Below are 72,089 nucleotides of genomic sequence, written 5' to 3'. Positions count from 1 at the left end.
CAATAACTTTAATAAAACAGAAGAGGCAGCATTAACTCCCCTCTAACAAATATAAGACCGTGTCAGTCAGCTGACTGAGGATGTTGGTAAATGCAGGAAGTGATGCTTCTGTTGACCAGTCAGTGAATCTGTTGCACCTTTTCACACAGGATGGCTGGAATCCTTCACATCACTGTGACGTTGCTGCTGCTTTATCTCATCAGGACAGGTAAATGTTAACACCATCTTATTTACTGTATTTAAAGTGTTCCACACAGTGGAGGAAGTGTCTTTCTTTCTTCTTTCCACAGGTGTATATGGAGACGAGAGTCGGATATTTGCTGAAATGATGTTAGATTTCAGTGTGGTGAAGAGCTGGTCTGCTATTATGTTTGGCATTTTACTGCAGGGGGGATAAGTGACTATGCTGCAATAGTCACTAATGGAGAGATTCAGACATCTGAATCCCAGGCCTATGACTCAGAATGCATTCTGCAAGTCAAAAATCTCACAGCGGGGGACATTGGATGCCATCGCTGCCAGCAGAGGCCGGGTTTCTTCTCTTCTTACAACTGTGAGTACGGTCAGGATTTTGTCTGGTGTGTGGGTTGCTAATAAGATCTGAGGAAGAAAAAGGAGAATAATCTTGGTCATGCAATCATTTTTTTTTCTTCCTTTCAGCCCCCTCGGCCGCCCCAGACTTTAACATTGTGCCAAGCACAGCGTCACTGCAGTGTGTTCTCTTCACCTACACAGAGCAGGGACACTGCTATACAGAACTACAACAAGAGATAAGTCTGATGTGGGTGGATGAAACTGGTGCTTGAATACTAGAGGACTCACAACATCAGATAAAGCAGCAGTCCTCTTGTGATGTAACTCTGATTGTCACCCGTCAAAGTCCAAAAAACAAGACGTTTAGGTGCCAGGTGACTGTGGATAGACACACGAGGTTGTTGGCTGATCACCAAGGTACAACATTATTCTTATTTACAGTTATAATTATACAAAAACATTCACTTGGCCATTTAAATCTCTGTTTTTAGGTGGAGGCACAGCTGGGGCTGCTGCAGGGGTGGTGGGGTGTGTGGTGTTGACAGCACTGATTGCAGCATCTGTTGTAAACAGAAGAAGAGCAAGTAAGTTCTCCTAAACTTCCTGAATCTATACAAGTCTGGTGAAACTATACAATCTTAATGTGCGTCAAGCTTGCACAACTTTGTACTATGTGGTGTTTGAGGCAATCATTTGCGTGTTGTGCCCTAAAAGTTCCATATCCTGTGGAAAATGTTTGGCAATAACCGTCACTGACTATCATTTTTATTCTATATGTCTTTTTCAGACATGCAGCTTCGTGACTCACCCATGACTACCAACAATGTAAGTCATCAAACCACAGAGAGAGAGAGAAATCCTTTATGTAAACAACATTAATAAATGAGTATTTCTGTGTAGGATGCAAATCAAGATGAGGTGATCTACGCTGATGTTATTTTCCCTGCTGCTGCTGGCTCAGGCAGAGTGCAGGTCCAGGACTGCACAGAGTCCACAGAGTATGCCAGTGTCAGATACTGCTGATGCTTCTTTGTTTGAGCACCAACTGTAACTGTTTAATATGTGAAATTGTTAATTTTAAATTTCACACCATTTTAGCCTTTTAGCCTTAAAAATGTGTTTGCCTCTTTTGCCTTTAATGTCATCTCACAACTATATATGTATAGTATAGTATAGTATAGTTATATAACTTATGTATTTACTGTGACAAATGACAAGTTTTTTGTTAATTTAAAAAATAAAACCTCAGCCTTCACAAGAAAAATAATCATTTTAGTAAAACCTTGCTGCCAATACATCAATAGAGACAGTAGAGACTTTACTGTCAGTGGTTAATTCAACATTAGTACAAGCATCACTGACCTTGTTGTGTACAGTTGTTGAAATAAACTTGGAGGCACATCATTCTAATACCTTCTTTATAGAATATAGCTACAACATCAGTTTTATCCTGGGTTTACATTGACAGTTTGACTATTTCCCTTTCAGTGAAATCAGGCCGATTTGACAGAAATTAATTGATTGGCCTCTCTTGTACAAACCAGACAGAGGAACTCTAAAATGTGCTGGCAGGCAACACTGCTTAAAAAAGGCACATTGTGCAGCGAACACTGTGGAGTGGCATATTTTAATGGTATTGATTTTTCTTTTATGTGATTGAGTGCAAACATTTAGTTTGGCCAAAAATCCAGCACTTCACTCTGGGCACAAGCTAAACCACTTCTCCTGTGCAAACATACTAAATTAATATTTGTGTGGAGTACACTGCTTGCTGCAGGGTCTATTCTCTCCAGCTAGTACACATAGACACACAAAAACAGCAGGTATTAGACTGCCGGAGCCGGTCCCAGTGTTGCCCTATTTGCATTTTAAATGCTTACAGCCAGCCCACTACTGTTCACAGTGCAGTGCAGCACAGCTAATCTACACACCTAAGGTGTGTGTGTGTGATTGACTTGTGGGGGTTGAGGAGATGCTGAAGACACAAGAGAGGAAGGGGGTGAATGTAGATGAGGAGCCATACCTGGATGAGTTAGAGGCTCTCGCTGCATACTGCATGTTATACTAATCAGATTCAAATTTGGATTTAAAAAGATGAAAGTATTCAGACCAACTTTTTGTGCAATTTGTTTAAAAGGAATTTAAATAAATAGAAGATGAAGGCAGGAAGAACAGAGGAGAGATAAAGCACCATGATGATGACTTATGTAGCTGTTATGTTTGTTCTTTATTGTATGATGTTAATTGCCTGTATGTTCCTCTCTCTCTCTCACTCTTCCATCCTGTCTTGTCTACCTCTTCTCCTCCTTAAACTCTCCCTTGTGAGTCGAGTCTCAACACTGTCTGCTTGCTCAGGGATTCAGGCTGTGGGTTTCTGTAAAGCACCTAAAGACAATGTTGATTGTAGAAGGTGCTATATAAATAAAATTTAATTGAATCAGCTCTGATTACAAGACCAGTGTAAAAGGTTATATTTAAACTAATTTGTATATTGATTATAACCTGTGTGTTCATTATAAACCATAAGATGATGCTGGTTGGGTCTTCTTCAGGTTAGAATATGTATTTCATCTGTACTTTTAGATGCCAAACATGTCCTTATTTTTCAGTATTGTGCAGTACATGTACCACAACCTGTTCGTTCATTTCTTTCAACAACTAAAAACACCATGAACAAATCTAAAGGAAGACAAAGAGTCACACCTATGGCCATACCTTTTAACAAGTGTGTGTCTATGTGCATTATCTCTATTTGGAGTGCAGATATCCAGACCTAAGAGGTGAAAAAGTATCCATTCTTTTCCAAACACCCCTCTAGACGGGGGCAGCCACACATTATTCAAATAGCTGATAAGCTTTAAGTCAAAGCCTTGAACCCCAGTGAACCCAGGCACCAGCTTGTCTGCAGAGGCCTCGGAGTGGACAGATCAGTGGGGGCCAAATGCTCCTGTCCCCTGTTGTGTGAATGTTGAGTGTGTGTAGAGGTACTGTAGGGGCTTGCGGGGGGTTGGGGGACAGTCGCTGGGATTGTTGTGCGTGTGTGGAACAAAAGGCTTTGATTACTGAAATCCTGCAAAAGGCAGGAGAAGGGAAGGTGTTAAAAGTGATACAGTGGAGAAACAAGCAGACTTGGAGCTCAGGAGTCTTCCTCATGGTCTCATGTCCACACCCTGTCTGCACATATTCCCTCTAATCCACAAAGCAGCCTGTAAAAGTGTCTACTAAAGGACAAATGCATGATCAGGAACAAGGTCAATGTATTGTTTTATGTTTATTTGCATTTATTTGTGTCTGCACACAGAGAGGGCTTCATGTATTTTAAATAAACTTCACACATGTCTTCTTTTAATGCAGCAGAAACAGCTACTGATGGCACTGAGGGGCACTTCACAAGTAACCTTGAAATTGAACTGTTGACTGTGGAGTTGGCTCTGACAAAAAAAAGCATAAACGTGTTGATCAAAAGGTAAAACGGGACCGATACCTGTTCACCTACACGGGCTGGCCCCTGTGTTCTTACCCCGACACATTGGCTTTTGTTAACACTTCACATTGAAATTGACCCTGGCTCGTCGGCTGGTGGAGGAGGTGGGGTGGGTGGGGGAGGAGGAGAAGGAGGGAAGAGGGGAGGTTTTTCACAGCGCAGAGACAAAAAAACAGCGAATCGACGATTGACTATTTCCTGATGGGAGGTGCTGCTTATCAGTCCCCCCAAATCTCCAGTGCGCACCAGTGGACAGGACACACGGGAGCTGCTCGCGCACAATGGACTAAAACTCTCAAGAGTGAGATCAGAGAATCAGAAAACCAGAACTTCACCCTCCGCTGCGTGACTTCCTCTGAGGCACATTTTAACACACAGGACACACAGGTAAGTGAAGTTTCCTCTTTGTTTGCTGATCAGGTGATATATTCAGGCCAAAACAAACGCAACGCAAAGCAGGACTTATTATCCAGCGTAGTAATGACTTTGAATTTTGATTAATATGAAGACGCGTATACTCTTTAATATAAAATAGGCTAATTTAAAGCACAGTATAACTTTTTTAACTTTTTCCCCCGGGAAGTATTTTTGATCAGGCATATTTTTAAGCAGTTGTGACCGTACAAAAACAAAGCTGAAAGGTTAGCCAGGTGATAAACAGACAAGAAGGCAGCTTAGGACCAGGTGAGGTGTGTTTATTTCAGTCAGAATACAAACTGATGCTGCATCTGCTGTGTAGAAGTTAAACCACAGTAGTTTTATAATCCAGTCTAGTGGTAACATGATCAAATGTTCCTTTTCCTTTTCCCAGGACAGTATCTCAGTATCTTCTGCTTTTCTCCTGCAGCTCTCATTATATCCTCAGGTATGATTCAGAGGGAGGAGGTCGTGCTGTCCGTTCTGGAAGAACTCCAGGAAGCCACGGAGAGCTCTGGCCTGGATGCTCTGACCAAGGTTGCTTTGGAGGTGGATCAGGTCCTCGCTCCTTTCCAGCTCCCCCAGACCCCCTGTCGAGATTTCCCTGAGTGGTCAGGCGTGGATGACGTAGCTCAAGGCCTGTACCCAAACGATGCCCCAGGGTCCCTCCTGCCTCTGTACTGTAATGGAGAAGGCAACTTGTTGTTTGATGCAGTCAGCACATTGTTGGTTGGCAACACTGGACTTAGCCTGGAGCTACAGGTAAGCCTGGTCTTTGTTGCTACATTTACACTACAGGAGCTTTTCACCTTTAATGATTGTAATGCTAAATCCATTATTATCACAGGTACGGACCGTGGTGGAGATGGTGCTGTGGAAGAGATACTACTTGTCCGGAATGATAGATTCTAAAATGATGCTCCAGGCTGTTCGCTTCAGTCTGTGTGCTGAGGAGTCTGAGGACATGCTCAATTTGCCTGTTGCAGTCTTGGAGGCCATCTTTGACGCAGATGTTAAAGCTTCCTGCTTCCCTGGGTCCTATGCTAACATGTGGCATGTGTACGCCCTGTCATCAGTTCTTCAGTTTAACATCTACTCCATCTACCCCTTATTCAACCCCAAGATCAGACCATATTTTAACAGAGTTATACGTCCAAGAACCTGTCCTAAGGGCCAGCCGCAAACCATCCACATCATGTGGTCAGGCGAGCTGCAGTCAGAGTCTCTGTTCAGGCCAAATAATTTTGTGGCACTTGTCCAGACAAGTGATCTCACATTTGGGAGCCCTGATAGTGAGCAGAGGGCGTCTCCCATCAAGGACGAGGAGCTTCTGACCCACGACTCGACACTGTCTTACCCTAATCTGAAAGACAAGTACAACATCACCAAGAGAACCTTCTACCGCTGGAAGAGGCAGTCACGGGAACACTGCAAAAAATCAGCTGCCAGGTATGAGGCAAAGTATTTCCTGCAGACATGCTATTTAGAGGGCAAGCTAATACCTCTGCACCAGTTTAAAGAAATTTTCCCTGGGATCTCAAGGTCGTCTTACTACAACTGGAAACATGAACTCCTGAAAACTGGCGGAACCTTCTCCACCTCATCTTCAACCGGAGAGATCAGTCCTGGGGAGAGCACTGAGCAGGAGGCCTGGTCATCACCTGAAGCAAAGCTGGACGAGCCTGACCACCATGACAGCGTGGCCAGCATGTTTGGCCTCAGCCTTGGCAAGCTGGAAGTGGAACGAGCCCAGAATTTAGCACACATGCAGGAAGCTAAACGCTGTCTTCAGAACTGCATTGCCATGAACACCTACTTCCCCTTCAGGATCTTCAAGAGAAACTTTCCAGGAATCTCAAGATCGACCTACTACAACTGGAGGAGGGAAGCCATGTTGTTCAACAGAGGTTACAAAGGCAGCAGTACCGGCAGCAGTGAGGATAGCTCAGATGCTGACAAGAGTCAAAGTCCAAAAAGCTTGTCACCAGTGCATCCTGATGTTCATCAGCCCTTTGTGCCGAGGATGAGGATCTGCAGGCAGAAGCACAGAAGTTTCAGGCAGGCATATGTGAGTAAAAAGCAGCTCAGAGAAGCTGCAAAGTTGCACATACAGAGGTCCAAATGTTCCCTGACAAAGTTCAGACTCAAGTTCCCGTCTATGTCCCCATGTTTCTACTGGCTGTGGCGCAACGGCCAGAGCCGCAAGAAGCTGGTTGCCCAGAGGGCAGAGGTTGATGTCCCAGAGATCCTGGAGAGCACAGGCACAGAAAGCACAGAAACCCTGCAGAGCCAGAATGTGCTCCCATCTCTAGAAACTTCCATCATGCCCTCGTTCAATCCCACACATTCAATGCACAGCCTTCACAGAGAGGCACCCACAGATGAGCAGATGTTTGCATTGGATGTTGTAGCTTTGGCCAACTTCAAGGCCAAGGCCAAGCTCTTCCTGCAGCAACGCTTTGAGGAGAAATCCTTCCCCACATTCAAAGAATTCAGGTCCTACTTCCCATTCACCCCACGTTCAACTTACTACATGTGGAAGCGAGCTTTGCATCATGGAGTGTCACTGGTTCACGGGTAACAAAGGGGCATGTAGGGGGAGGGGGGGCTCTGGTGAACTTCACATTCATACCTCTACATCTTGTTATAGACACACAACTTAGACTTGTTGACTTCACTTTCTTATAGACTGTTAGAACACAGGCTCAGCATCGAAATGAATTGTGTCCTTCCTCTGCCCCACCACCACCACACATCAGTCCTTCCTCCTGGACATTTGCACGTGTGTGAAAAGAGACTGAGTTGTGGGTTCGTTAAAGCCCTGCATGTTGCCCTGCAGGCGAAAGGCAGTTCAAAGCTGCAGTTTACCAGCATTTTGTTTGAAGCGTCTCTCCTCCACTCTGTTTTAATCAGACTTGGGGCCCTTGATTTTTTTTTTATTGTTGTATGATTTGTTAATGCTTATACTGTATGCTTTTTGTTGCATGAAATATTGATCTGAGAGATTTGTAGTGTTTTTTTTTTTCTCGGACTGAAAGCCAACATTATTTTTCAGAAAAGATTACTCCTTTGTTTTCTACTTTTTGACCAGTCCAATATCATAAATCTTGATCACACAGCTCAGGGTTTCACATTTGTGCACTGTTTTGGTGGTTTTATAATTGGCATTTTACAATTTTCTGTGACATTGTATTTGCACTAGAATGGTTCCTGTTACACCGTTGAATGTATTATCTTTGGCATTATGCACAATCTGGGTTAAGCTGCTCCTACAAATCTATGAGATATAACCTGAATATAGATTAAGAGATTTTTTTAATTATTTTTGTACACTCCTTCATTTCAAAACTACCTATTTTTTTCTCTAAATTCCTGCAGAGAGATTTGCCTTTATAAGCTACTTTTGTGTACTGTTGTCCACATAGACTACCTCTGTAATGCCAGCTTTCATCTGACATTTGTACTATTTATTTTTGTATGAATTACAAGTCTTGAATGGGTACTGTTAACACCGGCAGTTTGAGTTGGTGAGACAGTCTGTACTCAATAAATGATCCACATCATCAACACTCAATGACTCGTGTCATTAGTCCTTGAATCACAGGTCATTTCATGCAGCATTGTGCTTTATTATTTCACCTTATAAACACATGTCACCTGGTACAAAGTTTTAAAGCTATTTCATAGAGTAGTTAGTGCTAATTTCCCCAAATCAAATGGTCAAATCTGTGGATCCTTTCCTTATCTCATGCTCCATCAGCTGCATCTTGATGTGATTCTCTGTGGGATAAATTGGACTATTTATCACGTGAAATTGCTCAGTTTAACTTCAGAACTTTAGTGCAGGACATCACAACAAGCCAACCAGTTAATTCAAGCTCACAAACCACATGCAGTGCAAATTACAAGCAAATCGAATCCTTACATAAAACCACTTCAGAACCTCAGACTCACAGGTCAAACCGAGCCAGTGGATCAAGAATAGCAATGAGCTTCGTGATTGTTTCTGTGTTTTTTTTTTTTTTTTTTTGCTCAGTGCCTCTTCTCTGTTTAGCTATTGTGCTTATGCTAATAGGGTTAATGGCCAAGTGTGGGAGGGAGAGACAGGGGGAAGGGGCTAATTGTATGCATGGGGGATAGAGGTGTTTGAGATAAGGCCAAGAACATCCAAGAGTTTTGGGGGGAGGGCAGGAGAAGGAAGAGAGAGAGAGGGGGGATCTGTGTACCTTTTTGTCTGAACTGAAACCTTTGTATTGACCAGGTGACACTGCATTGTTCTTGGACCAAGTGGAGAATTGAACACTTATTTTGCATTTGGATAGCATTTCCCTAAGTGCTCTACTTTACATTTTTGGACTGCAGTGAGTGCTCAGACCTCATGAAACATTAGGTCTGTGAGCACAAATACAAACCTTGAGCAGTAAAGTGTATTTTATTAATAATAATGTATAAAACATGTCATCCTCACCAGCTTCATTTCAGCTATACTTTTTTACGATGAACTGCAACACCTTGTTAAACTCTCAAACCTTGACTTGTGCTTTCATTCTGTCATAAAATGCTTCCAAAGGGAAAAAAAACAAGGACACATATACAAAGAGACTTCTAGCCAGCCCAATCAAACAAACAAGAGGGATGTCCTATTCCTTGGCCTTGGATACAACTTGGATACAACTGCTGACAAATAGCCTCAGCTCACTCACTGTTTCCTTCGTTCTTGTTTTCTACCTTTTCTATATGATTTGTTGTTTTTTGAACTTTTTTTGTGTATGTTACACTTTTTCCTTGTCTTACAGAGCACCGTGCACAATATTTCTTTACTGAAACATACATAAAAAAATCCATGTGATCAGTATCTCAGAGGTAAATGCCCTTGGCATAAGCAAACATTGAAGCCTTGCTTCTCTTTCTGGTGGCCTGCTTGCCATCTCCATCTTCATTACTGTACGATGGAGGGAAATCTCACTGGCGCCGAGCTACTCTACTTTGTTTATCTCAAAAATAGCATGAAAATAATGAGGGCTGGCAGGTGGGAGCTGGAGTCTTCAAGGATTAGCATAGCGCAGTTGCTTCAGAAAGACAGAATGATAAAGCAGAGAGGTATCTCAAGGATGCCAATTTCTGTCTGTAAACAAAACAGACCTGGGAGACAGCTCAAGCGCTCAGCTTGCTGCCAATTACCCTCTGATAGCAGCAGTGATATGACCTTAAGTAGTCTGAGATTTGACCTCAGTGTGGGTAAAGTGAGGACAGTGGGAAACTAAACTATTTCTGATTGAATATAGTGGAAACCTTAAATGAACTCATAATGAGTTGACTTCTGTCTGAGCCAGGCAAAAAAGGCTCTGTTCACTGATTTTACATGCAAGTAAGCGGTTTGTCCACTGGGTGGCAGTAGTTTCATGAGACAGTTTCCTGTGTTTGGGCTGGCTTTATGAGCAGGCTCACATACACACTTTAGTTGGACACAAAATCAATGTGTTACTGCACAGCTCAGTGCAGATTTCTCCTCCGATAACTCCATTAATAAACATTATGTCCAGGTAATGCAAAAGTCAGATAACAAATCGTTTAATGCCAGAATTCACAGTACAGGAAAAAAGATATGCAGTTTTTTTCCCCTTAAGCTTGAATACTCAGTTATTTACATTTGTTTATAGCATGCAAAAACGATTTAACATCAATACATATTAGAGTTTTAAATAACAATTTGTCCCACGTCAGAGGCCACCATCTTGAAATGTTGTGTTCTAACCCACAAAGTGCAAAACATGCAATAATCAGTTTTAATTATGATCATTACATGATATCTATATATTCTATTCTTCTTTTCTTTATTTACCTATTGGACGTTGATGTAATAAACCTCATCAGAAATAAAATCTTCCTTTAGAAATCAACTTTTTTAAACATCTAGGTAAAAAGTTTTGCAGAGTTTAAACTAGGCCACTTACAGAGAGAGACCACACTTGACTCTACATTTGACTTGATAATGAGGTGAATTCACTTCTGTCAAGGTGCCTGTGTGCTTGTGAAGGAAAGTTTTGAATTGTTCATGTCAGCTGAGGAGACAAGAAGCTTTTTGTGAATTTTCCATGAGTAATGTGCAATTTACATGCTCGATTATGCAGAATGTTGTAGCTGAGCATGCTCAGATCTCGAGGGCACACCAAGGAGGAGCCTGTGGAGGAAAGCATTAGTTAATTCAATAACAATATTATTTACTTACTGCTGCCTCATAAGACTCAAATCAATTTCCTCTCACTCTCTGTTTCAGTGATTTACTGCAGGGTTGTTGTTGTTGTTGTTGCTGCTGCTGCACCCAACGCCTCCTATTTCATTTTTAACACACAGTCTCACACTCCGCGCTGCTGATCAGAGACCTGTGCAGACAAGTAAATCAATGGATGACAACCTCTGACTCATTCTTCCTGGGCCAATTGTTTGGTTTTGGGTTTGCAGTCAATAATTCTGTGATGCCCTTTTGCAGATGAACAGAGAGAAACATGAGCATGAGAAAGATGAGGGATTGTCAGTGTACAGAGCACAGTCACCAGCAGTTACTGTGACTGATCTCAGCTCCTGTTAGAGATAATCAGGGCCAAAAGTTCAGACACATAAAAGCCTTGATGGGTAGTCCCTGTTTGTGTTCACATAATCCTTTGTGTATGTTTGTTTTCTGCTCTTGTAAGTTCTACCACCTGTTCAATTTTTGACTCAACATAAGCTGATGAAAGCAAGAGGCCTAATCCCTCAATGCAACATCCACACTGTGAGTCAGAGAGCAGAACAGCAAAGTTCAATACAGTTGCAACAGAAGATAAGAAGAAAGCACGCGTTATCCACCTGTGCATGCAACTGTCCGTCTTAAGTCTCACCTCAGGACCTCACAGAGTTAACAGGGTGAGAAGAGTGATAATGACTCCATCACATCTATTTACTTTGTGGCTAAGTTTCTAATGTGTCATTCGAGTGAAACCTCATCTGGTTGGATGTTGATGTGGAGAGAAAAAAATAAATACATTTCATTCTCTCGGCAGGAGTTAGATGAAAAGATCAATATTACTTGTTCCATCTGAAGCCAGCAGCAGCCCTTCAGCTTAGCTTAAAGACTGGAAAAGAAGGAACAGCTAGCATGGTTCAGTCCAAAAGCTAAATCTGACTCCCAGCACATCTAGAAGTTATTATTTAGTTTCATATTTTTGTCCAATAGGATCCAAATGTCCTTTGGGAGTTGTAACCATGAGGCTGCCAAATAAGTATTCTTATACAGTATTTGGCTTATCTATGTGTTTTTATGGTTTCCACTGGAAGGAGAATATGTGCATGTTTCATTCATACATAATACAATATCTTTAAATTAGCATCAGATCATTTGAAAGCACCCAAGCACAGACATAGCAAAAACATGCGATGTGTATCCATGTTCTGTCACAAAACACTGGAGCAGTGTGCGCTCAGCATTGTAAGAGGAAGTGATCGTGATTAGTGATTACTTGCCTGGAGAGTGTGGGTTCGGTAGCACTGTGTGTGCAGGGTGAACCTGAAATGTGTAGATAAAACTCTTCAAGGGTTACGACTTCAATATCTGCTCAATATACAATGCATGTATGCAGTAGTGTTAGAATATGAACCCGTGCTTTTGTCATGTTTTCATTGTTATAGTGTGCTACAGTGAAAACATAATGATGTGCACTTGCCCTCAGTGCACGTGTGCATTCCTGGCTGTGAGGCAGAGGGCCAGATAACCCTGCTCATCAAAATGATGGGAAAGCTATCCTCCATATCCACTGCTAATGCCCTCTTTTGATCCCCCCATGTTAATAAGAGAACCTTATTAGTAACCTCAGCCTCACCAAATGAACCTCCCATAATGACCGTGTGGGCTCCATTGTGAGCTGGGTGGGTGTATAAGCACAGCTGTTGGTTCCTCTAATGGCTAATGTCCAGGGTTGTGATTAAAAGCTCCGTGACCATGAACCATGAACTCATTTCAGCACACACTATTGTCTGCAGAATGAGAAGATAAGAGCTAATTGCCAGATTTTGTTTCAGCACAAGAAAAGAAGAGTGACGTACAGGGGAATAACCATGAAGCGGGGACAGGAAATTAGAGTTTGGCTAATAACTGGCTGTCTGCATTAGTAAGTGGAAGCAAATACTTTTAACAGAAGCTTTTGCATTTGTAATATTTGTGAGTTTCAAGCGTCTGCACAACCTTTTAATGGAAAGAGGAGAATGTGAAATCACGTGGAATAATACGAGTCTATTTTTTATGACAATGTAGGACGTAGGCTAAGAGTCTAATTGTCTTGAACCTCCCCTGCTCACTGCCAGACAACAGGCTAACTGGTATGTGATTTATGTGACCTACAGGGTCAGGTAGACACATTGTTATATTGATTTTTAGGCTTTTTATCTATCTGATTGTTACAGAGGAGCAAAGGTCATCAGAAACGGCAAGAGGTGATTGTGCATACATACAGAAACTCCAAATACATAAATGATCTGTACATATGTAGCTACAAGCACCATCTAGTGAACCAGAAGTTTCTTCCAAATACAATTCTGTTTGGCAAACATTCTACTCTGTTGTGAAATGAGTTTCTATTATGGTAGCAACTGCCTGTGTGTGTTTCCTCCAAGTTGTTCTCACCTTGGCTATGTAGCCTTGTGTGTGCATGAATGTTTCTTGTTTGTTGAACTTTGGTCAGACTTTGGTCAGACTTAGTCACACACACACACACACACACACACACACACACACACACACACACACACACACACACACACACACACACACACTGTGATCAGCTCATTTTACACCAGAACACAGTGAAATTAAAAGCTTGAAATTGTGCAGCAACATTTAAGTGAAATTTAAGTGAAATTAAATTCTTTATAAATCCAAAGCTGAGTGAATCAAATTGTCCCTTGTGGCAATTTAACTCCTTTTGCTGTGAACATTAGGCTGAATTATTGCCGCTGCTTTTACTCGTAACAACCTCACTAGCTTCAGTTAGATCGCTGCAGGGTTGTAATAATTAAGGAAATTTATAGAACTAAGAACTACGATGTGTGCTCAGGGAAACACATTTCACCCACAAAACTAAGAATTGCACAGAGCTGCTCTTGTATGAGTCCTTTGGTGTGCATTATTTTGTCTGTAGCTTTCAGGTCATGGATTATTTACTCATAGAAAATAGTCCATATTCTTACAAAATGGCTCATAAACAAGTAAAAACAAACAACCTATAGTACTCATTGGTTCAGGTTAGCCATTTTTGGTTATGATACAGTCATATAGTTCTATTTATGTGTATAATTTCTGCACGATTCATTTTAAGTACTCTCCTCCACTGCGCTGTATAAAACCCTCTTTTCTTGAACTTTTTAAATTGACAACTGAACCGTATAAGCAACCATCAGAAAAATAGAATGTGAGCTGTGTATTACTTGTATTTTCATGCACTGTCATCACGCCAGCAGGCTGTAAAATTATAGATGATGTGATTTTTGTAATATTTCACACAAAGGCAGAGGAGTCCCAAATCCCTCTGTCTGAGAGCATTTGTTCATCTGCCTGCTCTAAAAGCAGAGCTCTTTGATTGTGTCGAGAGAATTGGGCCACATTGTTTTTTAAAATCACCACAGAGGAAAAAGGACTTTTTAATAGAGTATAGGTAGATATAGAAATAATGCCACCCTTAGGAGAGCCTGCAATGTTTTTGATGTATTAAAAATGTGCTTTGGGACAGGAGAACTCCAAGCAGTGCTTTTGGGGGTAGAAGACGTGGGTGTTGAGAGGAATCTGAGCTCAACAACACCAAATATTAAAAGATAAAAGTCAGGATTCTTGTTGGGTAGAACAACCTGCTGAGCACATTAAGTTCGCATTTATACAGAGATCAAGCACTATGAATGTATTATGGTATTTCATTTTTTAAGGGGAAGAATAGGAAAGAGGATGGAGTGCAGATAAAATCGCTCCGACTGCTCTGGGTTTGCTGCATCAGCACAGAATACTACCATAACTTGTTTTAGTGCACACAAAGCAAAACTCATGGTCACTCAGTTCAATAAAAAACGTTCACGTTATAGTGTTTTTTATACCGTATCTTACCATATCTGATTTTTTAACTTTTTTAAGAAGACTCTCAGCCTAGAAACAAAATGTTTGTTTATAGACACCACCTAAATTTTAACAGATAATTTTGCAGCTCAGCAATATATAACTTGTGGATTCAAGGTTTTGCTATATTTTGTGCAAGGCCCATTGGACCTTCTATGTGTGTGTGAGAAAAGCAGATTTTACAGCTGCACTTTAAGAAACCTTAAGTTTGTTTATTGACTGAGAGTATTGTTATCAACGCTGGTGGAATACCAACACTGCCCCTCAGGTGGGCCCCGAGGTTGAGTCCCCTGACGCCGCTAGTTGTTTTGTTTTCCATTGATACAACATAAAAAAAATGACTGGCTAATGTTAGGCATCAAAATAGCGTAAGAGGTCACCTTAAAACACACAAATATATAACAAATATATAACATTAAACACCCGGGAATCACCGTCCTCATGACCAAGTAGCGGTGCGGCCGGAATGTATGCTTACATGTTCTGTTTTCAGTGACTGAAATATCGACCTCATGCTACATTTTCCTGATGAGGATGGGCTGCACTGCTCAGAAGGATAAAGTGTGGCACCTCTTATACTTGGCGAGTGTGTGCGTCGGGCACTTTTGTTGAGAACTGACCTTGTTATTGACAGTAAATGGGAAAAGTTTAATTTTCCAATACGTCCAACTTCTGCACAGATTGCTGGCTGATGTACAAACCTTTGCTGCAGCATGCAGAGTTCAAAGGGTGGGATGAGTAAACAGCCTTGTGGAATGGATCTTGAAAATAGATCTAAACCTGCGAAAGGAAATCACAGCCAAAGAAGTTTCTGCTGATGTTGGCATTTTGTACACAAAGTTTACCCTGAGAAATTCAGTCTAAGCAGGATTTATGTTGAATACACAACTGTACTTTAGTAACATATAGTAGCCACAGGGTTACAAAGAGTCTTCTGTGGGTTGAAAGGTAATTACTTGTATTCTTTATAAATGCCGTAAGTTTGGTGTCATTTAAAGACAGGATAACATTGAGGAGGAGAGTTGTTATGTTTTCATTTACACTATATTAAATGGTATTCCCCTACCTTCAATCTGTCCTGATTTATTAGCTTTGGAAACAAACCCTGGGAGCCGTGCATCACATGACCAACTGACCCCCTGGGCCCGATCTTTCATTTGAAGCAAGTGGCTGCAGCAGTGTTGCCATGTGTGCCCAGTCCGAGTGAGTTTTATCTGTCAGGAGAATATTGACTGCATTACTCATTATCAGCCACGAGCGTCTCTTCTGCTCACACTCTATGAAGTCAGCTATCAAAAGCAATACTCTAGAGGATGTCTGGCCACAAGGATATGATCCCTGTGTAATCATATGTCTCTGTCTCTCTGTCTTTGTCTTAAATAATCTGTCTCTCTCTCTTCCTCAGTAGCTTTTTTCATCAACTCTTCTCGCCACCACTCATGGCTCAAAAGAAGGGGGCAACAAGATGAGGACATTAACTTCAGAAGTCACCCTTCCACACCAGTACAGAAGAATCTGTAACAATAAACACTTGAAGCAAGACACAGGCCAGTAGGCACAAAACAGCATTTAAAGACCACCTTGTAGGAATTCTGTGAGAGATAGTGTCGGCCCATTTAGAATAAAAGTGTGTTATCTTATAGCCAGAAGCTAATTTACTAGCATGAGTTGATGTTATGAATACCCTTAGAAAAAGTTCAATCAGGAACACCTTCATTATTTCTTACTTTCATAACAAGCTTCATCGGTCGCTCACTCCTCCTTCTTCTCCTATTATCTCTCTCCTTTCTTTTTTATGCCTTCTTTTACTCTCTTTCCCCTTTTTACCGCTCCAGTCAGCTGATCAGTATTGTCCTATCAGTGACCATGTCCTTGCACATTCAGCTAATCATATTCGAGTGTAAAATTTAAAACATGTCCTTTCTGCTGTCAGCGTTCAAACCCTCAGCCCTCTCCACCTCAGGCACCACCAGTCAGGAGTCCAGACCAGGTCAGCGTCTGATCCTCACCTTCATCCAGCTCCTCTCCATCACCACCAGGTCTAGATCCCAGGGGGAAATGTATTTCTATCGGCTTCACCTCCCTTTCTTCCCCCTTTCTTGGATGTCACATCGAGATCTATGAACCAAAACACATTCTATTGTACCTACTCGAATAAATTTGTACGTCCTTGGTCTCTCCTGATTGAACTACTTTTAATACCAAAGCCTAACTGCAAGTGAAAGCAACAGTTTGTGACAGGTGTCTATCTCCTGTCAGCCCCACCGTCTGATTGGTTGTGACTTAAACAAGATCGTTTCATATTTCTTGTTGTAGTAGCCTGTTTTGGAGCTAATGTGTGTCCATCTTTCTTATCCAGTTTCAGTTAAACCTTGTGAAAATATTAGCCAAAAGTTGTCTATCAGCACCTGTGAAAGCTCACTTTCCAATCATTTTGATTTGTAAGTGTATTTTGTTACTGAAGAACTGTGTCTACTGTGTCTAAGACTAATGTAATACATCTGCGTTCTGTTTTTATGACCTGATTTCCCCATGGAAATCATTGAACTCTCATCTTGTCTCGTCCTTTACCTGTTGAACTAAACAAAAACCCAAAGTCTGGGAAATGTGCCATGAAGCGCTCACAGGAATTTCAAACATTAAAAACACAAAGTTTCTTTTCATCCAGTTTGTTTTCTGTCTCATGACTCTGCCTATCAACTTGTTTTGTTTACACTGAGAAAGTATGATTTATTTGTGCTGCATATTCACCGAGGCATCTTCATATTCCCAACAACAGAACAGAGAAAAACAAACAAACAAACAAACAAATGGCTTGAGATACAGGCAAAAACATAATTACCCTGGCTGTCAAATAAGCTTAAAAATATGTGTTTTCCAAAGTCTTAACTTCAAAGAACTATCAGATTCCAGTGTCTTAAGTAAAACATGCAAAGTTGCCATGAATAGCATCTTCCGAATGTGGCTGAGGAGGGTAAGAAGATACGAAGCTACACAGAGCATCAGAAGACAAGAGGAGCTCCTGAATGAAAAGAAGTCTATTGTGTTCCAATCTGACTTACAATACAGACCGTCACAATGCTTCCTCATAAACCAAAGCACCAAAAGGAAGAGCAGTGTGTGCGAGATAAGCTGCAGCTTGCTTTCCTCGTCTGTGCCTCGAGGAGGTGATAGGAAAATGTTCTCTTCTCTGCTCACACCATACAACAAAATAATTTCATATGAGATCAAAACACACAATAATACAGTTTTGTACATTATCACTTCTGATTAGAATCAGAATCAGAATCGTGTTTATTGCCATGTAAGTGAAGGGGATTCACATTACTAGGAATTTGCCTTAGTGATTGGTGCATACAAAGAACATATAATAATTAACATGAAATAAGATAAAACTAAGTTAAAATTAAGGTAAATAAACTAAAGTAAGGCTAAATTGACATGGCATAACATACATGACATAACAGACATACAATGAACAGAACATAAAATGAGTGGCGGATATAATGGTAAACATAGACCCTTAAGGAACGAATGCAACAGTGTAATAATGTAATAATGTAACAGGTACCACATGGGTCGGTGAGGTGGTACTAGTGTGCAAGTAGTGCAAGATGGAGTTGCAAGATAGTCAGTTGCAGGCCTTATATCTGAAGAACAGACTGTTCTGATCATGTCCAATACACTAAAGAAGTCCAGTCAATCTTATTCCAAATCAATATTTACCTTATTTTTTAAACATTAGCATTGTTGTTAGGACTCCGCACTCGGATGTGGACCGGAAGCAGAAGAGTGTTTACTTCCGGTTCAGGTCGGGGTGATTCCCGTCATGGAACCTGGCCATGCCCTGTTTTCCCTGTGATTCCCTGGGAACTGTTGGCTTCCTGTTTCTCATTGCCAGATTTTATTGTGGATTTTGCTTGCGTTCCAGCGCTTTTCCCAGATTACTCTCTTGAGTTTGACTACTCTAGCCCTGGTTTTTGATCTCCTGTCTGCTCCCTGTTGGTACCTTTGCCTTCCCTGATGGATTACTTGGTTTTTGGACTCTGGTTTGGACTCTGTGGATCCCTTGGGACGGACTTGTGAGTAGCTTCATCCCTGTCTGTACTTCTGCCTGTGTGGACTGCCCATCTGGTTTTGGACTTTGCTTGGACTGGTGATTCTGCTGCCTTGCCCCTGTCAGTACCTTGGCTTCCGGACTGTCTTTGGCTATTCAAACCTCTGCTTGTACTACGTCACTGCCTTAGTCTAACCCTTCTGTACTGTTGCCATTCTGTTCCCGGTGTACCGACTGCTTACCAGAGTCTACTGTGTGAACTGCATTGTGCTTCCGCATCTGGGGCTCATACCTCCCCCCCTTGTGGGACAATATCGTAATCACCATGTTCATTTGACTACGGTACTTGAAGCTACCTAGGAGGTGCTAAAAGGGTTTTAAAATATTGGAGCATTTTTGTGTAGAACCCTGAAAAATTACACCTATAGATATGATCACTTCTTTGTCTTTATAAGTGGCGGTACCTTAACAGTGTACAAGTACTGACACTGATAAAAATTAGCATTGTGGTTGTGCATTGTGACCATAATTAGGACTGTACTGTACAATGCAAATAACAAGGACACGCCAATGTAAATGCTTCATTATCTGTGGCTGGCAGCAGAAACACTTTTAAAAAAAATGTTCTGACAGATTTGGCAGGCCTGTGGATGAGCACAAATAATAAAACAATTCTCGAAGGTGGCTGAAGGATACATAAATTAGCAGAATAGTTACTTACAATTAAAATGATCTTTGAATATTGTATGCAGTGTAATTGTAAGCGACGCCTTCACAGCCTGTCCTATTGTTAACAAGCCCAACAATCTAATCAGACTTTCTCACCTCTCTGAATGTGCTATGTGGAAACTATTTGACTCAGTGCTCCCTGAAAAACCCACTTGAGCCCACTCCTCTGATGGAGGTTTAGAAAACATAGTTCATCAACCTCCTGTGAAAAGAGGGGGGCTCCAAATTCAAGAGACTCTTCAAAGTTCCAATCTGCACAATGTTTCTGTCAGTAGAAACTGTCAGAGGAGTGCTAGCAGAAAATAGTATTTATAATTATTTTTTAGGAACATATCTCTGTGTTATATTTGTTAAATAGGAGAATTTAATTGGGACAAATCTTCATATGTTATCTATAGGCAGTGTGAAAAACTGGACAAAAGCAAAAAACCCTCATAGCTCGGTTTCTGATCTAAAATTAGGTCTGCTTTTTCACTCTCAGATGGTGGATGCTGGGAGGAGCACAGAGGTAAATTGATACCAGATTTGATGGAAAAGTCCTCTGTTGCTCAGGGGTATCAATCCGCTGTCGCTTTTTGAAGATATAGCAACACTGTTTAGCATTCAAAAAGCAGCTCCCTCTGAGAGAACAGAAGAGTGCAAATAAGAGATCGCTTCATTTCTATGCCCCTATGGTAACACAAATGCAGCATATCACAAAAACCCCAGACAACGGCAAAGTGAGAGGGCCTGAGGCATCAATACCTGTCCCTAAACCTGAACCAGGAGTCTGCCCATCTAATCTGCACACACACACACAGAAATCGAAGACAATCCTTTCCTTCTTTTCAGTGATTGAATATATTTCAGTGGCAGCAGGAAGTAGCGGTGCTGCACAAAAAAGAGTGGCGTGATTAAAATTCACTCATGCTGTTTTGACATAAACAAGTCAGTATAACATACTGCTCGCAGCTATAAAAATGCACTTTGTTAGCCACATCAAAAGACCGGAACAGATTCTCAAATGCTGTGACAAATGTTCATGTGACATTTTGCATTCATGTGATGGCAACAGTGTTACGCAAGAAGTCACACACACATACAAGACGAGGTACTTTATAGGTTTGGTTGCTACATATTTTAACCAGACAAGCCTCAACAGCTCATGTGCATTTCCCATTAGGGGCACATGATGAAAATGTGCGATAAACACACACACATACACACACAAGTTTAATTTTATCTCACTGCCACAAGTGGGATGCTAAGCCTTTATCATCCTGCACTGGATGTAAGTAAGCTTAGTGGAGCCGTGCATCTGGAGTGGAGTGAGAAACCCCAGAAGCATGGCTTAGGAGCAGCACGCCACCTCTGCTCTGAAGCCAGGAAAGTATTGATGCTAATGGGGCAGGGGCAGCCTCACAGCCTGCCACCTGTATAATCTGCTCTAATACTCTTACCACCCGCGGCTGTTTACTTTTCCATTTGCCAGAGTTACTGTATTCTTCTACACATGCATCGTGTTTGTAAGGTGACACTCTGCAGCCACTTATGAAACTACGTTCCAGTAAGGAGGACATCGTTATGATTCTCTGAGAGGGGTTGTGTATTTGTTAGTGTTGCTGTGTTCCTGTAACAATTGAACATCAAAATTTGATGTAGATTACATGGCAAGCAAGAAGATACAGATTATTATAATAAAGATTGTTTGCAATATTGTTGTCTGAATCCAGACAGGATCCACCCATCCATCCATTTTCATGGCAGCTAAGCTGTGGGGCTATAAGCAATTCCATGTACCCAGAACCAGTCTCCGTGTCCAGTGATCGGGTCGCTGAGGCCCCTGCCTTCGACTGCCACCAGATCCTCTTTGCAACAGGCCCCTTACGGTTCCTCCTGCAGGTGCCGAGCTCATGGGGCACCCCGGGCTTGGCTTCAGAGTTGGGCCCTGGCTGCGCCATGCTGGACAACGTCACATGGCCTTGATTTCCTTCTCATCATAAGGGGTTTTTGGACTGCTCTTGGTCTGACTGGTTTGCCTTGGGAGACCCTGCTAAGGGGCATTAAGCCCCCGACAACATAGCTCCTTGGATCCTCCAGGCACTCAAACCCCTCCACCATGATAAGGTGGCGGTCCAAGGAGGGGCAGACAGGTTCTGTATGTATTTGCCAAGTCATCTTCACAATTTAGCTGCTGTTGTCGTTTTCCTGGATGGCACCTAAAAAGTATGGTGGCTAGGAAAGCTCACAACACAACCTCCGTAATGCATTGACTTATAGTAAAAATAAACTATTTATTACATGTAGTAAAACATGTGTTTACTTTGCACCATGAAGTATGACTCCACATGAACGTTTATGTTGCTCCTATCTGCTGAGTGGTGTAGGCATCTTATTGAAAGTCAGGTCTTATAGTATTAGAAGTATTATAATTTCAGCAAACAGTGTTAACAACACACAAAAAAACATCCAATAACATAAAACCACCTGACAGTGCAGACCTGTAAGAGAAGTACTTCTGTGGCTCATTAACATGTCAGAACTTTGGCTGGCTCGTCAGTCAGACTCAGGAAAAGCTGACAAGCTATCACCACTGTTTTATTTATTCCTCACTGCTCCCAGAAAGTGTTAGAAAATTAAAAAGGATGAGCGTTGTTTACTTATTTTTTTTGGACAGCAGATATCACTGAATCACATCACATGGCCAATAAGCAGAGAAAACTGCACAGGCAGTCCTAAAATATGACTAATCACAAATGTGTTAAATAATGTCTCTTTTATATATATATATAGTGAAGAGAAATCTGAGATAGTTATGAATTTGTGTTTTTTCAGACTGTTTTTCTGTCAAGCACTAAACCCTCAGAAAACCACAGGCGGGGTATTATGTTTATATTTACTCCTGAATATGTGAAGCATAAATCCTGTCCAGAAAAAAGAAAAAGCTCAATGCAAAAAAACAAACAAAAGGACAGACAGACATTTCAGGCAGGCCAAAATTAAAGATATGTTGCTCTTAAAAAAAACATAGACTTTTGCCATATCTTAGTTTGTGTGAAATAAACAATAAATTAACTAAAATAAATAAAAAATAATGGACTTTTTTTATTTCAGAAAAAAATGTGTTACATAAAAATATGTTTTCCTGATTAAAAAAAAGACTGTATTGCTCGCAGTCTGGATTTTTTTTGTTTATAGTAAACACAAGGAACATTTGTCGTGCTCAGATGTGACAATTTTATGAATAAAAATGTCAGAATGTTGACGGATGTCCTGAGAAAACGATCGCCCTGTGCTGTATGCTTCAATACAGCTCACTGTCATGCAGTAATCCCTACAGTTATCAATGTTACTGTGTTGCCTTCTGTCTCTAACTGCTACAGCAGCCTGGAGACAGATCTGAAGAGCCCTGTGAAATGAGGCAGGCACTAAATGGGCAGACCAGGACCTGTTCCCCATTCCGAGGTCCAATGTTATTGCGGCCTGTTGTTTAACAGTCAATGGAGCAGGTAAGTGGCAGTGACTTGATGTTGTGGCAAAAGCTAGTCCCAGCTGAGCGGCACAATACCTGATAGCCTCTATACAGAGCACACACAGATAAAATGTATATATATATTTGTGCCTGTAGCTGAGGAAGGATTACACTTTGCAATGATTTCAGGTCTGGCTGTCAAAACATCACCCACAGAGTCCTGCAAAAGTCCGTAATTGAGCCAAGAGAGATGAAAGGGTCTGTCCCTAACATTTCTGTTGTAAAACTCAACGCAGTAATGAGACATGTAGTTTGTGGCTTTTGGCCGGCAAGCATACATGTGGGACTTGTTTGGTAAACAGACCTGTCCCTGAAGAGACTAAGGATGTGGGTGGCTCAGAGAGAAAGGATAAAGAAGGGATTTTAATACTCAGCTGTACAGTATAAGCGCATTTTGCAGTATTAAAATACAAAAGAAGCACATGGCATGTAGCCATTGTCTGGACTGATCTGTCTGTGTCATCACAGTCAGTGAAACTTGGTTGTTTGGTGCTAAACTTTAATTAAAGACAAATATATATATATATCTCGATTCCTCTGCACCTCTGCCAACACTGTTAGGCAAGCTTTCACACTGCTGCTGGAAAAAAACAGTGTGACAGAGAATTGCCTCCTCTCTGGCTGAATTGGTTCTCTCACATCTTCGTCAGGGATGCTGAAGGCTCATCGTCCACAGCATTTGAAAAGCCTGCTGGCACCATATACATCTCCTGAGGCAGATGTGACTGTAAAACCAAATGTGCTTCAGTGAGAAACAAATATGCCTAATGAACCATGAAATACTAAAGTCAGCAGCAACCTAAACACAATTCCAGCAGAAGATAAAGAAAGCTAAGTGGAATTCTAACAACACTATAACATCCTGTCTCTGTAATACTTGAACCCTGATGTACTGACCCAGGAGATTCCTCTGAGTGGGTCAATAAACACAGTTCAACCTGTAGAAGAAGGTGTAGCCAGGCTTCTGTAACAGGACTATATCTTTCTAGTCCATAGCAGCCATAATATTAGGATATTGTCTTTAAAAGACATACATGCCTGTAGAAGGCGACAACATTTTAGAACAGGGTACAGATGTATGCATGTGAACAGCTATTACTAATGCCCGGTATAAATGCTGTTTTAAATATGGAGCCCTGTGTGTAGACGTCCTGTAAAGGAATCCCTGGAGCTGACAGCAGTGCCTGCATGTGCCTTACAGTGCCCTGAAGACCACTGAGCTGATGGCAAATGTGGGTTTAACCGCCCCGCTGGGAGTATGATGGCCGCGTTCTTTTTAATTATCTTTTAATGACATTATAATTACATTTCCATGTCAACATGTCTCTGTAATTGTCCCAGAGGCTCTGAAGGTATATGGCACGGTGAGGAGGGAGAGTTCTGCTGAATAATCAAGAAGAAGACTACATGTAGGGTCTTCATCAAGATCAAATTTCTGATCAGTTTGTGTAAGAAAAATGAAAAAAAAAAAAAGTTCACTGCTGGAAGTAGATCTTATACATGGACACTGTAGGTTCTTGACCTTTTGACTCTGGCACTAAATCCATGGCTGAGATTATGGGCTTCATTTTTTTTAGGCCACATTCAGCCACAGTGGAAGATTGCACATAAATCTCTGTGAGAAAATAATAAAGAGCTTGTTCCTCTCATCTCGTAGCTTTTCATCTTAGCTCTGAAAAACCAAGCATACAATCACACAGCTGCACTGACACTCACACATGAACAGAATCAAGTAGCACTTACACACACACATATATACAAACACACTGCTGAGAAGGAACTATTGATCAAACTTCTAATAAATAAAAAGCATGCTTTGATTTCAGCTTTTTGTTAAGGCGCTGCTAATTGTAAAATGACACAGAGGTATTATTTTAGTGTTGCTGAGAGCACACATGACGCACAAGTGGCTCTGAAGATGTGCTAGTTATAAGAATCCATCTTCACAAACGACAGGATCTTCCAGCTGTGGGGACGATGTATGAACTGCCTCAGCTAAGAGTCCTCTGAGTGGGTCTCCACCCCCATATCACAGCTGTGCTTAGTATCACAAATCTGGCCAATATGTGCCACCTGCACCCACATGGATCACACAGCTGCACACACACAGGCTCACACATGTAGAAACATACACATCTATACAGTGGAGGCTGAGGTACCCTGTGAGGTGGAAACCAGTGCTGAAATGACATTTCACTGCGCATTTAAATAGCAACGTGTTATTATACACAACATGACTAAATGAGCCTCTCAAAAAGATGAAAACGTGTCAGCGAAGCATATTTTGACACAAATTCTTAAGCATTGCACATATCCTGACAAGATTTCCCCTTTGCCCGTTTAACACCCTCATAGTAAAATTAGATCATTTAAGGGATTGGCTGATTATTAAAGGGATGCATATGACGGCCTATATTAAAACATACATACACATTATGTGATCATGACCATGGCATGTGTATCATTTTGTGTTTCTGACTCAGCACACACAGCGTGGGAGTTTTTATTGAGCTTGTAGGTGGGAGTCAATCTGCTATTCTGAAGCTTCTATTCCAATCCTTTTAATATCAAGGAGGGCATGAAAAACATGACACTGTGCTGCAGCTAAAATGAGGGAATTTAGTATGAGAGCAAGCAGCAGTGTGTGAGTCCACATAGGCGATTTGTATATACAAGTCTGTATTAATATTCATTTGTGTGCAAGTGTAAGTAGAGCCTATATGTTCCACATATCAGCATGTCTACAAACATCAACATCTGCCTCGTCTCTGTCCGTCTGCCTTCCCATATATATATGTGTGCACAGAGTCTATTGGGAACCAGCAGAGTCAACAGAGCCAGACAGACCTCCTCTCTGTGTGTCTGTCTGTGTGCTAATCCTCACACGTCCCACTCCTTCTTCTGAGTTAGATATCAAGCAAATGAAACGTACCCGCATCCCTAGTCGATGGGCTTCCATTTGAAGGCACGATGCATTAATGCGAGGTTCCTCCACACTCCTCCCACACTTTGAGGCTGAGGAGAAAGAGAAAACGACAACGATCTCCCATGGGCCGCTACTCAAATGATAGATTTTGAGTAAACGGCAGAAGTATAAGGATTCATTTCACAACCAAAGAAATGTGTCAAAGTGCTTCATATCCCAAATATGTGCCCTGCTGTCTCTTGAATAATAGAAGACCTCCTTAGGGCCTGGATGCCTTCTTGATAATCAAACGTGAATGAATACTTAAATTCAATGATTTGAAAATAACCATAAATTCACACCAACTAAAATGGATTTTAGTTGGTGTGAATGACAGATTTTAGCATGTAGTCATGTCAGTATAAATATACTGTACACCATCCAAACAGGTAGTCAGTGCACTTTTAAATAAAGACATTTTCACAACATTAAATCCATATATGTGAGGCAAAATCGTAAAGTGTAACAAACTTCTATTATGTCGATTCCATTACGTCAGCGTCATGACGACAAGCGTCCTCGGTGCCCCCTGACTGGCCAATCAGTGTTGTGTAACCAGTCGGATTTGTGTGTGTGGCTACCGCTATGCTGAGGCTTAGTTTGTTTTGTGTTATGCATCTTGTATGTGTTTAGCATAGCGCTAGCCGAGGCACTCGTTTAGTTTCTGTTAATGCACCCTGTTGTTTTTGTTTCTGGTAGCGGTCTGTTTTTGTTATTTGGTTGCTCATTGTTTTACTTTATTTTACCCATTAAACACCTTGCTTAACCAACTCTATCTGGTTTAAGTTACTTCCCCCTTCCCTAGCAGAGCTGGGTCATAACACCATGAAGAACTGACCCATTCTTATGTTTTCCTGCTGAGGATGGACGCTGAAATCAATAAATTATTATTACTATTGGAGACTCAATTTTTCATTGTCAGTGAATAAATCAATCTCCAACTCAATACAGAGAAGGTAAATCTTTAGAGAAACATGTAAGATAAATAATGTATTATTTCAAATAGGGATGCAATAATAAAATATTGATATTGGATATATGCTGAACAAATAGGCACATGGTGCTGCATTTCCCCTTGGGGATAAATAAAGGAATTCATATTCTGATCCTGATTCAATGGGGACAATCTATTCATTCCAATTCTATGTTTGCAATGTGTGCTTAGTCACACATCAGCAGCTTGCTGGTAGACTCGACTCTGTATGGAGGTTATATACACCATCAGATTTGCAGTATCTGTGAAGGAAATGTTATCAGATTGGTACAGAGGTGTGTCGGCCAGGTATCAGTATTGTTATTGACAGTAAAAGAGTCATTTCTGCACATACTGCACGCACAATGCAAAGTTGTTCTGGATTTGGTGTGATACAGGTCAGATTTTGAAGGACTGACTCAAAATAAACTGCAAGCTTCACATAGCCAGATTTTCCATTTGTAGAGATATTAAACATTGTTACCAAGCTTCCCTGATGGGCGTCCAGTTCATCATCAAACGGGCAGCCATGCCTTCTCTCTCCTCCTTCATCCTTTGCTAATATCAGCTTGATTATAAAGCTAGTGACTTAGCCAGAACCCCTTCTGAGCACACAGTCCCTGGATACAGGGTTGTAATGCAAAACCACAGTGCTGGTCTTTTTTTGTTTACTGTCAAGTGTGGTATAAATAAAAAGGAAAAAAAATGTCCACTGAGACCAATATAACACATTCTTAATTAAATTCATCTAATCAGGGAAGCCAGCATTTTAAATTCAGCTCTAAATGGACAAAGAAAAGAAAACACATCTTGTCTGAATGCTGAGATTGTCACTGGATAAAAACCAACTAGATTTCCGTAGGTCTTCATGGTGGATGGTCCATTGATCCATTTAGTTTTCTGCCACTGAGTCACTGTCTGACTTTCTCTCTTTTTCTGTCTGAGTGAATGAAATCCTTTTCCGACCACCTCTGGATGAGTGCACATACCTTCGCATCCTTCTTTAGAGATGTTGCAGCTCATTGCCTTTTTTTTCCTCTCATGGGATAATGCATCATTTGTGTATCGTGTGCACTTTAGCATGTTATGTGGAACATATAGCCTCCCTGAGAGACTTACAGCAGCTGTTCGAACGTGTGTGCAAACAACAGCTCGTGCGTTGGCTATACATAGTGTTTTCATCGCTATAGGAGAGGCATGCCAAGTGTTTGGAAACTTCAGGGCTTCTGTGCCATCCACTGACAGTAGACATCTGCGTGGGGGTTTCTCGGTCTGTGCCATGGCCCTGTAATCTGCTGAAAATTTATGGATCTTTCAGATCAGTGTTTGTGCTCATAATCACACCATTAAAATCTCTTTTTTTTGTTCTGCTAACATTTATTGCCACACAAATACATGACACATGGCTTGTGACTGTGAAAATATAACAATGATGATGAGGGAGAACACACAGCTGTCAGATTTATCACACACTGCCATAAAAACAGGCGCATGCATGGTTTAAATAATCATCAGTAATAACCGAGAAGCTATGAGTCACTTCTGCTTGTTGATATTTGTAGAATGCTAATATAGCACAGAGGATGATCACATCAGGAATGTGTGTATTTTCATGTTATGGTGCTGCTCTTTATTACATTTTTGTAACAATGGGAGTCTGAGAACACATATTTAGCATCATTGTTCTACAGCGCTCAGTCACTTTCCATTAAACAACTTCCTGGGGCATTAATAGATGAAATTGTGAGATTGCATCAAAGCAATTATTTGAAAAGTGTGATTTCTTTAGAATGAAATCCTTCTGTTTTGCATCCAAATGGGTGTGAGATGCTGCAGGGCGTCTGGCAGACGCACTGTAAACTTTAAATCAAAGCAGAAGTGGCAATGTGAGACAAAAACATAGGATTAGGCGTGTAAAAACAAAGCCTTTTAAACTGGGAAATACTCAAAGTGTTTATCTCTACCACTTCTCTGAGTCCGTATCTGTTTTCCAACTGTTCCAAGAGAGGCTTACTTAGAAGAGATGTTGTTTAAAGGAAAATGAAAAGAATATAAAAGAGAGCGAGAGAGAGAAAGAAAGGCAAATCCCATCCCTCCCTCCGTACCCCGATTAATTAGTTCCAAGTTATCCATGAAAGTAATACACTGATAAGGCCAAGACAAACAGAAGCCAATTACTAGTGCTTCCCTGTGAGTGCAGAGCTCCAGAACACCAGCAGCATTGATGGAAAACATTTAAGGCTCGGTCTCGTGAGCTGATTGGACAGGTGTTGGGAGGCGGTTGCAGCACAACATATTTCTTTTCATTACTAAGCCGAGCACACGCTCTTATCAAGCTGTTTCCATCGATGATGGGAGATGAAACCTCGCATGAAAAAGCCATCTACAACAACAGCTGTTATTGAAGAAACCCCTGAGCCCGCACTGAGCCTCCAGGACTGCAAAAGACTAATCGCACATAAGAAACACGCACACACAAGTTCAGACTCACTGATATGTAGTTGTGTTAGTGTTCCTCATACTGCTATGATCCTGCTGCTGCTTCACCGTCAATACATTAATGCTGCACAGGTACCCTTTGACCTGGAATAAGAGTTTTTCTGCATTAACCCTAACAGCTGGAGACCTTTTGCCCACAGCATAACATAGACTTGTGACTTGACTTGGACTTGAAAAAAAATACATCTCTGCAGCATAATTAAGAATTGATTAACAGACCACTGGCCTGCTAATACATCATGTAGAAACCTGCAGTATAAGGAGCTTTCAGCAGATCTCCCTCTGTGTTTCTATTTCTAAACTTTCTACACATTTTTCTTCATAATGTCAGCTGTCAACACAGCCTGTCCTGACTTTTTTTTTTTAACATATCCACTCTCTTTCTCCATGTTATTGTCATTAACTATTCTGGTAAAACATAATAGTCAAGAACAATCACTCACCCTGCAATCAGCATCCTTGTCCTCCTCCTGCAGTGTGGGCCTCTGTCACTCATACAAAAGGCTTCTTCCCATTCTGGGAGGGGGAGGGGGGTGGTTGGGGGCAGGAAGGATGTCGACAAGCACGATTGTTTTGTCACTGGAGTCGAGCCTTGTAAACTTGGCCGTGCCCTGGGGATGTCAACAAAGCCTTCACGCAGACTGGCTCGCCTTTGGATGGGGCTGTCATTGGGAGATAATTGACTGTCAATTAGCGACAGAGACAACAACATGAAAGTCAGCAGGAAGGCAGTAAATCACTACCTGTCTGTCAGGCGGCCTTGGCTGCCCCGTTCTTCATTCTCTTCACTCTCTGTCTCTATTTCTCTCCAATACACTGGAGCGCGCTGGAGTGCCAAGCTCTTTCGCTTTCCCTCGTATGGTCTCATGCCACTTTCTCTGATGGTATTTACAGTGAATACAGCCCCCTCCTGTTTTTTCCTCACTCTCTCTGTGGAGTGATTGCTCCAGCTGGGTAAAGACAGCTGAGTGAATGGTTTCCATTTTAAAGTTCAACCTGCTGCCACCAGGTGATTGTTGCCGCATGTTTTGTTTGCATAAAGGTCAGTGACCATAACATTCCCCACGTTACACGTGTAGGTAGCCATTCTGATCATGATATAAAAGGTCTTCTGAAATGTGTAGAGTCACAAAGAAATCAGTTGTGATATTTGAACTTTATTTGTGATCTATACTATGTGACCAGAAGTAAATGGACACTTTAGTGGCTGGCCAGTTTTTAGTTGTTAGTTGTAAAGGCGGGATCATCTTAATGCTACAGTCTGCTAGATCTGCAGCTGCATGGATGGATTGTATGCATTATTGATGAACTGTCCACAATCAGTCAAGGCATTCTGACATTTTTCCATTTGGGCTTCCATCTCTCTGTCAAATTAAACAAAAATGTTTTGTGTTCACTGGAGGTGATGGAAACACATTTGGTGAATAAGTTGAGACATAGGCATAGACATAGACATAGTGGGATTGAATCCAGATAGCCTTTAAGCTGGATACGTTCAGAACTATTTTCAAAATTGGCTATCACACATGCGTGTTTGCACTCAATCTGGCTTAATCTAGCTTGTTTGCAGTCCTCAAAACCAATAGGTGGCGCCTTCTAATACACAGAGTCCGTTCAGGCTATGGTAGGACCACTTGTGCACATGCGTTTCTTTTGTCCCATGTTGCTCATTCTTTCGTTGTTTTTTTTTTTGGTTCAAAAAGCAGTTTATTCCTTTGTAGCCCTTTCGAAAATAAACTCGGGGCAAAGCTGCCGTAGTTCGGCGGTTGTTTACATGCAGCTTTTGTACGCGACCCGAACACTGTCCCTGTGAACTGGAAGTATCATGTTGCTAGCGGGATTCCCTAGCTGCATTTGTGACTTAGGCCACATTCAGACAGGAATGCTGGTGCTATTCAAAGAGACCAGTGCTGAAGCCATTAGCCAGGCTTTTAATCAGACCGTCGATTCCAGCAGGAAGAAGTGAGGAGTCAGCACCTCCTGCAAACAAACTCCTGTTTGTGGAGTTATAAGCTGAGACAATGAGAACGCTGCCTCCATATTAATAAAGGGGGAGATATCCCATATCCATCTTATGAACCCTCACCGCTGCACCAGCTGTGGCTGAGATAATAGAGTTGACCATCTGAAACCTGCCAACCCTGCAGGAGGACTCATGTTTTAAAGAATAACTTGAATGGAACAGGAACAGGCAGAGCTGTGTGTGTGTCAGCTGCAGGAGATGTTTCTACAGAGCCAGGTGTGTTGGTAAAGATAATGACAGTAGCAATTGTGTGTGTGTGGGTGGTGGTGCATTATTCAAAGTGTTCCTGTTCCCATTTCATGTTGCCTATCTCTGCGTGCTCATAGTCTGCACAGAGAAGCTGTAATAAAACTCCTGTCGAGATGCTGTTATTAACTCAATCAAGCATGAGCGTGCTGAACATAAGGAGCTTCAAATAGCATTTGTCTGTTGCACTTTAAGAATCTGTAATCTGACGGTTGTCTGGCTGGAGTTGTAAGAAGCGGATATATTTATCACTTGGCGGCTGTGCATGTTCTAAGTTATAACACGCCTACCTTAAAATAGATATGAGAGTATCTGTCTTTTATTTAATTGGCTCCAGCGCAGCTTTAATGGCTACATTTTGTATGTGGATGTGTATCTCTGCTAAATTCTTACAGGAAGAGGAATTAAACTGTCACATTTGACACTGATATCCCAAAGTCACTTTTGCCTTGTAGACATTCAGCTGCTCTCAATTAACATGTGAAAATTGGCACTATACAGTCATGAAAGTAATGAATGGACGTTTTCCGCTGCAGTGTGTCACAGCTTCAGGCAAACTGCTGGTTTTGATTAGCTGCTGTGCTGATGTACCTCTGTTAATGTGACACTGCCTCCTTTTTTAACAACCCAGTTAACAAAATATTATTTTAATCCAACATGTTACACATCAGGTCTGGTGCATCTGTTGCCATGGCATGAAAAGGTTGAATTCTTTCTCAAAGAGGGGGTGACTCCAAATTCTAGGCCTGTTTTTTTTATTCCTTTTTTTATGTGGAAGAAAAGCAGGCCTCTGAAGGCTGTTCCAGCATCTGTCACCAAACACAGCTCCACCCTGAGCGAGTCCATTTTATTACTTTTTATCCGAATCCTGCCCCGCTTTGTCCTGAGGATGATAGCTTTTGAATTTCATAGACAGTCATGACTCTGCTTGGAGCAAAAAATGTTTATTAGGCTGACAACCCTGAACACACACAAAAACTAGTATAGAAGGAAAAAGAGATTAGTTTTTTTTTGTTTGTTTTAAACTCGTGCTAAAACATGAATGTGCTTTTGCCCCGGGGCACGGATTGAAATGACTGTGTGTGTTTTTTCTTGGTTGTGTGTGTGTGTGTGTCAGAATGTTAATCAGTCAGCACTGAGACATGTATTATCTAACAGTGTTTAAGTCTGCACTCGGGTCCTACGGGCATGATGACAATGTAAAGTCTGCAGAGAAGGGAACCACACGAGAGCTTATGTAAAGACGGGCCTAGTTAGTCAGTAATGAATAAACATTTTCACAATGACTGTCAGCAGCGCTGTCAGTGTAGGAGGTAACAACATCTGCACCACATGATGATATCATTCTTATGATTGTAGCCCAAATATGAAGGTTGCTATAGTGATCAGCTGGCTAGCATGAAACAAAGCTAAAGCTACATTAACTAATAATTGTTAGTGTTTAATCTGTACCTGTAGCTTCCAGTAAAGGCTTAACCAATCAAAGTTTGCTGTTTTATAATATAAAGTAGCTTCTAGTTATCCACTCTGATGACGGCTTTGCAGCCTGTTTGCTTTATCTTATCTTATAAAAAAACATAGGTCTGCGCCAGCCGCCTAACTGCTGCCACCGGCTGACTCTAAAAAGCTGGTATGTACACAGATTCCTCTGTACAATCTCATGTTTCCTGCTCTCCTACTCCTCTTTGCCTTGATTGCTTCTGAGTTGATAAATAAATCTTTACAGCTGGGGGATCTGGCTCTCTCCTGAGAACTTCAAACTCCATAACATTAGTTCCGTCTCGCCCCCTTTCTTTCCCCTTGCTTACGGACAAACCAACAAGTGCAGAAGTAAGATAAAAGTCGGAGTTATGTGAAAACATAAAATCCCTGGCTTTCATTGCATTTGAGAGGACTTTCCTGGAAGCCTATACTCATCGAGAGGTGTGCAGAGTCATGGATGGAGCCCAGCAGCGCAGCAGCAGTAGGTTTAGGCTGTACTTTTATAAAGGGGAGATTTTGCTCTGTATGAGAGATTCTCAGCTCAGCCCTACATTATTCAGCCTCTTCAGCAGCAGCAGCAGCAGGAATATCCACCCACATAAAGGAACTGCTGCTTCAAGGTAAACAATACACCTAATGCTCTGCAAAGGAACAGACTGTAAACATCTGCAAGTAATTGCACAATTTAATTCAAGCACTCTTTTCTGTGCCTCCTTTGGGCTCACATGATGCAGCCATGATGAGTTCGATCTAACAATAGGGTGGCGTCTCTATAATCCCTCTTATTATGCAAACTCACAGGTGAAGCTGTACAAAATACATAGCTGATACATTGTTCACTTTTTTCTGGTAATTGAAAAAGAGAGCATTTTGATGCCGGCCTTTCAGACTATTGATATTTTCAATCATTTCTCATAAAACACTGCAGTCTTCTCATCAGCAGCGACATCACTTCCTTCTAATCTGCTGAGCCTTTTGGTTGAAAGCGATAAAACAGCCACAAAGAATATACCGTCTAAATATAGAGGCTGAAAATGGAAGTATAGGTAAAGCAACATTCTGTTTGAAAATGGGACTACATTTGTACAAAAAAAGGGTTTTTTCATGACCCAAAATGCTTTTGTGATCTAGAGCTGTGGCTGTGTAGCCTCGGGGACTGTTAGAGAAATGAAGCCTCAGCAGCCTGGGGCTTGGTTAGCACTGTCATCTAAGATGAGAACATTTAGGGAACATAACATCTGCATTCTGCCTTTTTTTAATGGTTTAGAGCTCTCGAGACATTATGGGTCCTCTCAGTAGAAAGAAGAAAAAAAACAATGCCCCCCCTCCTCTAAGCTTCTTTTCTCTTTATAATCTTGCAGTGCTATTCACAAGGTGTTCTCAAACCAGCACCTGCTCATTGTGCTATTTTTATACAGAACCTGAGTCACATTCGCTAAACATGCTCTCTTTGTCTGAGGTTGCAATCTGTCCAAAAACCCTTTTAATACCCAAAGCAATCCCATTAAGAACCTGAAATGATCATGTCTTTTTTTTATGTTTTAAATCAGCGAGCCAACATCACGGACCAATATGTCAAGTATGGATGTTTGAAAGTGATTCTTATTTTACAGCTGTAGGGAAATATCACATAGAATGACCTCAGTGGGAGGAGGCTACTCGCTCTCTTTTCAATTTCCATTTTCCTCAGCTTCCTTGCTGGTATGAAATCCTCCCGGGTGCCTTGAAGGCACTCTATCTCCCTAAACAAACCTCAAAAAACCTTTAAAGGGATGTGAAAATCTCTGGGTACTCCAACATCCCCCCACAGTTTTTCATTTGCAGATTTAGAAACAATAAATCCATGCACAAACCTCTATAATATTAGCATTTAAAAAAAAAAAAAGTCTTTTTCCATTCCTGTCTGTGTCTTCTGGCTTCAAAGTGCTGTCAATTTTACCTCTGTAAGACAGAGAGAGAGAGAGAGCGACCGAGAGAGAACAGTGAATATTTACTGCAGTGCACGGCAGCTAAAAATGGAATCAGATTTAGAAAAGCAAAGGGATCATGTGGCATGAACACAGTAATTAAAACACAAAGTGGAAGCAGTTCCGCATGTCTAATCCACCTCAGAACAATATAACTAGAAGCTGTGCAACTCCACTGACTTGCAGTTTTATCGCGTGTGGGCAAGTGAGAGCTGATAAAGTGGAGTTTCCAAGGTGTTGCACCACCCTTAAGTGAAATACAATAACCAATTAAGAAAATTCACTTTCAGAAAAACAGGTTGAAGACTAGGCTGTTGTTATAGCTTCTAGTTAGAAACACAGAGCAGGCGAATAAAGCCAGCGGGTTCCTTTCTCTCTCCCATGACAATCTTTGGAACGATCCATGAAGCAGGAAAGGCAATAGTTTGAAAAAATTATGAAAAGTGACTCATCCACAAATGAGTCAGACACGTAGCATCACAAACTCAGTAACTGAAAGCTTGTGTTGATTCTATTTGTAATGCTACAGAAACAGACAACCTTCCTGAGGTACAAAAGGAACATATCAAGTCCCTCGTGCCAAAATACAACAGAACATCAGTCAGCACGGAAAGGAGGACCAGCAAAATATTTTCCAGCTCATTGTTTTTCTTGTTTTTTTTTTTTTTTTTTTTTTTTTAGGTAAACTCACCAAATTCTGAAAAACCCAACAGCTTTCCTTTTATCAGGGTTTCAGTCTGAGCCAGGACCTTTATTTTGTAGTTTTAATGTTATTTCCTGTTTTGTTTTGAAATCACTGATCTACCTCTCATTTCAGGTGTCTTGTCTTACCTGCTCCGCCCTAATGTGTCTCACCTATGTCTCATTTTCTCTCCCTTCCCTTGTATATAATGTGTCCTTTCTTCGCACAGTTCCAGTTTGTCTTGTGAGCCTTCCAGACAGCCTGTTGAGTTTTGTTGAGTACTTTTGTGTTTTTTGAGAAACTCTAGCTCTGAGTTTCAGCTTTGTTCTTTGAGCTTTGTGAATGCATGTTTTTGGACCTCTGTTTTTGCCTTACTCTTTTTGTCCCTTTGCTTCATGGACTGCCGTCTGTGACTGTTGTCCTGCACTTGTGTCCACCATCGTACAATCCCTGACACTTTTAATCTGTATTGCTAATTAATTCAGTCTGCTAGTGTTTCTGCTGCAAAGTATCGCTTGTTTAGCATATCATTGTAAAAAAAAAAAATAGATCATTTTTTTTATGTGGTGTATTTTTACCCAGTGATATATATGGAGAAGATGCAGAATACCGACGGGGAGAACTAAGCGTGAACAGAGACCCCGACAGGTGCAGCAGAGACCGAAGAGAGTCATATACTTCCCCATAACTCAAACACCCTTTTTGAAAACAATCCTGATGCACAAGAGAGTAAGAGCACTATGATCGCTGTGTATTTCACTACTTGTATAAAATATACAATTAGTTAGCCTTGTGTCTTGACGTACCATTACAAATTTAATGGTAGCTATTCTGTCTCTCTCCTGAGTGAGACTCTCACTTGAGTCTCACTCAAGTGAGTTGTCTCACTCACCGAGATGCTAACCCTAGCTCAGGATTAGAGGTGAGATGTGTTCTCCATCAGGGACACATAATTCTCTCCACAATGTGGATAATACATGCTTTCTGTTATGTTCTGTTTGTGTCAAAGCGCATCACAGTATCCACGTGGCTGACTATTAACAATGTGCCATTTCTTGGCACCATAAAAACGACCAATCTCATCATCCTATTTTATCACAGGTCCCTTCAGAATCACCTGATTATTATAAACTTCAGAGATAGCAAAACAATCCATATCTTTGGTAGATCGAAGCAACATTTTGGCGAAACTGTATTCACAAAATGTAAGAAGTAACGATAAACACTGTAGAAATGTAGTGAAGTATATTTCTGCATGCAATGGAGTAAAAGTCTACAGTATGCACTATTATTTTTATTTAAGTATAAATGTGAAAAAATGTACTTAGGTGCAGTAAAGAAGTACAAATACATTTAAACTTACATACTAATACTCTACTAGCTTTACTTGCAAATTTTTATTAGATTTGGCTAAAAAAAGAGATGGTAATGAGAGCAGTTAGAACATAGAATGTATATAAACCTAGTGGTTTTAACAAACCTTCTGTCTTACCAGACTGTGTTGTAAGGTTGTAAGGTTGAGCACTAAAGATTTTATGGAATAGAGCAGCCAAGCTACAGAAAAAATGGAGGATTGCTGCTAAATTGGGTAGGTGGCTGGAATTTTGGCTTTACCTTTCTACCTTTCTAAATGCCAATGGAAACTGATTAAATAAATCCTATTGAATGCTTCATGACCACATGATCAATGCTGATGAAGTGATCATGTACTGTTTTGGTATGTCTGACTTTTGTTTTGCAGATAATATGAAAGGTAGGGTAGGAGATTTCATTCTGATGCACTTTTGTTAAATTAGTGTAACTTCTCTTTACAACCCGATAGCAACCAATTAGTTTGGCAGTTTCGCATTAAAACGAAGAATATGAATCATCTGTGGAAGCTATAAAACGCTAAAAACATCAGCCAATCCTCCAGAACGACCCTGAGTATTGGCTGGTTGTCACTCTCTTCCTGCTCTGCGCGCACCAGAGAAGTACATGCATGATGGCCGCAGTCACAGACCGCAGCTCGTCTTCAGGTAATGCACGTCCATGTGATTTGGAGGCGTGGATTCGGGGTGAGCTCCGAGAGAAAGGGGCGTGTGTTTACTTTCGAAATCTGGCTGACTCTCACTGAGTTTTCAAAATCTCCTACCCTACCTTTAAAAGCAAGCAACAATCACAGTGAAACAGAACTGCAGCTCTGACTGGGAAAATGTGATGGTAACACAGCACAGAAATGTCACGTCAACCTCTTGCTGAGCTGAGTGCTGCTCTGCATTTACGTAGAATGACCGTGATGATAGCAGCACAAAGGAAGGTGCACTTTTCTGCATGCAACAATGAGAACAGAGCTGCAGATTTCAGAGCTCTGTCTCTTTCTGGCAAAACCACCTACGCTCCATGACTCAGTCTGTGTTTGCTTTTGCTTTAAGAATTCAAGCATCTCAATTACTCGGTCAATCTCTGATAGGAATAAAACCAAAGACAAGCTTTTTTAGAAAGGTCATCCTTCCTTTCTGATTTATTTGTCATTACATTGGAACATGTTTTTTATTTGCACTATGTACATGTTGCCTTCACACAAGATAGGAAAAGTAACTGCAAAAGCATAACATAACGAACAACAAAAATTCCTCGGCTTTAGAGCATGACACCAGATCACTACCATCCTGGTATTGTGTAATGCATTCAACAAATGTCTTCACAATGTGTCATCACAATGAGAGGAAAATAACAACCGCATTAGAACGCACATACTCTTGTGACACATTGCACAATATCGGGCTGCCAAAAGAGGCCAGATTAAAAACACATCATTTGAATGACACGCTACATAACAAACAAAGCATGTTCATTATTTTCAGCAATAAAACATTCTCCAAAAGAGTTTTTTTTTCGCTATAGTTACAGTGATGATCGTGATGTGTGCATACACTGGGATCTGTAGCTCATTAGTCACTGGTGAAACAAGTGGTCAGAGAGGTCAGGAGGTTATGAGAACCAATCATCTCATCAGATGACCAGAAACTCCAATGAGATGGATCTGACAGGACTCAAAGCATTCAGCTGTTTCTGAGCGTCTTCATGTTAACCCACACAGAACTTTCTCTGATGAAGAACATGTGAAGTCATCCGCTGAACATTCATTAGCACAACAGAACATTTTTAGTTTGGGATTTTCAAGGAGCTGAGGATGAGCTAAATGAATTGTTTACCTGCAGGGTTTGACAGCAAAAGTGGCTTATTAGTGAAATTAATGTGGTTGTTCTATTTTGGGGCTATGCTCCAGAGAATACACATTTCTTCAGAAAAAGCCATTAAGGGGAGCTAATTGTGAACCATAACTGTCAGGTATGACTAATGCAGGACCTACGCAAGGATGCGCATAAAGTCACCTCTTGAAGTGTCACTGGTTGAGCTGGTATGTGCTTGGATTATAGAACAAAATGTTCAGTAATTAACAAGCCCTTTTACCAAGGGTTCTGTGAACATGTTGAATGTGAGTACAAAATAGAAAAATGAAGATGTCTCTGTACTTTATTATTGTGAAATCTCCTCTGTTTTGTTAGCTGGAATAGGAAAAAGTATTTTTCAATGTACAACCTCCTTCACAGGCTGATCAATTTTAATTTAAGCTGTTTTATGATGTTACAAAAACAAGTCCTAAATCCAATCAATCACATGTTGCAGTGTGCTGCTGGTACATCAAGAGTCATGCAAAGAGTAATTGATCAGGTCTAAATTCAAAGCTGTCAGACGGAGACACTTTGTTTATATGTGCAGCCCTGGAGGATATGTAAGGCTTGCCTTTTAATGACATTATCAAACCTGATTTATTACTTCCTCTCCCACTGTGAATGGCTGATACCTTATTCTACATCATATTCCCAGATGCAGCGTACAGTAGATGCCCTGAATTTCTGATCACGTCACCACCTTATATCTGTGCTTTACTTTGAAAGGCTACACATGAACATTCCTCAAAAGCGATGATTGATAAGGACACATTTAGACAAGCAGGGAACACAAAACGACAATCAGAAAAGAATAAATAAAGCACATTTTCATGTTTGTAGGCAAAATCTTATCTGCATGAACAGATAATGTGAGTTCTTGGGCGATTGTGGGCTCATGTCTTTGATGGATGGAGACCTCCTCTGAGGAAAACTACAGGCCCGAGGCTCCCATTCAGATTCTTCCAATTTTGTGCCAGTTCATTTATTTGAATGAGAAGGAAACAATTTATTAGTCTGATCACATTTACCTTTTTCAACCTTTTTCAATATTTCTGTTTTTTGTGTGTTCATGATTTAAAGGAGACCGTAGTCCTGGTATTTTTAGTTGATGGGGGCAGATCATGGCCTGTTACAGACTGTAACTGAGATGACAGGTGGCATGGTTTTTGACGGCAGCTCAGATAACAACAGCGCCGCGTTGGCGTAAGCGTGCAAGTGATTCTTATTCCATGAACTCTCCTGTTCATGAAAACTTGTTTAAAGTCAATAGATTGTTGTCTTAGTTTCTTCTCTTCAAAGTCTCTGTGGGGTCTTAGAAGCTTGAAATCCATCAAAAGAGAGTGCAGCCTGTTTGAGTCAGTGTGATGCGGACTGGGCTCCAACATGGAATACTTCCATTGCTCAAACTCAGCAAAGTTTGTCTATCCCCAGACCCCCTTCGTCTGGCCTACCAGCTTGACCTCTCTCCAGTCACTGTTGCTAATCTTGGCTGACAGAGAGCCTGTAGGGAGAGAAGACTGGAAAAGAAAGGGACGGTGGAGGGAAGAAGAAGAAGAAGAAAAAAAAAACATTCCTTAAAGTCTGCAGGAGCCATGATGTTCCCCAGAGGGGGCTGTTCTCTTCCTCTTCTCCCCAGAGGTGTGCAGAGGGAACGTGCGGCTGCTATATGTGTCCTGGTTTGGAGAGGTAGGCGATGAGAGCTACCACTACCCCAACATACACACCGGTGCCTATGGTGATGGAAAGGGCAGCGAGGAACAAAGCCCTTCGGGAGGCGATGTTTGCCAGGGGGAAGTCACCTTTGTTGACAGCCTTGGTGGTCTAAAAGAAAAAGAAGTGAGGAGATGGAGAAGAGAAAAAAATCATTCAAAAAATACATTTTTGTGTATTATTTCTGTGGATAAATTAAGTAAATTGAAGGATGGGCCAGTTGACCAAGCAGGCATGATTCATCATGCATGGCAGGACTGAAAAAAAGGCAATTAGTGTGTAAATGTCAAGAGCTGCTGACATTCAGCTGAATTATGAGTGTGCGAGAAAAGCAAATTTATCATTACTTATATCTTTATATTATCACACGATGTCCTCTCTGTCAGTGTCAACAAGGATTTATTGCATTAAAGGTGCTGCTGCTGCAGTGGTCAATAGTTTATTTCCCCCTGTGACATCTGGCTAAAAACCCTTTCATCTACATCCTCTTCATAACTTCCATGGTGATGAGTCCATGTAAACACACACACATATATTCACATGACCACAGGAGAGCACATACTTAAACACTGATTGTCTAAATTGTAATACTTCTGTTTTAATCTGGCAAGGGACACACATGAAGGATCACTGCCAGATATTCATTATTGTGAACAGTGTCTGCTTTTTTTCAATGCAATCAGCAGAATATTGAATAGATGAGAGTAGTAAGAGAGAAAAGAGACAAAAGATGAGAGTAAGTTTAAGGGGGAGAAAGAAATTATGTTTTTTTTTTTAAAAAAAACTTATTTTGGTTGATAAGAAGAACCATGAAAATAAAAGTTAATCGAGAAGCACTTTTAGTCCTCGTCACTGAGCAGAACAATAAATGATGCTAAAAATGGTGTTTGATTTTGGTACCATTCTATTAGACAACTAATATGAATAATAAATACAACATGGAATGGATGTGTTTACAGAGCTGCTGTGCTGGATGTCCTCCAGGTATAGTACCCTACTATCTGAAGAGACTTCCCTACCAGAAGGGAGAGACAGATTGTTTTGATTTGTTTGGTTTCATTCACATCACTAAAGAGAGGTCAGCACTGAAGCAGAAACGACACAGCAGTGTTACATGTTTTGGACTTTAAAATAAGTTTCTGGTCACATATTTATCTTTCTGATGACACTTCAACATGTCTGAATTACAACCTGTAACAACGCATGGGTCAGAGTATTGTGTTGAATGAATGCCATCAATGACCTTCATTATTCTTGAGTCCATTTTAATAATGATCGAGTGAATGTGTGTGTGTGTGTGTGTGTGAGTGATGAAGTTGGCCTCAGGGTCAGTTCCTCTCTCTGTTATTAAAGCCTGTCCCTTTCATATTGGAGGTCAGCAGAGTCCATGAACATACCATTCATATTTGCAGCTAAGGTGAAGGGATGCGATGCCTGCTCGTTAGATGCAGCATCAGCAGCCAGAGTTTGTATCTGACAGAGGTAAAGAATGGAAAACACCAACGTTTGCCAGGCCTGTATTAAATTTGACCTTCAATTTTGCTCACAGGCTCTGTGGATCAAAGTGGCTCCGCAGAAGCCCTAGCCTCGCTCATCATAACAGAAATCTGGGAGGATTTTGGAATAGAGCCACTGCTTCCTCTTCATTGAGAGAAGCCAGCTGGTTCAGGTGCCTGGCTCTGCTTCTGCCTCTACCTTCTTTTCTCAGGTGTGCTCTGCATGATTAACTCAAAGGAGAGTCAAAACCAAAATTCTGAGCATTTGACATCTCGGCCCTAAACAGCTGCAAAAAAGATGGGCTGCAAAGTGTGTGCCAGTCTTACATCAAAATGCACAATGTCAACGTAGGTCTCTATTAGAAGTGTGTTAGTTTCACAGTTCAAATGTGCAAATCTATGTTTTTGAACCCGTTCTGTTCTATTAATCAGCAGGTAGATCTTAACAAAAGTCCTATTAGGATGGTGTTTGTATGATCAGTATCACCCGATCAATGTGGCTGTGGATACACAGAGGTTGGAAATAGTGTCCCTACCAATGCTGAGACCAAACATGCGTCTTTACAGTCACTGTTTTGTACTGCTTTCAATTGCTACTTTGGCTACATTCAGAAACACAAACCTGTCAGTCCGACCACAGTATCAGCACCCACAAAAACATCTCATGATTCCTGATTCATCACAAATGATGGAGTCATCGAGATATTTATACCTCCACCAGACCCCACCCTTTTTCATATTTCTCTTCCATGCACACAGTCAGATAATTAATTCTCTTTCTTTATTAGTCTCTCCTGATTGAAATATTGTATTATTGACGTCTACCCATTTGCACTACAGTCATGCAAACAGATGGAGGGCAGCTGCAGCTGACAATGAACCATTCTCTGTTAATAATAATAATAATAATAATAATAATAATAATAATAATAATAATAATAATAATAATAATAATAATAATAAGTAGGGGTGACATATCTATTACTGGAAAATACTGGAAGGTAAAGGCAGATACTAATTAGATTCTGTGCCTCCTGCTCTATCTTAGGAAGCCTCACAGCCTAATTACCATTCACTCCTTTCAAGAGCTTTGTTATGATTAGTAGGAATTAAATGTTTTTTCATAAGGATTTGTTTAGAGATGATTGTGAGGCATTTATTTAAATGAGATTTATTTATTTAGAATGTGTTTTTTTTCCCCTAAGGACAGCAGCGTTAATTAAAAATGTCAATCACCCTTGCAGTGAGATCTGTTTGAACAGACATTGAGGAGACAAACCTGGCTCAGACCTGAAGGATGTTACAGGCACAGTGATTTCTGCCAGCCTCTCCTTAACAACAGCAGGGTTTGATATTTTAAGGTGGATGTTCAAGTTGTTATGCACCCTCCTGTGAGTGTGTGAAGAAGTGCATGGTGGAATTTTTGAGGTGGGGTCGTCATCGTAACAAAGAAAACGGCCAGCCTATACCTCACCAGGAGCACGTAACATGAGGTCGATATTTATATATGGTTGAATTAATGAATAAATATGGTGAATGTAAACTTTTCCTAAACTTAACCAAACAACAGTTAAATAAATGTAATAATCACAGAAATAAAATTATTAACGAGAAAAAAACAATGGTCTTTTTATAGGACAACCCAGACTCCACCTTTTAACCATTAACAATCTTAACATTATTTTTATCCACTCAACAATAAATATAAAACCAGTTTTTGCCGATGTATGTTTTGGTTGTTGCTGAAGAAAACAAATATCAGGACAGAGTATCTTCAACATTCACAAACTGTTCATTAGTGCTGAAAAGGATTTTGAAGACAGTGGTCAATAGTCCAAGACAAAGAGCCAGATTACAGGCAGACAGAGACAGAGAGAGAGAGAGAGAGAGAGAGATCCTCTGCAGACAAATGCTTTGAAAGGTCATGAAGCTAATCTAGACAAAAGACACGCAGTCTTTTGCTTCCTTGTCAATACTGTAATTATTGAAACAACAGCGGGGTTATGAAGACTTAATGGAACATTAGGTCTAAATTCACTTCGAACGAGAAAATGCACATCCTCCCTCTGTGGATGTGTTACTTCCCCACAGCGAGGTCTTTAGTGGGAGTGGGCAGTTCTCTCAACCAAGGTAGGGCAGAAGGGCACACACTTAAAGTGCACCGTAAATGATTTCTCCCTTAAAATCTATTCAATGCATGTGTGTAAAAAAGCTACAACGTGGACAAAAAAAACCTCACATTGACACATTGTGGTACGTCAATGTGAGGGTTTTCTTTTTCCTTGAATACCCTTGAGAGGAAATGGTTAGAGGCATTTATGGCTTTATCTCCACAACCTTGACAAAATGATTGAAATGTGGTGTCAGAGAAAAAGATAACATCTCAGACTTGGCTGCGTGGAGACTCATACTGAGATGAGCTCTCGGAAGTCAATTCAGCCTCCTTAACCTTTTTTTTTTTGTTCTCCCTCTCTAAATAAACAACACATAAAGCTTGAAAAATCTCTCTCTCTGTCTCTCTACCTCCCTCATGCATGAATACATAAACTGTTTCACAATAATTAGCTCATTCATTTTCACTCATTATGATGACTTGTATGCCATAAGATAACTTCAGGGGAGTCTTATTTGCATAATCGTCAAAGGAATTGCTGCCGCTCCTCAACTTTGCGTTTTTCCACCGCAGATGTCTCGGAGCCGAGAGAAAAATTTATCAGCATCTCCAAACAAAACACTCACCCTATTAGTGGTGATAATTGAAACTCAATTCCGCTTCCCAATCAAATGCTCAAAGCTAATTTCCCTCAGATATTCATGGTATTCTAGTCATTATCGGGTTTTGGGTGTGTGTGGTTAACACTGAATCCTGAAACTGTGCATCACTATTTACCATAAGGGCTCTTCATAGACTTGTGTGTCGAGCACTGTATTTCAATTAGCTTATGAATGCATGTCTGATGCTGTGATTGTGTATTTACTGACATTCACAGAGAAGCTCTGTATAAGCCTGACCTTCCAGTAGAACAAAAACACTATTGATCAGTCGTCCACAGGCTCTGTGACAGAGGCTAACCTGCTTGTTTGTAAATGTATCCAGAGTACACAGTTGCTGTAGAGTCATGCTCAAATTATTGTGATTTTTACACCGAATATCATGACATCATGACAACTATGCTATGACAGTATTTTACTATGTGACCAAAAATAAATGGACATAATATTCAACTTCCAGTTTTAACATAGAAGGTGTGAGTACCTGCCTGTTCCTGACCTCAAGACCATCAGACGAACCAACCTCATCACTTCCACACATTCTTAGTGGGCTTGACAGCAAAGCAGGACAATGGTGGCTGAGTGTCCACATACTTTTGTCCTGTAGTTATTCTAACCCCAGAGAAGCATCAATTCTGCTCTATGCTGTCAGATCTGGACTGCTTCCACGGTCATGGCTGGTTAGACACATGACTACTATTGATGATTGGAATTCATTGAATGATTACTACTTAGCTAAAGGCTAAATCACTGTTTTTTTCTCAGATTTAGTTATGTGGGACAACAAACTCTAACAATTAAAAAATCTAACAACTAATAATATTGATATCAGATATCTGATAAGATTTAAGATAACATACTAGCACTTCACTCCAAAGTTTATAAAAAACTAAAGATGCAACATATATGATTAACTAGGTGTGGGTGCTCTAGGTTGCTCACTTCACAGACATAATATGTAACAGACAGTGCAGGTCTGTTATATCCTCACATTAACTCCAATTGAATTACATCATTCATTGGGACCTGAACAACTGAATGAAGTGAAGACCAGTGAAGTGGGTTATTGAGCTATAAAATTAAGCGATCCCGGACTCCCTCCATATCTTTTCCTGACAGCTCCACTGGATGGTACCTTCTAAAAGGGGTAGATTGGCAGAAAAAAAACCATCCATCCCTAAACACAGCCATCACTTCCCCATAATTACCCAGGAAGAATCAAATTAGCTCCTGACAAGATAATTCACTGACTGGCTTGGACTCTTGCGCCTTACAGATAAGACAGCTAAATGCTTGAGCTTTTGATAAGAATTTATAGTCAAAGGCAGAGCAGTTTACTGAAGAGCTCTGTCCGTGTACATGGCTGTGTGTGTGTTCATGTGCTTTTTCAACATGCATGTGTGTGTCTGTGTTTCTGATGGCCTTTGAATATGTTTTTGCCTTTGATGATACGCAAGAGGGAATTGATTAGTGGCAATCCCTGAGCTCTTTGGTTGACACCATCACAGCTGATTCCTGCAGAACACAACTGAAAAGTTGAAATCCATTTTGCATCAATACACTGCTAGTATGTGCTCTTTGCTAATGGTAAAAACACAGCTGCTTTGATGAACTGCCACTGTGTCACACATTCAATAAACTGCACTTAAAAAGGCCAGTTTCAACCAAGCGGCAACCTTCGGGGCTCAAAGTTGAAGCCCATGCGGAAGTGTCAAAACTTGTAATTCACGCTGCAACAGCTGGGGGTTGGCTCCAAAAGCGAGTAATTTCCCATAGACTCCCATGTTAAAATGGCCGATTTCACAGCAGAAAAGAACATGTTTACAGCCTGGTACAAAAAACCACTCTGGTCTCAGATGATAGGTTCTCTTCAAGTGTCGATTGTACGGGGGGTACATTTTTTTACAACTCACTCGTTTTAATTGTTTTCGGACTTAAAATTACGCCTAATTATGGGCGTTGCTTGTTGAGAGTGACAGACGACAGACGAAGTTGACGTATCACAGCGTGAGTTTCCTGCTTCCACGATCACCCACCCCCCTAAACCCCGCTCGTGCTCCCCCTCTTTGTCCATATTTGGAGTTTTGGTGGATGTGACACTGCCAACATGGCGCCGGTCATCACGTCCCTGAACCTCCCACCGAGCCTCAATACGGCTCTTCAGAAACAAACGGGTGACGTCACGGAAGCTCTGTCCATAGTTTTTACTGTCATTGGTTTCAACACATACGTAGATATTGATTACTCGGGGTTATATGGTGGGCATAGAGGCCTGAAAGACAGGTAAACACATGTCTATTTGCCCACAGTAGCTATTAACCTATTTACAGCCGTACAGAGCTGTCCCTCCTCCATCTCCACAACAACATAAAACACTGTACTGCGTGCATGCAGGGCTTTGCATCATTTAAGTGGGTAGCTATGGAGTGGGAGACATTTGCCCTCAGGGCTTTTTGCAAGAAAAGCTTAGGAAGCCAGGGAATGTAGCAACAAAGTCCACTAATGGGAGAGGGCTCTCATCCAGCAGACAATGTCCTGGTTGAAAAGGCTAACAGGGAAAGGTGATTCTGGTTGGTTTGGTTAAAGAAATTATAACCTCTGCTTCATGGTCCTACCTCATGCTTTCTGCCAAAAGCCTCATTTTAGGTGCAAATAACAGTATAGACTAAATAACAGCATCATGTTTATTTAAACTTATTTTTAATAGGTTTTTGTACATTTCACAAATTCCACCTTCACACCACAGCTCTGACATGCTGTAATATGATGGCACATCTTTATCGTCAGTCCTCTGATGACACCGCCAGTTCAAAAGGCCTGGTCTCATCTCAGCTTTTTTGAATACCTCCTATCTTGGTGTTTACAGTGTAAACCTTGAAAGTGATTTATAGACTCTTCTTAAAAGTGGCTCTCAGGCTGTTTACAGAGCATCAAGCAGCCATTACAGATTGGCCTTGAGTTATTGATGGCTAAGTCAGTTAAAAATTGGCCTTGTAAGAGAGTCAGCTGTCAGTCCTACTTTATATTTAATGGAACTTAATCTTTTGGTGATGAGTCAAACATAAAAACAGGGAATATGCATGTGTGTTTGTGTGTCTATGAATTTATGAAAATATGTGTTAGAGAGTGTGTGTGTGTGAGTGTGTGGTTGGGGAAGGTGTTGTTAGATCCTGACAAACAGATGCTGAATCATTCATGCACGACAGACCACAATTTTGGAGCTGTGTGCATTGCATGTCTGCATACATCTATGTGTGTGTGCGTGTGTAGTCTCACCCCCTGTGAGAAGTAAAAGGCTGCAATGCCCAAAGGCCAGAAACAGCAGAGCATGGAGAATATGGCCAGGCCGAGGTGGTCTCGAGGAGGGACAACGATGAAGTTGTCTTCACTCTCGCTGTCACTGGAGCAGTCAGTCTGCACGGAAAAGAAATTAATGTTAAAACATGCCACATTTCACATAAGCAGGTTGGTCCAGTTAACAGTTAGACTATTAATGATGTAGATGTAAAGATCAATCACCATCAGACCAAATGAGAACTAGTGTCAGCGGCTGCTTAGCTTAGCATGTAGACCCCAAAATAAAAAGTCATATTGGCCTATGAGGACCTATAAGGCTCTCAAACATGCTATATAATATATTGCCTTACAACAAACAAGGAAGATGTAAGCTAATGAGCTTTAGCTGTGATGGAAGGCAGGTATCCTTTGGAAAGAAAATAGGGAACACACTTTGTGCTATGCTAAGATAAACAGCCATTGGTGGAAGGAAACTGGTAAACAGGTATATTCATCTACTCTAACTTTGGTTAATTTCACCCTCATCCTGCAGATTTTTGACCTCTTTCCTTCTTTCCTCTGTACTACATCGTAGCACACCTCAATCATGAATGAAAGTTTGTAATTTTTTATCACTGAAATAGATAAAATAGGTCCTCCTGTGTGCAGTGCAACCATTTATTTACAGGTAGAAGTGATTTTCAAGCTGACTGCGCAAAGATCTGCACTCACGGAAAAGAAGAAGAAGGCGTTTGCGTAATGTGAAACAAAACATGTCACTGCATGCTGGATCATTTGCTTCCACGTAATGACACAGCTCATATTCATGGTCCTTTTTTTGTGTGATGGCCCATTAGTTTCTCATTAGTTTAGAGATATGGAGATTCTTACATTTTGGCATCTAAACAACAGATGGCATAAAAAAGAAAATGCTACGGTTGAAAGTACATTCCATTTCAGATCTGAAATAGTTATGAATCAAACACACCTCCTCCCTAAAGCTTTATGAAACTATTTCACGCTCCACGCAACATTTCTCACATGGACCTGCGACTCCTTCAGCAAAAGAGAAGAGTCACTCAAACATCTGCATACGGAGAAAATATCAGATACTTATCAATTTTTGATTTTCTGATCACTTCATGTATTTTTTTAAACAAACACAGCTAATCCATCCTAACAACAAAGAACAGAGATTCATTTTTCCCGCAGTCCCAGAGATGAAAAGAAGTCACAGATTGAGGGCACAGTTTCTTTAGGAACCATTAAGCTGCAGCCCTCCCACATGATCCTGTTTGAAGGATCATCCAGTATGAGAGGGGGGGCATGGAAAATAAATGAAAAAAAAATATCAAGGATAAGAATATATCGAGTCAAAGGAATTGAGTCAAATATTATTTTGAATGTTCCAGAGAACTGGGGGAAGGACGGGAGAATACAGATCAGTCAAATCACATTTAAGATTTTAATCTGACAAAGAGTCACCCTGATGCTCTTCTAATCTGAAAACGTGTCATTCCTTATTTTTTATTTTCAGTGGGTTTATGCCTCTTAATCCTTGAATTTATTTTAGTGGTTGTGGTGTGGCAAAATAATTTAGACCTTTAGTTTAAACACACACAGATTACATAGTTTAACTTCGGCAGTAATCATCAGATCACCTCATCTTCCAGGTTAGCTGCATTGTGTCTGTGATGCCGTACTGGTGTCAGTATCCAGACCCCTGGGCCCTGATATGATCTAAAGCTATATTTATTACAATTACAACACTTTAAACAAACATTTTTGTAATGATATGTTGAATAAATATCATCAATACAGGCTTATTTGAACAAAAATGCATTTAATTTAATGTGTTTTGTCTCCATGAGGGTGAAGGTTTGCATTGTATTAAATTGCCATAAATGGCCGAGATCTTTGGGAATGCCAGGGGTGAAATAGTTTTCAATTAATTTTAATAACACACCCCTCACAGCCACGCTGCCTGATTGATGATAGGAATTACAGGGTGGGTGGTTTAAAAGTGTGGGGGCCCCGCCCACTAATGGTAGGGGAAGCACTGGATTAATTCTCTCCAAAAATAGACCTCTCCAAGACAAAGAATGTTAAACACTGACTGAGCATGCAGCAAAATCTATTTCTAATTTATTGCTGTACGACTGTATTGTCAAGCTGTGATTGCGAAAATATATGAATATATTTTAATTTATATTGAAATGCTGACATAAAAAAGGTCAAAATATATGAGAGTAATGCTGCTTACATTGTGCATAATGTCATCCTGCCTTTATGGTGCAATCACTGCAGAGCCAGCTCTGCGCTGTGCTGTGCCTTAGAGCTCACTGACAATCTCTGCACAGCCTTCTGGCTGTTTGGAAAATGAAAACACACATCATCCAGGGATCCGACTGGCTTAGGTTTGAGAGAGAGAGAGAAGTTTGAGAAGCAGGAGACGTCAGTGCAGGTGAGTGAAGAGTCAGTGAATACATGCTCACAGGCCTGCACATACATAAAGGTCATTAAACAGAAAAGAAAACCAGCCACCGAGCTTCTGTGAGGCTGTCCTTTTATCACGTGATTACATTTCCACAAATGAAGCTCTTGTGAAGTGCAAGATCAATCAGGAAGGATCTGTTTTTTCACATCATTCACCAATTATCTCCCTATCCGCCTCCCTGAGCTCTCCCTTTTCACGCTTCTCTCACGCTCTCCCTCTTTCTCTCTCGCTCCGTTGCTCTCCCTCTCTTTAACCGCCCACTCTGGCCAGGTGATTAATAAAGAGCGCCTCCCTCACCTGCCCAATCACAGCTTAGCAGAAAATTTAAAAGTCTCTTCTCAGCTGCCCTCCTGATCGACTTCGGCAACCCTCCTTCACCCCAGGCACCACTAGATTCACGCCTCCTCTCTCCTGCTCTCCAGCCTTCTCCACCACCACCAGGTCTAGATTCTTTGTATAGCAATATATTCACTCTCATGCAGTCACCTGAGCCTCTCCTGATTGAAATATATGTTGTTACAGTTACAGTTCACAGATAATACTGCCTCTGTGTAATGTAACAGTTTTGTGTTTTCTACCTGAATAAATGAGCATGTGTGTGCGTGTGTGTGTCAGCCAGGCACCACTTCTGAGAAAGTCATAATGACTATGCATGCAGATGCTATCTGTACTCAGATATGTCCTTCGGGGTGTAAATCCTGTCAACATGAGACAACAAGCTGACAGGTAATGAACAGCTAATTGATGGTTTCAGCACTCTGCCATGACAGCCTAACCAAGAGAAGGGCTAGTGTAATTTGTTCAGGAGGGGAAGCGCCTCCCACCACTTCCTGCTCTCTCCTTTCTATAAATCTGGATTTTCTTTTTTAAATCTGTGCATATTTTGCTATGATTATATGTCAAGTAAATGTCATGACTCCTGAGTAAGGTAAACACTTGAAGATGATAGGTGTGTAAACATGATTTCTAACACTTTTTGAAAGTGTTGTTTAGTTTTCTGTTTGCTTATGATGTACAAACATACGACGTGCTTCTAGGATACTTCTGAAACACACCGCAGCGTGTCTGCTGGGACCACACAACGACTAGAGTGAATCAACCACCATGCCACAATGTGGGGGTTCATCCAGTATTTGAAAAAGAGAGCAAATAAACCTGATGCTGATGAAGTGTTGACTGTTTTGTTGAGTTTGTCTGTAATTACCACAGCAGCTGCCTGGATATACTCTGTGGAGGTGTGGTTAGGTTTGTGTAGGAAAGTCTTGGGGCTTTTGCGTGTCACGATGCTTGTTGATTGGAGTTAGTGAGCTAATCCCAACAGGCGACCTGTTTTTAGGAGATACGATATAGTTTCAGGGCTACTATTGCCTTGCAAAACAGTGATTTGGACCAGTCAGCATCTTGTGAGGAGCTACAGACACTTGCAGGCATCTTTGGTGGCATCAATGAACAGCGGTCTGATTGGTTAGCTTGTGATAGATGTGACAGTCCTCTAAAACCACTTTAATGGACAATATTTCTAGATGGGTCTGTGACAGCGTATCTGGTGCGTCTGTTTAGTGTTTGTTGAATATTTGATTTGCGATTACTGCAGGAAAAGGGGCTTGTTTGATCCTAAAACATGCTACACAAAGACAATACAAAACATATACATTAACATTACATGTATCTAACCCACCTGTCATTGTTTTCATGTCAGACTGCTCTCACATTTCCCCCTCTCAAATAAAAACAGCACCTAAAGCTTTTTGTCCTCAAGGACATCAGAATGAAACTGTCACCTTTTCTTCTGTCTATATGTTTCTTTGAGGTTTCTGAAGGTAGCCTGACGAGAGCCTGAACATGTCTTTATAAGGAAAATGTGGATATATAGTTTCCCTTTGCCATTCTTTACATCTAGCATAGTCAGTAAGTCCATAAAAGAATGCAATCAAAGGTTATATGTATAAAACAAACCAGCTTTTAAGATCTGGGCAAACCAGCTCCTTTCTTAAAATTGTACGAGATGATGAAACAACACACTACATACACTTCCAAATGAAACCCACAAAGACCCACCCAAAGAAATGAATGTTGTCTTTTCAACCATTTTATGAAGGGAAAGCCAATGTTTGATATTACACAAATTAATTGCTTTACTGTGTAGCTGCACAAAGGTAAAGCATATAAAGAGGCCTGGAATCATAGAAAAAGAAGCTGCTTTGCAACCAAAGGCGATTCTATTACTTGGCTGAATGCATAAGCAACATTAATGAGCAAATGCCATTAAAGATGCAATACAATCTGCTTGGAATTGCATTTTCAGCATGTTTACTCCCCTGATATAGAATATGAATACATGTGAAATGACAAAAACTCCATGATTTCATCATATGATGTCCATGAGAGAAACAAACCCGCTCCAAAGATGGACCAGAGAGACGTCATTAGACTCTGTGTCCTCTTAACCTTTTGTAGACACATATGGACACGCGGCCCGAAGACGGGACGATTCATGTTTCACTGCAATATCTCCGTCCGGGCGCAGCCATTTTGTGCTCTTTGTTGACAACCTATACCTTGTTGGAAAGCCACTTCCCTACTCTATTGATTGACAGCTCGTTTGACCATACAAAAGGATCAAGGGCCTCTCCGTACCAAAAGAATCCAATGAGCGACTATATCGAGCGAAGCACCTCCCCCCACTCGTACGCTTGTATTTTCAGCCCATTATATTTGACGCTGAATCTGATGCAATGGATGTATAGCCAATAAGATTTCCGTCACGGGGATGTCCCACATGAAGGGGTTGTGGAAGGAGGGTGGGCTACACACCTAAGCGTAAACATGAACAATGGATGCCGGCTGTCCGTGCGTACGTGCGTAACAGTGAGAGTGAGCGTATAGCTACATATTTTGGTGTTTCTAGCGACCAGAGAGATGACGAAACACACAGAAAAGAAGAATTACACCATTGAAGAAGTTATCGATGAGTTTACAATAAGGAAAAGCAACTTTTCTGACGAGGACGTGTCGGACGCAGAAAGTTATGTGTTATGTGTTGACTCGGTGGAAGAAGATATGTTCATTGAAGGAGGAGATATAGTCCTTGACAAGTAAGTGTAACTTTTATACATGTTGCAGTTTTATAAACAGAATGTAGACATTTCGAAGAATTCGTGAATACTGTGCTGTGTCCTTTGTTTTGTTTACACGTGTATGGGGGAGGTGTGCGCTTTTACTATTCCTCTACAAGTAGTTGTGGAGGACTGATTTGTGAGGTGAACAATGAATACAGATACAGTTGTTCTGTGAATGAATATCTGATATATACATACAGACATACATATGTCTATAGTTATTTTGTTTTATATATATTTTTTGCATTTTAGGCAAACACTGTTCTATTTTGTTTACCTGTGTGGTGTGCACTATTACTATTGATTTGTGAGGTGAACAATGAATGCAGATACAGTTGTTCTGTGAATGAAAACCTTATTTTTTGCATTTTAGGCAAACTGATTCAGATACAGAGTGGGAGCCAAGCACCAGAGCCAGAGCAGCCTCCTACTCCCAGTGTACAACATCACAAGCCAGTCTACATCTCTGGTGACAGTAAGACACCCATCAAGCTTTCTAGCTGTGCTTTGTAGCAGCCCGTGACTGTAACAGTGGCATACTGAGAACAACATGTGGCTGTGAAACCTGTGGAATTGTAAACATGTAAACAGTTTGCTGTAAGTAGTTTGGGTATTTGTTTAGATAAAGGTGTTGTTTTTGACCATATCTCTTGTTCTGAGTCTTTTCCTTTGATGCACAATTTCAGTTTCAGTAGAATAATGAGCATTCAATGTGTTTTTGCTTCACTAACATTATTTCAATCATGCTAATAGTGAATCTGAATATGGAATGAGGTTCCTCTAAGTGGCACCTTTCATTAGAGCTCTCATTGATGTCTGTATGTTGAAGCATTCCAGAGTTATGCACTTTGGTGCCAAAGTGTCCATTTGGAGACTCCAAATGGCACTTTTTGGAGAGCGCCTGGGAATACCTACAGAAAAACCTGTCCCAAATGTTCATTTCTTGTCCAATTACTATCTACTTTTAACTGGGAATAGGTAAGACTTCAGCCTGTGTCACTCCATGCTCCAGTTGTCAAGCAGCCTTTTTTTACAAAAAAAATTTAGGCGAGCTACAAAATCTTTTTATTTCTCTGTGTTTAGACTTCTCTCACTGTTAACCATTTGCAATTGCAGTAAATCACACAGCTAAAATAAAAATTCCAGAGTGTTACCTTCACAATGAGACCAAGCTTTTGCACATACTCCTAAGGGCTCACAAACAGCTTGTAGTTTAATTTGGGTATGCCTTTGACAGGCGTTTGTCAACTATTGAGGATGGTGCAAAAGGGTTTTAATAGTCGCCCCCTTATTTAATTATTGAATTTCAAAACACGGTGCATGTTTGCTTTATCTGCTGGTCATCTGGCCTATATGTCAGGCACAAGGCAGCTCTACCCAACACAACACTGATTCATCTGCAGCCTAATGTATGTTCTGCATACTAATGCAGCAAGAGTGCAACATATACTCAGCCTGTATCCATGCTCCAGATGGTCATGTTAAGTTATACCAGGTCAACCCCCCAGATGTGGTCCCAAGGGTTTGTAATTTATCAGTCAGTGTGATGGACTACTACCAAAGGCAACAGCTGGTTAAGGGACACAGAACAAGTTACAATGTGGTGATTTACACAGTGCCTGGGTTCAGCAGCTGTAATAAGAGGCCCACCTCAGTCAGGTGCCTCAGAGGGACCCTCAGTCACAGAGTGTGTGATCACAATAATAAGAGCTTTGTCATGATGCAGTCCTGTCAACCATGTATTACAGACTTTGGTGGGATGTATTACCTGCAGTGAATTAATGAAAAGTATTTGTTATTTTTCCTCCCATTGCCCTGTGGCCTCTTGTTGACAGGTGTACAATTTCGGGTGTTGTAATGAGGCTACAACGTGGAAGCACTACACACACACAATACACTTAGTATTCATGCTGTGTAAACAGGGTGAGGTGCACAACACAAAACTGTGTTGTGGAGAAATCAGTGATGAAATCTGACAAAAATAACAAGAAATGCTGGTCCTGTAGAAGCTGAATGCTTCTTGTATTTTTAATGATTTTTAGAAAAACTAGAGCACCCCTGTAACCCAAGGGTGTTATGAATCACAATGCAAGGGACCTTTGCTATGTGTCACTGCCTATCTGTCTCTCTGCCCACTATCACATAAAGTGGAAACTATCTGGTTACTATCTTTCCAAAATAAAGATCATAGTAGGCGCATCAGCTGCATCCCTGCAGCTGGATGCATTGTCACTGTAACAGCTTACATATTATAATCAATGGCTTTCTAATCAATTACCTGTAAAAATTATAGCTCAAAAGGTCACTGTCAACAATTCTATACATTAAACATATTTTTTATTTGCAAAAAGTCAAAATCCATCTAAAGCCAAGAGACTGATTACGTGCCTGTCCCTGCTCAGATTTGCAACATGTAATAATCCCTGCGGGGCTGATATTACTCAAAAGTCATCGCATTACAGGAGCATCTTTCTCATTATTCACTTTTTTTTAAATATTCTAAGCTGCCATTCAGGCGAGGATTAAACAAGCACCAGTGAGGTTTCATTTGTCTTTTGAGAAGAATGAGGACAATCTGATATTTCTGATTTGTAAATGAACACGTGTCTATATCACATAATGAACAATGTGTGATTTTAAGCCGCATCCTCTGGGACTGAAAAGAAGTGCCACAAACTGCAATTCCTCAAATGGTCACTTGAGGCTGGCTCCAAAAATGAGTAAATCCCCATGTTAAAACGGCCACGACTGCAGCATGAATAAGCATGCTGGAATGTTTGTTTATCATTTCTTCTTCTTCAGATCATCAGTCATTATACTTAATTATGAGACATCTTCAAGGACAACTTTGCTTAATTTCCTGCTTCCTCCCTTACACCCACCCTTCCTTGCTCTCTACACGTCCATTTGCATGACATATAGCCCCATGTATTACCATATGGCAAGGAGATGTGAAGGAGGGCATGACAAACAATTATTGAAACACACTGAATCAAACTGAAAGGTCCCTTTATTACTACACTGACCCAGCAAGCAAATTCTATCAGACTGCCAGCTCAGTTTGTTGGCATGTCTTCACTGGATGCGCCTTGGCCAAGCTCAACACATTGACAACACAATAGGAATGCTGCTCTGATGGTGTGCTAATTTAGTGTTGCTGTGATAAAAACATCCTCTAAAAGGCCTTGATATATTTTCAATTTATATGAGCCTTAGGGTCAAACGTTGACCCTTTTACATCTCTCACACAGAATAGTGATTTACTGAAGCCATGCTGTAAATGTAAGGATGACATGTGAAGCTATAATTTAAATAGCACTAATATATACATAGTATTGGTGACGTGACTTGTAGGTTGTAAAGTTGGTGTCACATAATTCAAATGAGTATTTATAGAAACAGTGTTTGCAGCAAGCCTGTTTATTTCTGGGGTAGTCATAAACAGGCTTGCTGTTGAACATTTTAACATCGATGGGAAATGCTTTACTTTAGCAAGCAGCCTCAAGTGGCCAACCGAGGAACTGCAGTTTTGGAAAATACACTTTTTGTTTGTTTCAGTCTGCATTTTAAAGTACAAGTATGTACGTCTTAGTTTGAAAATGTCCTCTCCTTCTAGTCAAGAATGTGTCTTATACTCCTTTTCATTCCAGGCTTAAAAACCTTTGACATGTAATCTTGAAATTTTGAGATGTCACAATTTCCATCACTTAATGAAGCCTTAAGATTTCTCTGTCTGAGTGCGACCTGCAGAGCTGTGGAATAAATGTCCTCAGTCAGCTTGAAAATCAATTGAACTGATTTAGTCCTGAATTGAAATGATCCAAGAGATCGGTTTGTCATTTACTGCTAAATGAGAAATGTCTGACTGCCTGAGAGATGTCTCCAGAATACATGACATGGGTTCATATTGGATGCTGGACCTTTCAGAAAAGGAACAATATGTGTGCAGTGAACTGAAGAATGACTATGTTGTAGATTTAATGAAGGACTCACATCCTCTCAGATTTAGTGAGGATGATCTAAAATGCTGCAGAGGACAGGCAGAGGTCATTTGTTGATATAACCATCTTTTTAATTTATCTCTCAATTCATTCTGCATGCTGGTAACAGTCCAATAACTGTAATGAAGAAATGGCACAAGAAAAGGAGAGAATAGGCCATTTTATTGAAATGTTGCACAGAGGCAACAATGCCACATGTTCAAATTATTATGTGAATATGAAATGTACTGATAAATGCAAATTTTATGCACTGAAGATGGTGAAACAGATGGTAGTCAAATAGTGACGGTGTGGGTTTCATCCTGAGCTTGAATGCTATTGTTTTATGTGGGTGAAAATTCAGAAACATGTAAATGTCCTAATGCATGACTGCAAGATGAAAGATATGAAGGGTGGTAATGGCTGAGGGAGCGTCCTCCTTAAAGTTGTGATCCTTCTCATCGGATCGAGCACAGCTTTTGATGCAGTTCATTACTGCCATTCATTCGGCTACAGCCACCAAATGCACTGTCAACATCAATGCTGAAGTCTGCCATTCCAGCAGCTCCCATGATTCTGACCATTGTTTACTGACTCCAGCTCAGAAAGAAAAAGCTGAAAGCTTATATCTTTACTACGAGAAACAGTACACACACACACATACAGTGATCAACACAATATATACCAGTCTAATTAAACATAGAAAGCTCCAGATCATGTAACATTTTTCTGAAACCAATCACACCCAACTTTGAAATAACATTCAACTAGAATTATCATGTAAGATCTTAATGATAAACCTCATAATAAGAAAATACCATCAGCCATAGCAGAGGTGAATAACACACTGATCTGGTCATCATGGCATCGAACATTTGGTTCATTTGTTAGAAGAAGAAGAAAAACTTAAAAAAAGTTCAATCTGGTTCTGAAAGAAAGGGAGTATGTAGAACATTGGGCACCAGAAGTGGACCACAGAGCCATGGATCATGTGTTGCCTACCTTGGCAACACCGGGCCACCAAATTCCACAGATCTCAATACATCTGAGCTTGGATTTGCTGGGCAAACAAGTCCAATCTATGGAGGCCACTGCTCCAAACCTGCAGGACTTAAAGGCTCTGCTGAAATATATTGGGGCCAGATACCACAATGCCTTTTTAGACAGAGATCTAAATGTTATACCTAAAACATTTTTATATAAAAATCAAACAAACATTTGTCACTAAATGTCTTGATGACATGAACATGAACTTGCTTTCACAAATCCAGATACTGGTGGGGAAGATGGTCACTAAAAACCTGTACAAACAAAGAAAATCAATTCTTGCTGGTTCATTAGCCGCACTTGGCTCCTCGATCCACCTCAATCACCTTGTCTACTGAGATTACATCTGCAGGGATGAACGATTTCAGGATGTAAGGTTTAGACTTTGTGTCTTGAAATGCAGTCATCTCAGGTTGGTGTCATTCACAGCTCTGATTTCTCAGGTAAATAATGCATTATGCATCATTGAGCTGTTTACATTCACTGCCAACACTTTCCTCTATACAGTGGGGCAGCAATTTGTCCACAGGCCGTAAATGCTACCTGTTAAGCAGGGCATCACCTGGGCATCACCTGTCAAATTACAGTTACATACTTTGGAAAAGTCAAATACACACTATAGCTCATGTGTGTGACATTACAGTGATTGCTTTGAAACTACTTTGCTTTGAGGGCCATGGATGGAACACTAAGACAGGGGGAGCTGATCTGACAGTCCTGTCATCTGTTGGTTGTGGAATTCAGTGCCTTGCTTGACGGCACTTCAGCATAGTTAGTTTAACAAATGAGCTGCACATTTTTTAAATATTTCCCTTCGACGTCCCCAAAACAATGTAAAAGGAGTAGAAAAATAAGAGGTGTCAAACATGAATATAAACAAGTATCCTATGGAAAGGAAGAAAACAAATCAATAAGGGACCAAAGAAACCCGTCAGTGCGGATGTAAGACATGAAAAGGCTTTGACACTGAGAATATATTTAAAACAATGGGAAACTGCTCTCCTCTGCTATTAGTTAAATCATACACACTTCTCTAATAGCTATACTTCGTAACTGCATTCATTTCCTCCTTGAAAAAAAGGTCTATTTTACTCCACTGATTCTCCTCAGAGGCTATCTGTAATCCACCCAGGCACTCTGTAATGCAGTAATTGTGCTTTTTAAATAACTCACCCCTTGATAAATGCAGATAAATGCAGAAACAAATAAAATGCAGAGCACTTCACTCGCCTGAAATGAATGTGTGTAGAATTAATCATTAGTTTAGACTGTTTCTCACACTGTACGTAGCACCTGGGGCCGGATGTATAAAAACAAAACATCTTTGGTATCCATAAGGGAATAAAGTGCAGTGAGGCAGACAAAGACAAACAACAATGACAAGATTATATATAGAAAAATACAAATTCATGTATTTTTCTCTTTGTTTATATTGTAGCTTAATGGTTCTATTTCACTGTGATAATACATTTGTGCTACAGGCCCTATAAATAACCACAGCAGTGTGTGCATGAAGGCAGCTGTTCAGCAGTTGGAGAACCTTGTTAATGTGACACAATCAGTTAAACTGTACCTCTTCTTCTCTCGTCTCACTGACAAGTCTAATGAGAGGTGAAGCGTGCACAAGTCTGGATTGAATGTTTAAGGGCGTTTCTAATACTGGAAAGCTGTGTGAGTGGAAATGATGCTCACGCATGTGTGCCTGAGAAGCAGGTGTATGGGTGGCCTATAAATCTAATGATTCTGATCACAACACTCCTGTTTGTATAGATCACATCATGTGCTAGCTCCTGTTGCATGGAATACTTCTAATACCTCTTTTAGTCAGTTATTATTGCTGAACTGGAGGACAGATACGGCGGGTTCTCAGGTTCATGGTCACTATTCTCTCATCTACTGCTGGTGAAAACCTTATGCCTTTAGTGATGGCAGTGTCACACTGCATGACTAGTATGATGATTATGGATTAGCCATTGTAGGAGAAGGATCGTATTGGTTAGCTCAACGCTAACCAATACGATTAGTGAAAAATATAAGAAACTCTTTAGACAAAAGCCATTACACCAATTCCTGTGCTTAACCAAAAAAACAAGAGACTATAAGGTTCAAAAACCTTCTGTTAAACTGTGGAGTAACAGTAAAGAAGAGTAGTCTTGAAACATTGCTGAGCAGTTTGGTGCCAAGTCAACAAAAGTGGCATAAGTGATTCCTATTTAAATCAGCAGCGCAAAACTGGAGGACCAAACTCACCAAAGTGTTCTGCGACTGCTGTGTGGATTACTTTGTCCACATAATTTAAAGGTCCCCCCTTTCCTCTGTTAGCTTGCCTCCTTGCAGGAAACAACAAATAACAGGAAACTTCTGCAGAAAAAGCTATGCAGAAGTGTCAAAGACTGCAGTTCCTCCCATGACCTCTTGGTGTTCATCTGGCTCTAAAAGTGAATCGAGTTGCCTTTTTGTCACTAATTGTCACTCTAACTCTTTGCCTGTATATGAACTAATCAAGAGTTTAGGTGGACCTTAAAATGGCTCTTCCGATATGTGACATCACAGTCTTCTAAAATGTCTGTATTGAAGGAGCTGTTTTTGTGGCAACATTTAGCATTATGCACTTCCAGACTATCATACACACAGCCCACCTTGGTGTCATTGTTGTCAAGCTAAAGACACCTTTTATTGTTGCACCAATCCACATCTCTGTCACACTGTGCCTACAATCACAGTAAAAACATGCACTATCACTGTTGTGCACCTGCAATATTTTTTCCAAAAAACAGCTTTTAAAGTTCCTCCATCACACAATGCATGTACAAAAGTACTGTCTAACTGTACAGCTTCAATTATTCCATCCACTGGTCTCCACAGAAGGTCTCTAAACCTTCTGGGTATCTGCCTCAGGAAGAGAGGACTGCAAGTGAGGGCAAATACAGCAATCTGTGCTCATTCATCCTAAACAAATCATGTTATTACTACGGTAATTTAATTACACACAAACACATATATCCACATAAAAATGAGAACTCATTATGTTTGACATTTACTAACAAATTAAATTAAATTAGACCAACCTTAACAAACTCAACAATTACTCATCAACAATCAGAAGCTTTACCATCCTGCATTCATTCAGATAATCCCTGCAGTCAGTGCATAGACTCATAAAGCTTTTTAACATTTCACAGCATTATTAAAAAGTCTGAATTGTGGCAGACTGGGCAGCATGACAGAAAAACACCACACACTCTGTGGTGTCACTGCTCTCCCACTGGGATGCTACATAATGGCTCCCACTGTGTGTTTCCGCTTTACATCTGAAAACTGTGAGTAACAGCGGGGCTTAATAATGCTTATTTTATTTTTGTGCTGTTGCTTATTTTTGAACAGGAATTATGGTGATATGAACAATATGTCTTCACTTAAACACTGAATGGGTGAAAGGAGCCTCACGGTTTTGTCATCTGTTCTCAAAAAAATCAAGACACACATTATTTTTTTCTAGTAAAGCTGAGAAAATGTAGACCTCTCTAGCTATATATGCACCCATGTCACGTTGCAGCTTCACGTTTATCACAGCAATCCAGGTTAATTCTTGGGGACTCTGGTGCACAGCAGCCGGTCCATTAGGTGTTGCAGGACACCGGTCGACTCTCAACACCCTATTCCGTCTGTCCAATCCCCTAAATCCTTTTGAGAGCTTTGTGCTATTGGTCGTGCCAGTTGAGAGTGAAAATACTGTGGCTAATGCTGTCATACTGTAGCACCTAATATCCCAGTGTGAGGCAGGCATGGGTGATTTATTATTATCTAACGATGAATTTTACTAGAGTTGGGGAATTGAGGACAAGGTCAGTGGATCAAATGGGATTTGTGCTTAGTAAAATGTCAGTCTGATCCAATAGCTGAACCCAATCCTTTGGTGTGTGATGATATAACTGCACTCATACCGGAGAAATTCAAGCAAGCTTGCACTCATTTAACACAAACATGCCATAGGTATGCAAGCTGGATAAAAGATTGTTATTCAGAGGCCACAAAGGTCTAAAAATCAAGGAATGTACTGGCTCAATTCATTTAGTCCCAAGGTTAATTGTGCTTAAGACTCACCATTTCTTTGCTTTCTTACCTCATACTCCACGTACTCCTCCTCCTCCACCTCATAGGAGACGGTCTGGATCTTGATGTGCTCGCCGTCCTCCAGCAGTTTGGCTTGAGGATCCTCCGCCCCGGCCGTGTCTGCTCCAGCTGTGTTGGACGCCTCCTTGGCCTTCTTCTCTGTGAAGGTGGTCTCACAGCACTCGCTTTTGTATTCCTTAGCCTTGATGCTGCCGCTGTCCTCTTTGTACAGGATGAAGTTGGGCCTGTAGAAGGCCTCTACTGCCAGATGCAGCGAGGTGGCGTCCAAAAGCTGCTGAGATTTCATCTTCCCATTGGTATTGTAACTTCCTCCGCTCACAACATTGCCGTTATTGACTTTTCCTCCGCCCTCACCCCCACCTCCTCCTCCACCTCCAGAGAAGTAGTTAATAATATTTTCCTGGTACTGATTATTTGGGAAATCTCCACCATAACCGTTGACCATGTGCTTGCTGTTTTTGTCCAGCAGCGGGTTCTGGAGTTCACTGAGATTCTCCATAGTTAAAAGGGTCAGCAAGCGAGTTAAAGGAGCTTCTCAGTGACGACAGGGTGGTTGAAGACAGACAGGTGAAACTGGTTGCAAGCGTCAGTGAAGGAGCTAATGGCATTAAGCACTCAGAGATCTGCAGAGGAAACACACAGCAACAGAGAGCAGGAGAATTTTTAGAATCAGTGGAAAACTTGAAGCAGAATGTTATTTGACATCTACTGGCAGGTAACAGTTTATCTAACATTCGCTCACATCAGATCAAAGTTTGGCTGTCATTCCCTCCGCAGCAACAACTTTTACAGCACCCCCGCTTGTCAACAGCTGCACCCTGCAGAAGACTCAATTAAGTTTAATTTGCTTCCCCATTTCAGACATATAAAGCAACAGATACCAGAGTAACGGCAACATCTAGATCCAACATCTCATCTCATCCTTTACCATCTCAGTGTGTTTTCTGTGCACCTGATTTGATTCTTATCTCTGCATTGTTATTTTTTTATTAGGTGCGATCAAAGTGTCATCAGCTGCAGCGTTTGATGTGGAGCCGCAGAGGTCTCCTCAGCTCAGAGGGCTGCTCTCTACATCTATCTGTATCGATGCACTGATAATTACACTGACAGAGTTTTAGTGGAACATTAATGATTATGTTTAAACAGGTTATAGACAGAGCTTAAAATTATTCTTTGATGTCAGCCTGCATTGTACTAATTAATGCTGATGAGATGAGTCAGCCTGATCTCTGTGGGAAGAAATACTGAAATGAGTTTTAGAAACTGATACAGTTACCAGCATTGATTCTTAATCTGTTCTGATATGTGTGTGTTGTCTTGGTGGGTTCTGTACAGCACAGCACATTTTCTGTTGTTATATAGAACACAATGAGTTGAGTTTTTTTTCTAAATATGTAAACTCAAGTTACAGGTGCTACTGTGAATCTTCCTGAAACTCTAATAATTTGGCCCAATTAAAGTACTGTGATCAAATATTTAACATAGGTGTTTGGGCTTTTGCAGTTTCCAAGGATGACCTCTCAGAAATTTGTGCCATCAGTTTGGACTGTATGCATACATACATACACATATACATGTATACAGGCTTTCATAAGTAAACATTAATTTAATATCACTATCAAAATCAATAATACAAGTGGTGGGTGTTGATGCCTGTACTCTAAATTCAACTATTAAAATTATCCAAAACAACATATAAACTTATTTTTTCTCCTCCAAGCTGTTTCCACACTGTAACAAAAGTTTTTTTTTCTGCTTCTCAATGTCATGCTTGACCCCTGTCTGATTAAACTGTGTTTAAAATAGAAATGCCAAAAGCAGATTATTTCCCAGGGTCCTGACCGGACATGTATGGATGGCTTACTGCTGTATTCTGAAACGCTTGAAGGTAATGTATTTCCAAATGAGACAACAAGATTACATGGAAGGCAAAATGGTTTTGTGGTGAAGGGATGAGGATAATAGATTGTGGTTCACAGGTTAATAACTTGCACACTAATCGCCTGATAGGGGGTTCATGTATTCTTTGTATTTTACTTTGCGGATTCATTCTGAATATGCATACTGAATATTATATAAGGCATATATGTCATGTTTAATCATCCAGTACAATGTCCATTACAAAGGTTTTTATAGTATGAACTCATTGGACAAGACACACTGGTCCCATTACACCAGTGTCCACATATCCTGACAATTATCTAATGCTTCTTTCTTTCATTTTCTTGGAAGCTTCCTGTCCTGTAAAGTTTTACTTATTTATGCCTATTTTAATCTTTAATTCACAGTGCAATCATCACTTCCTTTGAAACCCTGACTCCCCTCCTTCACTTACTTTTTATGTTGCACTTTTTCTTTCTTTCACTTCCTCGTTTACCCTCCCCAGTGTTGGTTTTTTGTTTGCCATACTTTTCATGTTTTCGCCTTCATGAATAAAATACAAGCCCCATCGCTTCCAGACTTCCTGAAACTCTGTAAGCACTGGACAGCCGACAAAACCTACACGGTTCTTCTCAACTGGACCTCCCTGCGTTTGAATATAGCTGACGCCCGGTGTTCCACACCACTGCTCCTCTTGGTCCATGTATTTAGGTTCGGGGGGGGATAGCACACTCGTGCTTAGTTCTTCAGCTAGGTTGAACAGAAATGTGAGCAGGAACGATGAGCTGGTGCTGAGGTCGCTGTCTATGCTCTGTGTTTTTGGTGCAGGATGCGCTCTGACCCGGCCAAAAATAAACAAATAAATAAAATACTGCGACCTCTAAGAACCACAGGAGCAACAATTTGTTGCTAAAAAAATTAGCTGCGACCTGGTGGGGGTTGATAAATAATACATATAAGTGATTTCTCTGGACACCAAGTTAATTTATTTTTTAGTATTTGCACTGCTTTCCATTAATTGGTTCCAACAGGGTGTCAGAGTCAACTGTTATATAACACACCCCACATCCCTGTGTTTTTAAAATGTCAGAGGAAATCAAAGAGAGAGACACTTAAGTTAAAGGGGCCGCAAATAGCATTTTAACATCAATAAATTACCACCGCATTAATACTCATGCACAGCTGTGATTAGCATAATCACGTGACAGCCTTCAAGCCTGCAAGTCTTAGAGGACAAGCAACTTCTGCTGGATGCTACATCAAAGTTTAGATTTGATTCAACATGGCTAAAAATTTCAGATGGAGGAGCTTCAGACACAGATAAACATTTTGTTTACCCTTCATTAACTCTGAGGAACCAGATACACTGACAGCCATGCATGTAGCCAGAATTCTTCCTAGCACTTGCCTGCTTTTTCTCCACACTGAAAAAAAAAATCCTACTCTGCACAAACACTACAAGCCGACAGCGGATTACTTTTCGTGTCATTACTTAGGGGTGCTCTGAGAAATCTTTTTGGCTGTTGTCATGCTTCCAAATACATCGCAGCCCCCTTGTTGGTGCAGAGGGTGGGGGCCTCTTTACAGCAAATGGGAATTAAAGTGTGAATAAGCGATTTCAGTGCAAGCTGAGCAATGTAGGACACCTCAGAGACTGTGAAAAGGAATGTCATGGAAATAACTGTGTGTGTTTGTGTGCGTGTGAAGGCGTTTTGTGTGGCTGTAAGTAAATACACGTGTACGAGTGGGTGGGTGTGTGTGTGTGTGTGTGTTTGGTAAAGAAAGAGGAAGGCAAACAAAGAGGGGAGAGAGAAACAAAGAGAGATCACACTTATATGCGATTCTCTGGTTGAGTACTTTCGGGCATGTTGGCAGACAGCAGAGGCTGGGAGGCGGATGAGCTGGAGAGGTATGGCTGAAAGCGAATGAGGCAGAGCAGTCCTTGTTGCAAGGAAAACAATTCAGCATGACAGAGATGGCACAGGCACCGAGCTACGTGCTGCAGTGTCGCGGTGTATGAGAGCCCAGAGGTGTGTGACACAGGGTTAATAGATTACCGAACAACCTGTAAGCATCTGGGTGCACAAGGGTAAGAATGAGACCGTGGCACTGCTAACATGCCAGCCACACTGATATGTCTGTACGCCTCAACCCCATTAGACTCAAGTCAGCGCAGTCTATTTCCCTGTGTCAGCCTGTTGCCAATCAACCTCAGACCTCTGACCCTAAAGCCGAGAGCGAGTATTATCAGCAGGACCTCGAGGCCAGCGGAGCAAGATGCAGCTGAATACCAATGTGTCTTATCTGCCCGCCATGTTTACCAACTTATTTCATCCTGGCTGTGTGTCTCGCAGATTTTTTTTTTTCCTGGGTACAGCACGTGGAGATCTGCTCACTGCACTCGACAACAACAACTTCATCTTTCTGTAATTTCATTTTGGAAGCAGCAGCTGGCGTATAATATGCATAATAAGGTAACGCCAGGTTGTTATTGATGATCACAAATCGGGATAACGCATGAGAGCTCATTGCTTAAAATGCAAATACATCCTAGACCACATTTGTCAGCGAACCTTACTCCTGGCCTCAGCACATGAAAGTCCACTGACAGATTAAGCAACAGGAAACGAAGTGAGTAATGGGCTTAACACCGTGTTGACTGATCCTTTTATGAACCATTATCATCAAAGGAGACTGTGTAAAATGTCATAATCCACTTGAAATTAATCTGCAGCCTTTCCCTGTGTCAGCAGCCACTGCTGATAGTCTGCCCTCTCTGTCTACATGTCTATCTGTGGAGCTGATAAAACATTAAACCCTTAGCAAAGTACTCTTCCACAGTGGAGTCAGGACTCCTCTGGTGCCTTGTCTCCTCTTGTGTCTCAGCTACATCGGCATCACTCAGAGTACTGTTTTCCGCACCTTCGTCAGATGATGTAAAGTGTTCCTTGATGTGTAAATCCACCGGCTCTGTCACGTGTTTGAATAATTCAATGGGAGGGAGTCAATAGCAGCCATGTAGTGTACTCTGTTGCTGGAGGGGCGAGTTGTTAGTCAGAGGCAGGGTCTGGTTAAGTTGTCGTCATTGCCAATTGATCACAATCTCCATATAACAGACGGCAAGACGGCAGAATTCCAGTTGTGTTCTTTTGTCCGATATAGAAAGATGGATAGATGTTTCTCATCTAGAACTGATCAGACGTGACATCACTCGTGCCATCCTAATTGTTGCAGGCACCAGGGTTAGATCAGAGCAGGAAGGTGGAGACTGATGGCTGTGTGTGTGTGTGTATGTGTGTTTGAGTGGGTTTATCCATCACTTAAATTGTCAGTCTCAGTCACATTGTGGGGCCTACCTCACTTTGGGGAACATAAAGCCCATCCCCATCAATTAAATGATTATATTTTAATATGGAGACATGTAGGCTGCTGTGTGTGTTAATGAGAATGCATAATCTCCTTGCTGCATGGCTCCTTTTTTGTCCAAGCTAATGAATCTTTGATGAAACAATTAGCTGCAGGATCACCTCAAACAAAGACAAACAGAATATAAACACAACAAAATAAGAACCCTGAATGCTCAACAACTCTTTGTTGCTCCTTGTGTTTTCCTCAGCTTTCTTTGCAGTATAAAAAAATACAGCTTCTTGAATACACACTTTGACTTGTTACTAATGTCTGAACAGAAAAAAAGCCCTAACCTCAGAGGTCACGGAGTGACTTGATGACTTCATGGCAGAAGCATGTCTCAGTCATAGCGCACACAAAGAGGAGTAAATGGGATTTTTCCTCCAGCAGTGGCAGGTGGTAACTGTGCGCAGAGTTCTTTATCAACAACATCCTCCACCTCCTTCATCACATAAGACACATTGCAATGCGACACATTCACCAGTTATTTCTATACCTCGCCGGAACATGTGCGTCAATGAGAAAACACATCGTGCGTAAAAGACAGTTTACAATCTAAAGGGAGAGCATTGTGTGATGAAAAAAAAAAACATATTAAAAGCCAACTGAAGACAAAATACAAATGCAGTTTGAACGGATTAAATCATATTTTACCTTTGAGTTCTTGTCAATCCAGATAATGTTTTGAGGACGCAGAGACTCGCTTGTTTTCGCCCGTGCATTCTGGCCGGGATTCTGGCTCTGGAGTCCACAGACAGAGACATCTCTTAGACTTTCTCATTTGAAGAAAAAGCCAATCATTTCTGGCGAACAGGTTTCCGCTCGGAACAAAACACTAGTCTCGTAATTCTCTCTCTCTATATAATATACGAAGGTGTCTCTCCCCGATTTTACCGACCGAAATGTTGTCGCCTTTAAAAACTTAAAACAGCTTCAGAGAGAGAGAGAGACGAGTCCCGGTGCGAGGAGGTTTATAGACGCGGGAGGAGAGATGAGGAGAGGAGTACGCTTCGCAGTGCGCACAACAACAGAGAGCAGCGTCCACCCAGCCTGTCTGCATGCGTTCACTTTCACAGAGTACTGAAAACGCGTGAGGGAGCTTGATGCTCTCGAACAACGGCAGTAGAAAACCATCAAAAGCTCCATCTACCAGAGCTGGATGATTAAATCAATTAATGTAACCCAGAGGAGCAGCTAGTGTCGCCTGAAAACCATAAAACTGTTACACAGGGAGTGGTCAGGTGGACACAGTGGGATGAACACTGAGTTCAGGGCAGCTCCCAAAAGTACCTTCTATATTATAAAAGTCAGCTTTGCCTGTGTAGGAGCCTATATAAACTCCTACACAGGCAAAGCTGACCGATTTGATTTGTTTAAGGCAATCTGACATTTTTATGTATATCTATACATTTTCCATTACACACTGACACTGTCACCAAGTTTAATATTTTATATTTAATGTATTTATTCTTGGGTGAACAACAGGTTTCATAATATCAAATGCAGATCACATCATCTCTATCAACCCCATTGGTCACACAGCCTGGATTTTTTTCTCCTTCAGTCTACCCCACCTTTCTTTGTGTAAGGTGTAGAAAGGTATAATGGTAGCTGCAGCGAAATGCAGCAGCAAAAATGCCGACATCCTCTTTGTATTCGTGCCCATAGTTTGTAGTACAGAGGGGATCTTTTAAGCTGTATTTCTGCAGAGGAAGCTTAAAGAACCAGTGTGCAGGATGAAGTGGCTTCTAGTGGTGAAGCTGTGAATTGCAGTTCTTTGGTGGTGGCTGCAAATGCTTCCTCTCAAGAGCCAGTGTTTGTTTTGTCCATTTGAGGCTGCTGTATAAACACGAAAGACCATCATAATGGGCTTCAAATGAGAGGACCTGCTCCATATGTAAATATGTAGATAAAGATTACGCGCCATTAATTAAAACATTAAAGGAAGGAAAGAAATCTAGCACACAAACACAAGATGAGCAGGACGGTGTTTTTATTTTGATGAATCTAAATTGACTATGAGATAGAACACACTGTGTGGAAGTAAAACCTGAGGAGTGCAGCACCTTGAATGTAAAGTCATTTTCACAGTCGCAGTTTTATGTTTTCATTTTTAGAAATGTGACACGTTTATGAAAAGAGAGCTCAGAGCTGCTGAATGCATACATACTCTGTTTCAGAGGGTGTAACTTTTAATAGGCATGTTCTATGTTCTCTTGTTTAATGAGGTCTTTATTTAAAGTTCAAGGCATCCTTCATGGGGTTAATGCGAACTTCAAGTGGCTAATTTAAGAGAATGAACTTCAAAGAAAATCCGTATCATTATCTGGGCTCTAAATCGTCTTTAACGGCGCATAAGTGGAGTCCTGACCACCATCTTGTCATTTTGATCTTTAAAGTACGCTCTCCTGTGTCTGCAGCAGGGGATTTTCAGGTACTGACACCTCCTTCCTTTCATGTAGAGTGTATTGTGCTTTTGACATTTGAACCGGCGCACCGCTGAACAAGATAGAAAATGGGTCAACAAATAGCCAGAAAGGATCAGGAGGATGAAGATGGACGACAGAGGAAGGAGGAAAAAAGGAGGGCGAGCACAAATGGAGGGTGCTTTGACAGGCTGTGTGCCAGTGTTCTGAAACAATGATCACACCTCCATTTCAATGTTTTTCCTAAACCTGTTTTCACCCTGCACTGTTTTGCCTGCTATTTCTCACTCTCTCAGTGTTTCTTGTTCTTCTTGTTGTCGTCCTCTTGTCTTCTCCCATCCTAACTCAATATCACTGCAATCATATCTAACAAATAGATTCAGATCCACTGGACAGCTGCACTCAGGACCTCATCAGAAACCTATCAATCATAGATATCATACACAGTTTTCCTTCCCTTCCTGCACTCTTTTATTTTTAACCCATCTTGACCAATGAAACGGTATCACACTAGAAAAAAAATTAGCAAGATCCTGCTCTGCCTTTTAGAGCTGGTCATTCTTCTCCTACCTGCAGGCATGTCTTGCATTAGAGATGAGCTGTAAGATCCAATTTATTTGTGTTGAGATGACTCCAATTCCTTTGCCACAGAACATTAGGGCTACAAATTAATATCCCTGGGCTCAGCGGCTCGCAGGTCTGTTTCAAGAGGAGGAGACAGGCATACTGGGAAAATAGCAGACACATGAAGAGAATTCTTTAAAGACCTGAGGTACCTCATCTCCTCAAACCCTCATTTCCCCCCTCCCACCTTTTTTTTTCTTCTTCTTTCTTTTCCCTCATGGTTTCATTTGTCACCTTTAGAGACCTTCTCCCAAATGAGCATAGAAGGTAGAGGGCTCATCTATCGGGTCGTGCTCAGAGTTACAACATCTACAGTCTGTCACTCTCAGCAGACACTTGCAGGGATGAACAGAAAAGAATACAAATGAGCTGTAAAGTTTTGCAGGGAGAAAACCTCTTGTACAGCTAAAGCAATGGAGACTATTTACAAAATGCAACATGTAGATCAGACGGGGACACAGTTTTTACCTCAGGGATCTGTGTTTAATTTTGTGTTGTCATGCATGTGTACTTGGTTAAAATAGGAGGATGTGACATTGCAGAAACACCATGCAAAAAGTTGAAGGAGGGGCATGATGGTGGGTAAGTGTTTGGGTGGAACAGCAACAACATGGCTTCACCTCTACTTCTAGGCTGTGTTCGAAATCACTCACTCACTCCCTAGTCCCTACTTAACATATGGGGAGTTCAGTGTACGGCACCATATAGTGAACTCATTGTGAAAGCATTTTTGGTAACTACCTCCGTCATTTTCTGTCGCCATTAATTACGTCATTGCTGTCGCAAATTAAACAAGCCGA

General features: G+C 41.0%; 2 protein-coding genes across 2 annotated transcripts; one reads left to right on the top strand and one right to left on the bottom strand.

The window, feature by feature from the left end:
• The first annotated feature begins 4,271 nt into the window (after positions 1-4,271).
• vrtn (vertebrae development associated) lies at positions 4,272-7,016 on the top strand. Its single transcript, XM_028397758.1, has 3 exons — positions 4,272-4,405; positions 4,866-5,197; positions 5,283-7,016. The coding sequence occupies exons 2-3, from the start codon at positions 4,886-4,888 to the stop codon at positions 7,014-7,016; spliced, it is 2,046 nt and encodes a 681-aa protein (XP_028253559.1). The 5' UTR covers positions 4,272-4,405; positions 4,866-4,885.
• Positions 7,017-40,491: 33,475 nt separating this feature from the next.
• Positions 40,492-63,449, bottom strand: syndig1l (synapse differentiation inducing 1-like). Its single transcript, XM_028397605.1, has 3 exons — positions 62,940-63,449; positions 48,174-48,311; positions 40,492-40,740 (listed from the first exon to the last, which is right to left on the bottom strand). The coding sequence occupies exons 1-3, from the start codon at positions 63,447-63,449 to the stop codon at positions 40,582-40,584; spliced, it is 807 nt and encodes a 268-aa protein (XP_028253406.1). The 3' UTR covers positions 40,492-40,581.
• Between the last annotated feature and the right edge of the window lie 8,640 nt (positions 63,450-72,089).

The sequence above is a fragment of the Parambassis ranga genome, chromosome 24 (assembly GCF_900634625.1).
Source record: "Parambassis ranga chromosome 24, fParRan2.1, whole genome shotgun sequence".
NCBI lineage: Eukaryota > Metazoa > Chordata > Actinopteri > Ambassidae > Parambassis > Parambassis ranga.
Note: the sequence above shows the minus strand (reverse complement) of the source record. Positions and strands in the feature narration are given on the sequence as shown.

What these genes read in the sequence shown, in the direction of transcription:
- vrtn (XM_028397758.1), top strand. Translation starts at nt 4,886, where the DNA reads ATGATTCAGAGGGAGGAGGTCGTGCTGTCCGTTCTGGAAGAACTCCAG. An exon ending in GACTTAGCCTGGAGCTACAG is followed by an intron (nt 5,198 to 5,282) that starts GTAAGCCTGGTC and finishes TTATTATCACAG; the next exon opens with GTACGGACCGTGGTGGAGAT.
- syndig1l (XM_028397605.1), bottom strand. Translation starts at nt 63,449, where the DNA reads ATGGAGAATCTCAGTGAACTCCAGAACCCGCTGCTGGACAAAAACAGC. An exon ending in AGGAGTACGTGGAGTATGAG is followed by an intron (nt 48,312 to 62,939) that starts GTAAGAAAGCAA and finishes TTTTCCGTGCAG; the next exon opens with ACTGACTGCTCCAGTGACAG. An exon ending in CCTTTTACTTCTCACAGGGG is followed by an intron (nt 40,741 to 48,173) that starts GTGAGACTACAC and finishes TTTTTCTTTTAG; the next exon opens with ACCACCAAGGCTGTCAACAA.